The sequence below is a fragment of the Clytia hemisphaerica genome, unplaced genomic scaffold (assembly GCF_902728285.1).
Source record: "Clytia hemisphaerica strain Z4C2 unplaced genomic scaffold, Clytia hemisphaerica genome assembly, whole genome shotgun sequence".
Taxonomy (NCBI): Eukaryota; Metazoa; Cnidaria; class Hydrozoa; order Leptothecata; family Clytiidae; genus Clytia; species Clytia hemisphaerica.
Window position 1 is genome coordinate 1,153,511 of NW_027103564.1, and position 60,948 is coordinate 1,214,458.

General features: G+C 34.7%; 3 protein-coding genes across 4 annotated transcripts; 2 read left to right on the plus strand and 1 right to left on the minus strand.

Annotated features, from left to right (window-relative positions):
- Positions 1–13,186: 13,186 nt before the first annotated feature.
- Positions 13,187–16,175, minus strand: LOC136800916 (uncharacterized). Its single transcript, XM_067057525.1, has 3 exons — positions 15,970–16,175; positions 15,011–15,166; positions 13,187–14,312 (listed from the first exon to the last, which is right to left on the minus strand). The coding sequence occupies exons 1-3, from the start codon at positions 16,118–16,120 to the stop codon at positions 13,753–13,755; spliced, it is 867 nt and encodes a 288-aa protein (XP_066913626.1). The 5' UTR covers positions 16,121–16,175; the 3' UTR covers positions 13,187–13,752.
- Positions 16,176–22,340: 6,165 nt separating this feature from the next.
- On the plus strand, positions 22,341–41,411 carry LOC136800917 (pyruvate dehydrogenase E1 component subunit beta, mitochondrial-like). 2 transcript variants are annotated; one of them, XR_010845775.1, is made up of 14 exons: positions 22,341–22,446; positions 31,409–31,471; positions 33,596–33,703; positions 35,092–35,154; positions 35,477–35,512; positions 35,804–35,866; positions 36,053–36,097; positions 36,551–36,658; positions 37,443–37,512; positions 37,984–38,094; positions 38,667–38,758; positions 39,446–39,632; positions 40,578–41,071; positions 41,171–41,411. XR_010845775.1 is itself a non-coding variant. In XM_067057527.1 (13 exons), exons 1-13 carry the CDS (start codon positions 22,399–22,401, stop codon positions 40,673–40,675), a joined length of 1,092 nt encoding a protein of 363 aa, XP_066913628.1. In that variant the 5' UTR covers positions 22,341–22,398; the 3' UTR covers positions 40,676–41,411. The 2 variants fall into 2 exon arrangements, 1 of the variants encoding a protein (XP_066913628.1); XM_067057527.1 differs by having other exon boundaries at positions 40,578–41,411.
- A 1,286-nt stretch (positions 41,412–42,697) lies between these two features.
- Positions 42,698–52,796, plus strand: LOC136800918 (hatching enzyme 1.2-like). The gene is made up of 10 exons (XM_067057528.1): positions 42,698–42,851; positions 43,577–43,747; positions 44,790–44,922; positions 45,953–46,056; positions 46,593–46,664; positions 47,205–47,262; positions 48,005–48,140; positions 50,001–50,091; positions 51,396–51,578; positions 52,347–52,796. The coding sequence occupies exons 1-10, from the start codon at positions 42,758–42,760 to the stop codon at positions 52,454–52,456; spliced, it is 1,152 nt and encodes a 383-aa protein (XP_066913629.1). The 5' UTR covers positions 42,698–42,757; the 3' UTR covers positions 52,457–52,796.
- Positions 52,797–60,948: the final 8,152 nt, after the last annotated feature.

Consider the following 60,948-nt stretch of genomic DNA (forward strand, 5'->3'; position numbering starts at 1 on the left):
TAGTTTTTTGTAGATTTTTCAAAGGTTTTGAGGGAACTCAAATTTTAGTATAATAGCGCTATTATGTGAGCAGCCAGTGGAACTACTGGTGAAGGTATCTTCTATATAACAAGTTCACTACAATAGAATCTTCAGGAAAATGGTCCAGTCCAAAATGTGAGCAAGGTTAAAATATGGCAGACTTCACGTGTTTACGATTGTACTGTATTCAGTTCCTCTATAGTACACTTGGCAATTGTTTTTCACAAATAGTAGGGAGAACATCAGTATGATAACTCTTCGATGCAAGCCAGAGGAATTATTGAAACCAATGGAACACAAAATGAAGCTTTGGATGGCAATTTACATACGGTAGAATTTCCAGGAGAATCCAGGCCAGAATGCAGTATTGATAGAGTGAATATTTAACCTTTCCGCCCCGAAAGACGTATCTGATACGTTCGCCATACGTTCCGAAAGACGTATCTGATACGTTTTTAAGGTGACCTTCTTATTTGGTCGGATTACGCCCCAACCGTCAGAGGTACGGTAAAACCGATTAAAAAATCGGAATCAGCGTGAAATTTCCGATAAGAAACAATCGGGGTTTGTTTTGGTATGACGCAACATTTTTCAAAAATAGAAATGGTAGACCAAGCTATGTTGCGTGATTTTGTGAAACTGGAGGAGGCAGAAAGTTAGCTATGAAAGTAAGGGTTTATAAAAGTGTTTTAGAGTTTTATTTGGCTTTTCAAAAGTATGGAATTGTATTACCTAACTATAAAGGAACCTTCTAAAGAAAAAAGTAAGTGTTTTTATCAATTTTTCAGTTCTCTATAATTTTTTGAAGTTTTGCACCAAAAAATGACTTTTTCGCGACATTGTTTTTTCATATACCTTTTGTCTGGCTTCATAATTTTTGTCCAAAATTGTTTGAAGTACTCAGTTAAACATATTTAGAAAGGGGAAAGGTAGGGCTTTCCAAAAATATAAGGGTTTTTTTCTGAAGTTAATTTTTCAAAAAGTTATAACGGTTATCGTGAAAATTGCATTTTCATCAAAAAACTGTTAACAGGTTTCCGTTACAACACAAAAACGTTTTCGAACCAAAAGAAACTTTAAAACGACAGCAGACATGTACACATAAGACCCCTTAAATCACAGAAAGAAGTTAGTGTAACAAACATCACAAAACAAAGTGAACGATTCACAAAAGAAAAGAAATAGATTTGAATTTCCAAGAAAAAATGTTAAATGTTTTCAGTACAGCCCGAAAAAACCGGTCATTATTGTATTTGTTAACCGTTTCCTTCAGCTTCGATTGATTTTTAGCGCTTTATCCAGGAAAAGCGAAAAAAACAAGCGAAAAGAGATCAAAAATTGTTATAATTTCTGACGTCAGAAATAAAAAAATGAGAGAAATGATGTCAACGCATTGTTCATTTTCCTTTGAAAAAGTGACGTCACAGTGAATTTTCCTAACGACGGGCAACTCTGGACAATGTAGGCCCGTCGTCATGCGAAAAGAACCAATTGCATTGCGCCAAAAGCCGTGTAGCCCGCTTCGAAAAAGTAACCGGTTAACAATTTATAATAACAGAACTTTATAATAAAAACTATCTTTAAACCTTTGATGATCTTTGGAAAAGAGAACAATATTTAACTCAGATTTCTAAGGTCTTCTAATAATGTGTCAGTATATCCCTCTCGTCTGCTAAATAAATTAAAGAAGGTCAAGTTCCTGCCTCAAACAGCACACAAAGTGACAAGCAGTATACGTTTTTTATAAAAACATCCAAAATTTTTGAAGCCTTCGGATGTTCTTAACTTTTCGATTTTTAAGCCTAAAAATGTTCTTAATATGTTCTTATTTTCACCATTCTTGAGCATTTTGGGCCATTTTTCTAACAAATTGGGTGTTTTAAAGTCTTCAAAGCCTTTAAAAATGTTCTTAGCTTGTTCTCATAATTTTAGCCATCGAAACCTTATATAGTTTGTTCTTGTAAGAAAGCGTGTAAATGTTGGTCGAACTTTTTTAGGGAAAGCAAACTACTCTTAGGTGCCAAATAAACGGTCCCCCCCCGCTTGTTAATTTTTCGATTTTTTTCCAACCCCCCCGCACCTTATTAGGACCCCCCCGTTTATTAATTATTGAAAAAATTCCTAGCTTCAAAAGGAAAATTCCTTGTTTTACTCTAAAAAGCCTAAATTTAGTCTATTTTGACCCTTTTTAGGGTTTTTAAAGGTCCATTTTCCAACCCCCCCGGTAATTAGGTACCCCCCGTTTATTTAATTTCAAAATTTTTTCCAACCCCCCCATTTATTCGAACCCCCCCGTTTATTTGGCACCCAAGAGTAAGTAACAAATGCCTCTTTAGGATAAAAGCTAGAATAAATTTACCATCAAGGGCAGAGCATTATGCACTGAAGAAAATGTTTTTTTGCTTTCCGAAAGTACCGCCACATTTCATGTTGGTGTAAACAAAATAATATTATCCAATTTTCACACAACCCTAAAGAACATAATAGTCAATAGACGATATCGGCTTTCCGAATTCTCCCCGAATGATTACCCATGATGCATTGCATTGAAAGTCAATATTGTCCGTGAATTATTTTGCGCAATGCATCATGGGTAATCATTCGGGGAGAATTCGGAAAGCCGATATCGTCTATTGCCTATATAAATTATTTTAAGTGCTAACAAACAACGGTTAGGTCAGGTAACTGAATTCTTTATCTACTCAATAGAAGGTATAAATTTATGAATCATTCAAAATTTATAAAGAAACACGAGAAATTACATGAGAGATGACAAAAAGGTCACATTTTAAAGGTTTTGTTTTTGAATAAGAGTGATATCGTTTGCTTACTCATCAATTTTAATTCACAACCTTTTTCACGTTGGATTGACACGGATGTGGAGCAGGATTGGTCAGAAAAAGAAAAAAAGTAAAACTTATTTTTGATTGTATCGGCATATAACAATAGGCAGACACTGTCCTGAGGCGAAACAAAAAAATTTCTTGTTTCCGGAAACCGGCCGGGTGAAAAAATTTTTTTTTCTGACCCGGCCGCAAACTTTCGTTCGTTAGTAGTCCGTACTTGTTGTAATTTAGGGCATAATTTATGCTGTGTTTATACATAAAAGTTATTCTTAAACTCTATTTCAATGAGCCATAAATTATCAAAAATAGCAAAAAAAAATTATTTTCCGGCCGGCCGCATGATAACTTTTTTCCTTCACCCGCATTCCGGAAACAAAACATTTTTTATCATTCGCCTGATATGAAATATGTGTCTGATATGAAACGGGAACACTTATCTAAAAATAAAACCTTTATAAAGCATTCAAAAGAAAACAGCATAGTAATAGAAAATGGACGAAAACGTCCCCAGAAATTTTTAAGCAGTTGTAAAAGTACACCCTAAAAATGTAAAATAAATTCACAAAATCCTGAAAACGCATCATTCAAATTCAAGTCAATGACCAACACTCTATGTATTCAAACTCTTTTTTTGAAGCTTTTCATTCACAAATTCTGAACACAACAATATAGCATCGTATATGTACGCTACTACAAGAGAATACGGAAATTGAAATAAATATGGTCATTATAAAGCATGACATCCTACGAGAAGGATAATTTCTAAATCATTTTTTTATAAGCATGAAAATAGATAAAGATAAACAGTTTCATGACAATTTGAATGGATTACAAAATTATTAAAACCATACTTCGCTCCTTTAATAATGCTACTTCCTTGCAAATCCAACAATAATAGTTTCCAGATTCAGTCAAAATATTGAAAATAATAAACCAAATAAAACAGTATTTTTTACAGAAGTAAATATTTCTAATAACTAACCGTGCAATTTTCTAATTAAGCAGGTCATATATCTTAATCAGACAGGTCAGACTACTAAAGGAAAGATATTCTCTCTTTTTTTGAGGTGAAATTAATTGTCGCTATTATCAACCTCAATTGGTTAGGTAATAAGACGTGTCTAAATCTTTCCGATGCAATAACAAATTCTAAAATCACGTTTTTATAGGAAGTAGTGTGGTGGGATGTATAAACTTGGGGAGGCATTTTTAAAAGTTTTGATTTTGGCGCCCCCTATTAAAAGTAAAAAATCACGTGAGTAAAGTGAGAACGACGAAAATTTTAGGGCAATTTTTCTCTTTTTGGACAAAAACTGCTTAATCTTAAGTGCAAAAATGCAAAGGGGCGACGAAGTTAGTAATCAGAGGGGCCTTTTCGCACCATCTCAAAAAATCGGCCGCTTGGGGGCATTTGCCGAGCTTTACAGTTTAATAAGTTGAACTATTACAACAATATAATCTTCTTTACTTTTCATTTCCAATTCAATACCAATACTATGCTTTTTCATTCTTAAAATTCCACTCATAAATATCCTGACAACGAACATAAAAATCGAAACAAACTACTTTTTCTAATAAAACTGGAAGCCGATTTTGCTTCCACTACATAATTCTTCAAGAAAGACATTTCTACAACAGGAAGCTCTATCAGCAATGAAAATATGCTAGTCATCCCATTCTAGCATAAACTGTCTCTTCAAAAAAATTATATTTTGTCAGAAGTAGAAAATTGCTTAATCTAAGTACTTGCAAAGATAAACATTTGCTTATTGCATTCATGAAAATTAAACGCTAAGAGACATGGTTTCTCAAGTATAATGAATGTATGAGTACATATTATGTGAAATCAGATTTTTTAAAGGCATCATAGAACATATAAGAATAAGAATATATCCCCTTTCTCACTCCACAGGAAGGAGTGAAGACAGTAGAAAGAAAAGTATCAAAAAATCGAGAACTTTAAGGTTTGAAGACATTCGAAAAGATTCAATTTACATTGCTTTCCCAATGCATTTAAAAATCAACCAAACTCAATCCAATTGCTTTCAACCAAAGCAAATGCTTAAAAATAAAATGTTCACTTTAAAGCTATAATATGATTCTAGATGACTTCGTTTCCTGTTGTAACGTCACATCTTAAAGTATATCTTTCAAATTCGTCGCATACCTTTTGGTGTTATGAATGCAAGTTCAGATACGAGCAACGTTGGAGTCTCTATAACTCGAACATCTACAACTCGAACCTTCAACAACTCGAATCACAACAACTCAAAACTTGAACAAGCTTGTTGATCACTTCAACTAACGATGGCACATGAAATAGTCTCCATAACTCGAAATATCCATAAATCGAACAAATTTGTCCCCCCTGCATGTTCAACTTAAGGAAATTCGACTGTATTACAAAAAATTAAACCAGAAAAATTTTTTGCTTTAAATCCTATCAAAAACAATGAGGCACAAAAAACGCCGGAATAAAAACAAAAAACAATGTATAGAAAGGCTGAGCCTGGAATTACTTACTTTTTCAAGAAGTTTAAGGATAAATTAATAAAATTTGGGTATAAAGCCCAAAATACCTTAAACTTTCCCCTGAAAAAAAAATCCTTGGAAAAATGTTTTTCTTCTTAAAGTGACAGTGGACGAAGTAAAAAGTCTTTTACCCCCTGGGAATTTTAAAATATCTTTTTACCCACTGGAAATGTTCTTCCACCCCTTGTAAAACTAAAATCAGTCGACTTCCAGGGGGTAAAACCTAGAATTTTAGAATGTATTTTTTCTTTTTTCCAGGAGGTAAAAGTTTATTGAATAAACTTTTACCTCCTGGAAAAATGAAAAAATACTCCGTTATACCCCCTGGAAATTCTTCTCGGGTCATCCCCTGGAAATGTTCTTCCACCCCTTGTATGGATATGGAACGACCCAATACACACCGGGCAAGTAAAATAAATGTTTATGACCTCAAGTTTAAAAAAATAATTAAAAAAGACAAAACGATAACAGTACAACAGTAATCCAAAGTGCTCAATTTCATTATACATAGTTTATACTGTTCATGCGATAAACTCATAAAGCTTGATTTCATTGATTTTCCAGTCCGATTATATTTTTCGTCTCACAGTAATGAAAAAATAACGTTTTTTTGTGTAGATTTAAATTATTTTTTGATTAAAAAAGTAAGGAAACAAACAAGAAATACAATCTCAGTTTGAAAGCTGAGATAATCAGGGATTTCATAAAAATAAGAAAGAGATTTGTAACATAGCTTTTAAAGACTGTAATATAAGATACAAAATACTTTTTCGTAATACAATACAATAACATGAGCTTGGAGTAAAATACTGACAAAATTCCTAACCGCACTGGCTCAAGTATCTTTTATATGTAACTCACAAACATTATTGAAAAGTTGATATCCAACCAAGCCATGAAAAACCTGCATGAAATCCTAATTTAAATATCCGAAGTTTATAGCAAGCCTCACCTTGGCTTGACGAAAAACTCGTTTTGAAGTTATTTTTTTTTAGTAATATTAGGGTAATACAAAGCACTTAGAAGCTTCCGTAATTTTGAGTCATATATATGCAGTATGCATTGCTGACGAGTCCTAATAAGGACGAAATGCATGTCACCCAAATCTCCTGAGTGAATATAGTTGGACAGAAATTCTTATTTCTTCACATATTTAAGGACTCTTTATTAAGGTAAATTTTATTTTACAACAAGAAAGATTCCAACAATCATAAAAAATACATTCAAGTATCAATATCTACTTTCGTGTAGCTTATAACTATGTCACTGTAAACTGTACCATGTTCCTTATGTGAATTATAGTTGGCAGTTCATTTAGCTCCTCAGATATAGCGGACCAAAATTAATGTAAGTCTGTGTTTGTGAACTAGTAGACATATTTGACAACAAATCACGCGTAAACACAACTTGTCACCTTCAACCATCAAAGTGTATAATATTTCGCTTTGAAAAATAAAATGGTGAGAAAAAAACTAGGTCAAACATCTCAAATTCAAGAAATCTCAATGGTTCTGATGGTCTTGAGTAAGAATCAAACTAAAAAGAAAATCTGCTTGTGAGGAGAAGTATATGCGTAACTTTAAACAGAGCTTTTAAAGCCTGAAAATCTTGAGAATAAAAGCAAAATTGATTGGTGCTCATCTTAAGAAAAAACGTTTTCTGAAGTATTATCCCTTCCATTTTCATTGATCACAAAATTCGTGTATAATATATAAAAAAATTAGAGCTTTCGATTTGAGGAACGATGAAAAAAAATCAGCGAACAAATTGAAGCATGCAAAAAGTGCATTTCGTTAACTTCAAAAAGAGCATCATTTAGTCCGGACGTAGAACGAGTATTGATGTGAAAACACCACAAACAAGTGGTTTGAAACTTAGATGAACTTCGTATTCATCAATGCGCCATTGCAATGTCTTCTGATATTACATCTCTGACCCATCAACCGATTGGTTGTAAGTGACGTAAAATCAGTCAATACGTCACTTTCAACCAATCAGTTGACTCCGCCGAAGACATTGTGATGGTGCATATCATGAATTGCACTATAAAGAGGGCTCCGAAAAAGGAAAGATTCAAGCCATCAAAACGGAAGAAACTCTTTCTCCATTAAAGTAATCTATTTTTAATGTATCTCCGCTCCAAATTGCTCGTGCAGATTTTAAGAATGCAGTCCAGAAAGTGAAACTTCAAAACACAGTTAGCAAGCCCCTCGTTTTTGTTCCTTTTTCGATACGATATTTTAAATAATGAAGGAAAGATCTCTGAAAGTAGGTATCTGAAATTTCTGAAAACATTTATCACATAAATCATCTCGTCCTACACATTTTTTGAAAGCATTCGGATGTTCTTAACTTTTCGAGTTTTAAGCCCAAAGATGTTCTTAACATCATATTCTTATTTTCATCATTCTTTGAGGATTTTTGTCCATTTTCCTAAGAAATTAGGCGTTTGTAGAGTCCGCAAAGCCTTAAAAGGATCTTAACTTGTTCTTAACATTTTGGCCATCGAAGACTTATGTTCTTATATAGTTTGTTCTTATTAAAAAAAACCTTTTAGGTATCTGAAATTTCTGAAAACATTTATCCCATAAATTATCCCTTTCTATCTGACATTAAAAACCATAAATATTCTTAAAACAGAATTTTGTTTTTATTACACACAGAATGTACTTTTGTTCTCAATAATTCAACAGCGTTTAGATTTAGAATTGAAAAAATAATGAAAATGTTCTCCTAAATCTAAATATTTCACCAATATAAAATCAAAACTGAACTTTTATTTTATGTTTTCATTCAATTTGATAGGGAGGGAGTCAAGTGTTCATTTTAGTTTAGTTTAAAATAGCATTTTGTAAACTGCTCATTTTTGACCGAGTATTGAAAAATTCCAGAAAAGATTTTTTCAGCCCATGTCGAGATACAAAGATCCAGCCCAGGGGGCTCTTACTCAAAACAATTTTGGGGTCAGGGCGGCTATCATAATATCCAGGGGTGTCATAAACCAAAAGTCATTTCAAGGGAGTTCAGGGTTAAAAAATAGTTTTTAGTTTTTTTTGTTAGTGAAAATATAAGTAAAATCTAATTATATTAGAAATTTAGTCCAAATCCTATTATCCCCAATCGAGCACCAAAATGAAAAAAATAAATAGATCTGTTTACTTAACTTTTTCAGATTTAAACCTAAAAATGTTCTTAACATGTTCTTATTTTCACCATTTTGTGGGTATTTTTGTGCGTTTTTTTTTTTAATCAGGTGCTTTAGATTCCCCAAAGCCTTTAAAAATGCTCTTAAAGCTTGTTATTGGCCATCGAAGCCTGATATTCTTATAAAGTTTGTTCTAAAGGTGTACCCTTTGAAACCTTTACTCAGGGTCTACCGGGGACTTGAAGCTGGGTGTGTTAGTGAAAATATAAAAGGCGTAATTTAAGTTATCTAGATTTTAGTCCAAATAATGAACATCTCATTATAGATCTCATATCCGAGAATATGAAAAAAAAGAAAACAGGTCTGTTGATGATGAGCATAGGTTCAAAACCCCCCTATGTATAAGTTTCTCAGACCCTCCTTAATAACCGAGGTCATGACCCTGGGATAAAATTTTAAATAATAAGTTTATTTGGTTAAAAAGTTTGAAACCCCCCTTTATAACCAACCCTCCCCCCCCCCCATTAAAGGCCAAACCCCCTATTGAGGCTTTTTTGAACCCCCTTTACAGGGTTGTCTAAGAGAAGACCCCTCCCCCTAAATTTAGGGGGGACTGAAGAGTGAAATCAACCTTTCCAAATGTGTTTAACAACTGAATCAAAAACCAACAAAACCAATCCCAAGAAAAAATAAACCACAAAATCAATGGTAAAGATCAATTGATACCACCATAAATGCAGATTTTATGAAAATTCAAGTACAAAGATCCAAAATAAGACAGGAAAAACAAAAATTACCAATACAAGGAAGAAAAAATTTCACAAAAAATCTTCTCAAATAATTTAATCATCTGTTCATATTATCTTTCTGAAATTCTACGTATGAGGACCATGGGAGGCCGAACAAGTAAAAAAATACACGTTTTTTTATAAGAACCTGCAATATTTTTGAAGCCTTCGGATGTTCTTAAACTTTTTGAGTTTTATGCATAAAAATGTTCGTAACATGTTCTTGTTTTCCCCATTTTAAATGTATTTTTGTCCATTTTCCTAAGAAATTTGCTGTTTTCGAGTCTGCAAAAGCCTTAAAATGTTCTTCACTTGTTCTTAACATTTTGGCCATCGAAGCCTTTTGTTGCATATAGTTTTTGTTCTAATAAAAAAGACGTGTAGCTCCTCGAACCTATTTTGAAGAATTAGAAACCGACATCAAAAAATCTTCCCAATCACAATAGTGAAAGTCCTCCAGCCAGTTATATAAAACTATCAGACAAAAATCAAAACAAATAACACATGAAAGCGAACTAAGTCAGCACCACTACCAAAATATTAGCATACGTCAAACTTTAACGTGTTCAAAATAAAGACAAACTAAACTAACTTCACACGTTTTTTTTTATAAGAACAGCCAAAAACTTCGAAGCCTTCCTAACTTTTTGAGTTTCAAGCCTGTGTTCTTGACATGTTCTTGTTTTCCTATTTTTATGTATTTTTGTCCATTTTATCAAGATATTGGCCGTTTTCGAGTCTGCAAAGCCTAAAAATGTTCTTAACTTAAGTTCTTAATATTTTGGCTATCGAAGCCTGTTCTTATATAATTTGTTCATATAAAAAAAGTGTAAAGGACAAACTAAAATTATAAATTAGAACTTTAATCAAAAGATCTTCTCCTTGCTCAGAAAAGCCAGGCAAAGTGGTTTAAAAACATATTAACTTAAAGTTGAAAAGTAGCTGCAAAAGTTTCGGTTTATACTGGAAAGATTTGAATAGTGTCGTCTAGCACCTTAAGGTTAACATTCAAGATAATGCCCATGATTCTTGTTTACTAAAGATTCATTAGTTTTCTAATAAGAAGTTTTGTCATGTCTTTTCAAAAAGTAAATATTAACTTGTGAATATTATGACGCAACTGTATACGATAAAACTTTTAGTCAGGTTGGCAAAACATACAGTATCTCCAGCCAAGTAGACTTTTTTTTCATAAGAACCAGTAAAGTTTTGCTAAGGCTTGAGCCTCATTGTTCTAATTCATTCTTATCTCCAGCCAAATACATGTGAAAACAAAGACTATTAAAGAAGACTAGAAGTGCCAACCAAAGGCGGCTAAACAAAAAAAGGTCATCAAGCCTTTAATTTGCAATTAAATTCATCCAAAGTTTCCAAAGAACAATAATGTTTGCAAGTGATTTGATAATTTTAACCATTAAAAGGCTTGGGGACACGAGAAGTTTTTTTCGCGTTGGTGCAATGCAACATATTCCATCCCATCCCAGCCTTTAGAATCTTCTTCCAGAAAATGAAATTCAAATAAATACTCCTACAACGAACATTTGTCAAGGGCATACATCGTATGATATCAAAAATATGAATGAAAATTATCGCCTCATTTAAAAATTGTGGAGGAAGCAAAATTATTTATAATTGATCATAAATTAAATTTCGTCGGAACACTTAAATTTTCAATCCTGAGGGAAAAATTGTACTATGACATAATAAGCCAAAGTACGAGAAGACAAAGTAGACAATTATTATAAAGGCCAAAAAACTTCAGCTGTGAATATGAAGTCTTACGAGAACTGTTTTAGAAGAAGGCTCAAAGTCGCCAAAAATATGCGCGAAAGAGAAGTTGATTGGTTTACCACCCTTCTTTCTACTTTTAGAGAAAGTTCATATTTCTTTCTTTTACTTCAATAGCTATCCCAGGCCCCTTCATCAAATTCCATACTTTTGAAGAAGAGTCAAAGTTTCGACTATTAAGCTTAGAATAACAGGGCTCGAAATAATGGTCGGACATCGGACATTGTCCGACCCAAATAGCTTCATGTCCGACCCAAAAATCATAATTTTCAGGCTAAAGCAACCCTGATCGGACATTTTGTCCGAACCACTTGAAATCGTTATTTCGAGCCTTGGAATAACTATGAGACACTTTCTCAATTATACTAGCCAAACAGAATCTTTGACCAGATTTAGAAACCCTAGAGTATATAGGCCATTTCACAGTCGAGATGAATTTAGGGTAATCTGCACTGATTGCGCTCCCATAGCGGCTGTCCCATTGGTTAGACGCAAAAACCTCCAAAATTCTAGACCAACAGAAAGTCGTTATTACAGTGCAGTGGTCCTGATTACCATGATTTATTTCAATTGTGAAAGGGCCTATGGTTCAAAAATGCAGCTCACTCTAAACGTTCAATAACAATATAGAATATAGGTCATTCGATGCGACCTACAATAAACATCAACCCATATACCATTAAGTTTCAAGCCGAAGGCTAGAGTGAAATCTTCAAGATTTCTCAAGCAAGAAAATGTGAATCTTTAAGATTCGCACTACAATTAAAATGACGGATTGAATCTAGTGCTTTCTTTGATTTTTTTGCTAAGTAGTGTCGCCTTTGTTTGGGGAAACAAATTTCTACACACTCAATTCAAAAATGGAGCATGAAGCTCAGTTTTAAAGTTTCAATATACGTCATTGGGTACGAACATAGTCACTGGGTACTCTTAGGTTCCAAATAAACGGGGGAACCTAATTGCCGGGGGGTTGGAAATTGTACTTTGTCGAAAACCCAAAAATAAGGTAAATATAGGCTAAAATCAGGCTATTTAGAGCAGAAATTAATAAACGGGGGGAGTGTTCTAATAAGGTCCAGGGGGTTGGAAAATTTTCGAAAAATTAACAAGTAAGGGCGTTTATTTGGAACCTAAGAGTACGAACTTTACAGGGACACAAATAAACCCCAGAAAAAAAAAACATTATTATAAAAAGAAACCAGCCAATTAATTATTATGAATAATAAACGGTCCTTATTTAAAAAACCTATACCCTTGAAATAAAGTATATACAGTGGGCATCATATCTAAGCTTAAAATAATTTTTGTAAACTAAATTGTCCTTAACATTAGAAATTAGAATAATATAATGTGTACCTACATAAAAAAAACTTGAGAATGTTTGCCGTTTGTTTGAACGATTTAAAGTCTGTCTCAATATAATTTGCGGTGCTGCAGCGGAGACAAAAAAGGCTATAACTTTTGACATAATTCGAATTAGATTGCAGTTAATTGTGCTTGTTGAAAAGATAAACAGGAGTGGAATATCATTAAAAAAACTAAAAAAAGATCGGAAAATGAAGATTGAAAATGAAGAAGAAGAAAATCTAATCAATTATTCAATATCGAATTCTATCAAAAGTTACAGCTTTTTGTGTATCCACTGCAAATTATATTGAGACAGACTTTAATAGAAACGATTGTTTTTACAGCAAAAATGAAAGGAAAGCAGGCCTTATGGAAATAAAAGCCAAGAAATGATTTTTAATAAAATATGGCCTAGCAAACACTGAGGAAATGAAAGTCGAATGGAAGGAGTGTAAAGTAGCATTGACACCTTAAAAAAGTAGCATATTCACACCTTTTAGAACAGGGGGGGGGGTCAGTACTATAAAATCTCTGACAACATAGCGAGTTAGTACAAAGTGTGCTAAAACACCACTTCTATGATAACCCGGGATGAAAAACACTTTAAAGTACTCATGTCATGTCTTGGATGTTAGTACCGGCAACCCCCTTGTTTAGAAATGAACCCAACCTAACCCAAGGAGTAATTGAAATGGAGAAAAAAATCATTCATACCGTACTTGAAAAAAAACAATACCATATCATCCTTGGTAATGATTTTACAGCGGAACATCACCATCTGCAATTTGGCGAATCTTTATGTGTTAGAGAACAAAATCTTGAGTCTCCAAGTTTAAATGTTCTTTCATCTTGTTTGATTGCAAACTTCAATTTGAAAAAGATATCGCAAGAGTAATCACCAATGCTATTAATCCGAAAATGACCCATAATCCAGCTGTACTTTTCCCTCTAGTTTAAAAATGAGACTCTTTAGTTATGTTACAGTTTTTTCAAATTAAATTCATCGCCTCAAGTAATACAGCATCTCCTCTTTTAACCATTATTTTCATTTTAAAAGTAAAGCTTAAACCATTTTTGTAGGCGAGTTGTAAATGTTGAACCAGAAATTGTTTATTCAGCCTTTTCAGGAGTGAAACAAAAAAAACAATTCGACAAAAAACAAGGAAATTCCATCAAATTCATGTAAACCACAATATCCAATCCAAATGAAGTGCAAAAAAATGAAATCCATCCAGAAAAATGATAAATTAAAACTGCTCCTTTCCATAGATGAATTAAGATCATTCTATTCCTCCACCAAGGCTTCCTCAGCCGGTACCTCATCCCCAAATTCGTATTTCATGAGCACTTGTTGAATTTCCATTCTAGCTAGTCTATTACGACGTGGACTCAATTTCCCTAATAGTCCAACTAAACTTTTACAGAACAACCAGTTTGAATTTTCCTCATCACTTTTCAGCTGGTCGGTCAATTTAGATAAAGTGTTTGCAATAATGATGTCTAATTTCTCACGCTCCCTTTTACTGTATTTACTCTGGTGGACAGGTTCTAAGGTGGAGGAGGCTGACCGCTTGCGTCCAACCTGGTTCTGTTCGGTGTGTGTCGGTGAAGAGTTGCTGTGCGGGGAGTCTGGCATTTCTATATCATTGTCGTTCTCCCCATTGAAACTGACCAGTAGTTTCTCGTCTACATTGTTCCCTTGGAAAAACTCTTTCAGGAAAATGAGTTGGTTGTATAGTCGACATGTCGGAACTTTACTGTTTGATCGGAATGATGCGTTTTCTTTCTTTAGACATCTCATCATGCCATCTCGTAAATTCTTCCAACGCCTCTTTAGAAAATCAACTACAAAATACAAGAAGAAAGAAAACATTTTTTAAGCTTTTTTATTTCTTTTTCATAAGTCTTTTTCAATAGTTTTGAAAGTTTCTCTCAATAGATATGCTTTCATTTTTCTTTATTTTTTTGTATTTTGACCAGTTATGTCTTATGTGTTTCATTGTTTCATTGATTTTAGTTTGATAACCAGCTAGGTCCATAAAAGTATTACTTGTTTTTTATAAAAAAACATTGTAATTTTTGGGAAAAATTTTATTTGGCCCAAATTTGCCCCCAAATTTTTTTTTTCAAAAATTGGGCTCCGTCACATTTTGGCCACCACCATTTTCCAACTTTCTACCAAAAATCAAAAGATTCCTATGATTCAATACTGAGAAAAGTTGGTAACAGATGAATGAACAGACGGAAGGACAAACGGACAAACGAATGAACACAGGTTAATTTAGGACCTCCACCCCACCGAGGTAGGTCCAAAAAACTTAATTTTTGACAGTTAGTACCGGTTAGTACATAAAAATTGTTGTTAATGGCTAAGTATATTACCTGTTTTTGCACTTAGTTCATAGGGTGTAATTAACTTTATTTTGCCACTTTCAAAATTAGACCATTGAATGCCATGGTTCTCATGTACAAACTGACCCCTGACAAAATTATAACATGCAAAGTCTGGCAGTAATAGGACGCAAAACTGTTTCATTACTTACCATCTTTATTCAAGGCAGCTGAAATATCTCTCCAAGCTCTTTTCTTTTCGTCATTATCTTTATACCCTTTGGTCAATGGATCCCAAAGGAAGCGATAACTGTGCACAAGTTTGACAAGTAACTCATCTTCATCATATTTTATAATATCTTCTGTGCCTGAATATTATGACAAAATATAGAAGGCATTATACAGTGTCTGGGAAAAAAGTATTGAGTTTGAACATATGGTTGAGTTTGTGTGGAAGTATGGGAAAGTACGATCCATGTATTGATTGGTAGCACCTTTTGTTTCCCTTTTGCACAAACAGGGCTCGAAATAACGATATTTAGGTGGTCGGACACATTGTCCGATCAAAAATTGATTTGTGTCGGACATGTCCTAAGGCTTTTAAAGTAAAATGGGTCGGACGTGTCCGATTGATTTTTATGTGGGGTATACTTCAAGTCTAATACAAGCTTCTGATAGAATTTCACATTGATCACGAAGAAGCTAAACAAATGCCAATTTTTACTTGAAGCATGCTTTCATTTGTTGAGAAAAAGCATCAGACAAAATGAATATCTAACACTAATGATCGCAACTTTGAGAGTTTTTGTGTGTAAATAAAGAAGTTACTAATTCTATGTAAATTAAAATTTTTTTTGGAAATTTCACAACGCATCTGACAAATTTTTTGAAGGCACCGAAAGTAATTAGGTCGGACATGATGTCCGACTAGAATCGATTTGGGTCGGACATTTCAGCAATTGGGTCGGACAATGTCCGATGTCCGACCGTTATTTCGAGCCCTGCACAAATGTACATGTCCATAAAGACCAGAGGAAAACCATGGAGAGCTCAAAATACAGTTTTATGATTATACACATAAAAATCTTTTACTATATAGGATGTGTTTTGACTTGATACTATTAATAATTAAATACTAAATAGCTTCTTCAATAGTTTAAAAAAGTCTTACCTTCGTCTGGAGCTATAGCTTCTTCGGGTGGCGCACCAGTTACTTGATCTTCTACTGCGATAACAGCTGCTGCTACTTCTGATTCTTCGTTTCCATTTGGTTCTGCAGCAAGTGGAATATTTTCTTCATTTTGTTTTATAGGCTCTTCCATGGTTTTATATTAATTTATGTCAACTGAAAAATTATAATTGCAAGAATAAAAAAAATACACTTTTTTATTGTGCTGATGATGATGTTTTTCTTTTTGTTTTCTCTTTCTCTTTTTCTCTTTATAGGAAAAAATAAAAAAAAAGGAAGAAAGTTAGATCCCGTTTGATCAGTAAAATGGAATACAATAATATGAAGATTTTTGACCGCTTGAATACATTAAAAATGAGACCGAAAGCTAACAAAAGCTACCAGAAGACAGCACACTACCAATAATCAGTGAGGATCTTATCGCGATTCTCAGATTTACGGAAAACACCAGCTTTTTGCTGATTTTTGCCTTGATTGCCCAAAACCTGTAACCTTTTTAGCTTGAGAGAAGAAAAAAATTAGAGTTTTTGGGTTTGCCAAAAAAATGCCTACTCAAAATTTTTTCATCTTCGCAGGATCCATTCTCAACCTTGAAAGACATCTAGGGTTTTTTTTGGCAAGTTCTTCCTTCGAAGAATATTGATCACTTTCTTTTTCCCCTGAAATCCGCGAGAGAAATCAATAATATTTTTGTTTTTATTTTCAGGTATGCCCCCAAATACTGACGTCATCTTGTAAGGATTTAGCATGAACAATAGAACAGACAGACTTGACAAAAGGAACACACAAAAAACAACCCGAGAATCTTACGATGAGGGCGTTTTGTATCCACCTGATATCACGCCCACAGAAGACGCTGTTTACAAGACGGGTGTAAAAATAGTAAGTAATATCTTTTTGTAAGTGTTTATTTTGCAAAATATATAAAAATTTTCTAATTTGGCGTCATAAAACGAATCGTATAAAAGCCGATCATTTGACAAGAAAGCACCAGTTGCTAAAACACCATCAAACAACAAACAACAACAAGAGGTCGGCAGTGGTAGTTCCCTGTCGTAAAAGCGCTCACCATGCCCACACCAAAATATTATCAGCTTATGTAGGATCAGCTTATGTAGGGCAATCACTCACACATCTTAACGAATCCAACTCGGCATAAAAGAGGCACTCGCACTTTTGGTCTCATTCTATTGTCTACAACATCACAACACCCCTATGTTTGATTTAAAAAATTTCAAATATGGTCTACAAATTATAGCATTTTTAGCATTTTGATAATGGAAAATTAAATATATAAATGAAGAAAAAAACAAACCATTTCAGTTTTCTTTTGAAAGTTTAACCCCCGGAAAAAAAGTATTTTCCTATTACAAAACTTTACATTTCCCGACTTGCTAACTCCCAGAGGAATTCTGATTGTAAACCTGATTGGTTTATTTCGGAACATCTTTATAATGGCACGCAGATAATTTAGAAGTGTCTAACTTTGGAAATGTTGTTTGAATTTTTTGATGTCAGTGTTAATTTTGTTGGTTGATGGCTTGTTGAATTGGGCAAGAAAAAAGTAAACAGATATAGCTTTTTCTAACCAAGTATCTAGAAGATTCCAGCTACACTAATAATGGTGGGGTATATTTCTTTCTTTGAACTTTGCTGATTCCTAAATGTATGAATGCATAATGAACATTTTTTTATTATTTCTTTTTTTAAAGAGATAATCAATTTAATTCAAGATTGTGGCAGCAATTGCATAAAATTAGAAAGACAGCATTAAAGAGATCTTTTCTCTCAACTGCTTTTATATTCAACTTTTTGAAAAATAAACTTTTGACATCAAATATTTTGCTGATTCAGGCTGATTTAAATGAAAACTTCAACAAAAAAAAATGAAATTACAAATCAATGATTTTGTTTTTTAATATCTGAGACTGAAGGTCTGAATTTGAGCTTTAAAGGGAAATTATTGTACACTAAAGCTGAATACCAATTCGATTGGTTTCGATTGAGTTCAACGAGCTTCGATTAACGTTTGATCAACTTCTATTAACGTTCGATCAACTTCGATTAACATTCGATCAACTTCGATTAACGTTCGATCAACTTCGATTAACGTTCGATCAACTTCAAAGAAGAGAAAGAACATCAAATTTTCATTACGTTTAATTTATACTGATTGTAGATTTTCATACCCAGAAAATTATATAGAAAAGAGCATTCAAAGAAGATTCAAATGTGTGTATGGTCTTTCTCATAATAGTGCAATGAATAGGAATTATTTTGGCAAAGAACGTCTTAGAGACGTGTTAAAACTAATCTAAAATAACTTTTAAAGACGTTTTCAAGTCGTCTCAGAGATGTGCCATACCAAAATTCATAAAATTAAGACGTCTCGGAAACATCCTAAAGACGTCCATAATTTGTTCCAAAAAGATGTCTTTCAAGTGTCTAAAAGAAAACGTAGAAACAATGTTTTTAAAACGTCTTGCAAAAACGTAATTTATAAACGTTTGAAAAACGTTTTTTTGACGTTGTGAAAAAACGTTGTAAAGTGCGACAAATACAACCTGAAAAAAAAACGTTTCCTAATTTTAAACGTTTTTTAAACGTTTTTTTGCCGGCTGGGAAGAGGACCTAAAAGTTAGCGAACTAACTACCTTGTTTCCTCAAATCACTGCCATCTTAGGCCCTAACCCAGGCATCAAAATAAGGGATAGAAAGTGCATTGCAATTTTTTGATAAGCATGATTTTGCATCCTAAAATGGATCAATTTTCAATTTTTAGCTTGTAAGTATCCAAAAACGCATCGCAAATTGCGAAATGCGATACGCTAATTCGAACATAAATCGAATTGATCGAACATTAATTGAACTAATTGAATCAATCGAAAAGTATATGCAATCGAAGCTAATCGAAACTAATCGAACGTTAATCGAACACCAATTGAACAGTATAGACCAGCCGCCGAGGCAGTGGATTGTGTCACTTCGTAGGGCACCCCTTAGATCAGAAATTAACAAATAACCCCATTTTCTTTATCTACTTTTCACGCTGAATCTGTTGGTATTCTCAGATATTTGATTTTCAGACTTTGAAAAAACTGTTAGTAAAGGGGGGACCCTTGATAAGTTCTATCGATTAACTAAAAATCGATTCACTCTAAAACTGCAGGAGACTCGGGCAAATTTTTTTTGTCAATTCTACACCCTATTAGGAGCATAACATAAAAAATTTGCCCAGTACAGAAGAGAAAAAAATTGAAATTCAAAATGGCCGCCACGCTGATAACTATCAAAAATCTTTGTTTTTCAATCAGCTATTGCAGCTCAATAAACCAATGAAATAATTTGAAATAAAAAGTAAACAAACCTTGAACCTTTCATGAATCCAAATAAATAAAAGTATTCATCTAAAGTGAAGATTACATTTCAAAATAAAACGATTTCCAAACCAACCTAAAGTCAGTGTCTGCCAACTAAAAATTTCTCTGCGGGGTCACTGGCAAGGAGTTACGACTTCAGACTTTAGATTCCAATTCTTGTATAGGCTGCAACTACACTGCCAAATGATCTGTATTACAAATACTTCCAAATGGGTCCATAAGTTAAGAAAATGATTTTATCATGTAGCACGGGGGTTTTGTTTTTAAAAACAAACTTCAAAATAAAATTGTTAATGAACTTGTTACTTAAAATATCACTTCTTACATAATTTATTTATGATATACAGTCAACCTGCTTGGCACATGAAGCTAATGTATCTTTATCTGCCCATTTAGGCCATATCTCTCCCAAGATAGTCATAAAAACCTCACGATTTATGTTTTGCATGGGATTAAAAAGGGATTCTTTAGCTTTTTGATATTCATGGTGAAGATTTTTGTTGACTTGATCAAGTAGCTGGGTTACACCAGTCCTATCTGGAGGTGATATTAATAACCAAATCTTTTTCGAAAGATCATAGTCAAATCTGGAGCTGTGATCATCAGAGAGTAGAACCACCAGGCCTTTGTATCCCCCTCTCTGCTAGGTAAGAATCGAACTCTTCACAAGCATCTTTGAATGTTTTGCCATCTGAAACCCCACTTTCTGAACATATTGTAGACAATGCAGTTTCCAAAATCATTTCAACACGATTAGAAAAACATGTAAGCCTTAATTTTTACATACAAAACACCTATATGAAATACAAAATCAATTGTCAAAAAGTTTCAGGTAGAAATATAACGAGAGGCACATCTATTGTGGGTTCTGTGGTGTAATAGGTAATTCTATTGAGACTAACTTATCAAAATATGAATAGTTCTAAAACAAACTTACCTAGATGTAAAGGTGCAAAATTTTACCTTGATTGACCCAGTGGATTTAAAGATATCGTCAATAGTATAAATGTGGGTTTTGAGGTACGTATTCAAAAAAAGTGAAAATTTTAAAAAGCAATGACATAAAAACAATCTAACATATAACATTGAAAAATATCAGGAAGAACTCTTTTCATGGGACTCCTCGCACCATCAAACAAGTTTCTTGATAAAGGCAGCCCAAAATATAATTATTTAGATCAGAAATTTAGTGTGGGTTTTGCGGTACATATACCTGTAACACCCCTTTCTTAAATAAATGGCCTCTTAAAGTCTTTTATGTTTGCCGCAAGGGAGAAAAATTTAATTTGACCCCCGGTTTTTTCTCTCTTTTTCTAGCAATTTCCCGGGTGTTAGTGTAGACACAACTTTAATCCGGGGAAATGAAGCGTTTTCATTGGTCTAAAATCACGGATGGTCACGTGACCAGAATTTTTATCCAGGGAAATGCCGTGGCCGCAATGTTTTGAGCGGGCAAAATTTCTGTACAAACTAAAATATGGCTTACCGGTTGAAACACTTGTGGGGGTGCCCTACGAAAACCATTTTTAAGGCCTTTTTTGAATCTTGGACGCTGGTCTAGTAATTGAATCCAATCAAAAAAAAAGATGTTTCGCTACTGTCAGGTAATTTGCATCCGTGGAGGGAAACTTGCATAGCCATTAAATGACTGACCAATCAAAGCAGTAATTTCAAAACAAATGAACTACACAGCTCCCCCCTATTTCTATTTGTATTTCTATTTGGTTGAGTTGCAGGAGGCTTTGAGGCCTATTTTCGCAACTATAGACGCTTTCAATGAGCGCCCCGTCAGCACCTTGGACTGACTACCCAATTCCCCTCACATGGCATGGGTTGACCCGGGCGAAGGTTCATTCACTTGCCAAGTGAACCGCTGCGAGTGGGAATCGAACCTCAGTCGCCTGTGCAGTAACCAAGGTCAATGACCACTATACCACAGCACCTTCGCAGATCTACTCTACCATTTTTGTTTTGATTTAACTTTGCATTTTAATGACCAGACAGGTCATTCATTTGAGGGCTATGCATGTTTGCCTCCCCTGATGCAAGTCACCCAATCTCACGACACGGTAATGCTTTTGTATTGTATGCTTTGAAAAAGGGCAACATTAATTATACAAAAGACCAATAGAATCCGAAAGCATCCAGCGAGGTCCTTTTTTTAAACATCTGTTTCCCAGCCAGGCATGCCTTCCTGGAAAATTTGATCTGTTGGCCAAAAGTTTCAAAAATCTTATTCCTAGAAATGAAAATCTGTTTCTACTCAAAACCGAAATTTTTGACGTCAAAGTATCTTCCCTAGAAAATTTGATCTGTTTTCACAATTTTCAGAATTAAAATTTTGATATGTTCTCCCAAGCTTATAAGGAATCGGATATCTGTTTCCCTCTCCTGGAAATTTTCATCTGTTTCCCTTGCTTTTTGTGATTGATATCTGTTTTCCCTCAGAAAGTTCAATGTGTTTCCAATGCAATATCATCTATTTTGGAAACAGATATCTGTTTCCCAATTTATTATGTCATCTCCTAGAAATATTGATCCGTTTCTCCCTGATGAGGTCGGAGCGGGGAAACAGATAGCTTTAATGAAAAGGTCTTTCCTAGAAAATCGGATCTGTTTCCCCATTTTTCAAAAAACGCTCTCTCCTGGAAAAGGGAAACAGATATTTCGGGGAAATGGGCTGATGGGCTCGTTGGCTGCTTTTGAGAATCCCCCTGCCCTGCGCTATAGACCTCTTTCAAAATGCTATCGTATCTCCTTTCCATCATCAAAAAAAACTAGCATATAATGACCAGGACTTACCATATTCTACTTTTCTCTCGAAGCAAAGTATCAGATCAAGAAGTCTTGCAAGGGACAAAAACAAAATCACATCACAAATATTTTGAGCTCTGGTTCTCCGTCGTGCAATTTCTAGTGAGCGCTCTTTTGAGTTCATTTTCGAACGTATGGGCGAAAAAATGTCGTCATCACCAGAAAGAAATATTTTCGGCTACCGTAAACATTGTTAGTTGGCTGAAATTCAACCAAGATGGCGGCCGTAACTGCGGGACGAAGATTTCTGAAATCAGTTGTTCGTGTAAGTTTTTTAAATCTTCATTTCTTCTTTCTTTTATGTAGACCAGCAAAAGCACCTTTTTACTTTTAAGCTATTTATTTGTGTGTGCAATGGTATCAGATATGATGTCAATCGAACAATTTCGAACAACTACAGACGTGGTTGCACCCCAAACAAAATCACGCGGTACCCCAAAACCCACAATTTCATAAAATGCAGTGTCAGTTATACTCCTTATGGGAAACTAAGTGTTAATATGCATTTCCAGATACATTAGTAAAAGGGCTAAACAGAAAACAATAATTTTTCATATTGCAAGTTCCTTACAGACAGTTAGTCACACGGTCGTGGCTTCTTCATGCTTGCTTCGTAAAGGCGAAAGACAGATTTGGACTTATTTCGTACTTTCAAGTCTCTTGTTCGTAGTTTTTCTGACTTTCTGGTTCTGTGTGAGTTATTTACTATGTTTTCTAACTTACTGAATGACTTACCGACAGATCGCCACCGGTGGGATTCAAACCCACTAAATGCAAAGTTCCGATGTTTTGAAACCCAATGCCTTATCCACTGCTATTTCCCGGAAATTTTGCCGGAACTCAAACAATGACCCATTTACATGTTCGGAATTATTTTTACTTTATCGTATAAACAAGGCCTTGAAAATCGAAGCGCTGTCTCGGGAATTGAATGACAAAATTTGGTTGGTTGATATTTGGCTGCTGCACGTTTTATTTTATTTCAAACTTTCAAGTTTTAATCAATTGTCTTGCGAACTTGATTCATGTAACTCTCATCCTTGCTGTGCAAATACATCCTGTAGATGACTGATGTTGTTTTTTCTGAAAGCTAGATTTCCTAGTGTGACTAACTGACAGAAAATTACAGACCTGTAACGTCAAAAAAAAAAACATGAAAAAAAACACGTTTTTTGAGAAAAAGCCAATTAAATAATGAAACTTGAGACTAAGTTTGCAATTATGGTGAATTCTGGTAGCCCATATAACCCATCTTCGAAAATAGAGCTAATGGAATTGAGTCTTTAGCCTATCTTGAGATATTCAGACCCAAAACTCAAAATTTCGACTGTGGGTTTTGGGGTGCATTTTTTTTTAAAATGACATTAGTCAATATATAAAAAAATCAACAAACAACTGGTCATTTTCAAGAAGTCCTTCTCTGAAACACAATTTCTTTCAATAGCAACAATATTTTTCAACTAAAATGAAGGAGAATTATTCGAAACATCTTCTGGAGTCCGCCAGGGTGGGCCAGAAAGCCCATTTTTGTTCAACTTATATCTCGATTTCGTCATGCGTCTGATACTCGAGAAATCTCACTTAAATGATGATATCAAGTTCTTTGATCACAAATACCAAATCAGCACTAGCTCTCTTTCGCGAGCAGAGAGATTATCGACTCGTAAAAAGAACATTAATCTCTCAAACTTATCAATATTACCCTGGAGCGGTTATGCCGACGATTTAGTCTTATTCTTGAAAGATCAAGAGAGTTTACAAATTGCAACAATTCTTCTTGATAATGTTTTTGTCAAGTTCGGTCTATCTGTCAATGCTCAAAAGACAGAGACGATGATTCTCAATTATCCAGTAGATTCTCCATATCCAAACTCAATTGTCGAATTAAACGAATGCCATCTAGCCAATGTTTCTGAATTCAAATACCTGGGAGCCTATCTCGATTGTAACCAGCCGAACACTGGTGAAAAGGAGATAAACCACCGCATCCAGCTTGCTAACACTAAATTTCAACAAATGTCAAATTTAATTCAGAATTTTCGAATTAATCTGAAATCTGAAAACTCGCATACTTTTCCTGAACAGCTTTGTGCGAAGTAGGCTAGTATACGCCTGTCAGAACTGGAATCTGACCCAAAAACAATTTGACCGTTTGGATGTTGTGTATCGAAAACTCCTCCGTAGAATGATTCGTGGTGGATTCAGATTTGTGAATCCGGATGCTAATGACTATCGATATGCAATTAACAACAATCAACTTCATAATATATGTGGAACATCTGATGTTAGCTTCTTTATAAAATCTCAGCAACATCATTACGTTAGCCATATCATTCGTATGCCAGTAACACGAACTGTCAAATTACTAACTTTCAATAACGATCACTACACTAAAAGAGGTCGGCCAACGAAATCGTTACTTGACCAAGCTATGGAGTTTAAAAATGTTTCATTAAGCAAGAAAAAATAATTTTGAAGTTTTTTTTTTCTTTTTTGATAGCTCGACATAGAGTCGTAACTCTCCGAAGTGAATAGGCCTCATGGGCGAGAGTCATGACTCTATGTCCAACCTTACCCAGTAATGGGTGGTTGTAAATAAATTATTATTATTATAAAAATGAAAAAAATAAGTGAAAATAGCCTAAAAAATGCTGTTTCTGTCCATACTCTTTACATTGTTAAAATGTTCGACAGCTTTTTCATAATCTGGAACATATATTATATTTTGATAATAGTTGGTTCTATACTATATAGAGTCAAGTCGAGTCGCCAGTGCACGAACGGCCCCAGTGCACGAACGAGCGTCTTTGAACTTGAAAAAAACAACTAAAAAAAAACTTCTATAGAACTTCCTTTCGCTACCTTAATTCAAAAGGGGCCTAAGTCCAGGTACCCCCCAGTTCAAAAGGGGCCTAAGTCCATTTTTATGAAATTTGAGATCTTTAGTTTTTCTCAATCTCTGGCTCATTTGCTCTCTTTTGATGTACATAACAAGTAGTTTTTAAAGTTAAAAAGGTTCAAAACTTCATACTGAAGCTCTGATAAAAGTGATGTTTAATTCAAAAGAGGCCTAAGTCCATCATCTTTTTACAATTAAGGGCCTAAGTCCATCAACTTTTTACAATAAAAAGGCCTAAGTTCACCAAAATAAGTTTGTTAAGTTTTGAAGAGGCCTAAGTCCAATTGAATTGCAAATGGGCCTAAGTCCATGCATCCTAAAAAGTTTAATTGAGTTTTTCTTTATTTTACTGAAATTGTCTTTTCTCTTTATCTTGAATCTAAGTGTAAGTGGTTTTATTTTGGAGTGTCATATGTGCAGGTTTTGAACTCTAAAGGCAGAAATTAACCCTCACACGTTTTTCAAAATTCATGTTTAATTCAAAAAAGGCCTAAGTCCACTCTGCAAGATTTACTAAGTCGCACCTTTTACATACAAAAATACATTCCTTTCAAACGAATGCTTTTTCATTGGAAAAACAACTTATAGCTATGGCTTTCAGAAAACATTTACTTCAAAGCTTTACCATCAAAAATGGTTTCAGAATCAAGGAAAAACTTTAATTGCAATTTTCTCAAAATGACCCAAATGGACTTGGGCCCCTTTTGAATTAAGGTAGCGTTGTGTTTACGGTCAAAATAAACACTTGCTTAACCTCGCTACTCTAAAAATCCCTTTTCTAATAAAGCCGCTATAGAGACAAGGGTCGTACGAGCGTTAATGACCCAAACACACCACATAATCCACGGCGGCACAACACACCCGCCGCTGCCCGCGCATCGCTCTTTTTTTTCCTTCTAGTTATTCTAGTGTAAATGGTGTCTTAATAATAAAATCGAACGATATTATTCGTCGAACGATCGAACATTTTTATTCGAATCACGAATCGTCTGTCAAAATCATCAAAACATAAAAAATAAAACAAAAACAAAAATGTACAAAGATGGCTTGTTGGTTCTTCGGCAGTTTTGATTTATTTCTTGACAAATTCGATAAATTTGATTACCTCCGTACTTCTTTATCATACTATGATAAATGCCGATTCATAGAATATCCACTTGGTTTTGCAAAGTAAGTTTCGTTCACTAAAAGAGCACTCCTCCCGCCCGCGCGACTTGCAAAAACCTCTCATTGATTGACCTTATTTGATACTTGATACTTTCTGTTAAAAGTCAAGGGATGATGAAAATCCTTTCTGTCACTGTTCAAACTATTTTTTTCCCATTTAAGGCAAGTACTTTTTTATTTTCTGGTTTACGGACATTTGGAGATGATCTTTTGGAGCGGAGGATGGAAAAAAAATAAAAATAAAATTGTTGTTTTCAAACTTTAATGTTGGAGAAAATAAATTGTGTTTTGAGGAAACTTACATACACAGCAGAAAATTAAAGAAAGTATTTCAGCTGGAAAATTGTGTTGAGCGCCCAGGAGCGCCATTGGAGGAAGCATATTGGGAAAAAGAGATAACTGTTTTTATACCCTTTTATCTTCCTTTCCTGCTCTTATAAAATAAGTTTTCTAAAAAAATCCATTTCATGGTAGATTAAACAGAGTCGGAAGTGCAAAAATAAATAAAATTTCTATGAATTTCAATTTTATTTTTATTTCATTTTTGCAAAAAAAACGTCGGCGATTCCGTAAACCAGAAAATAAAGAAGTAATTGCCTAACAGCAAAATAAACATTTAAAACCGAAGAACCAATGCTTAGATAGATTGCTTAGATTGCTTAGATGCCCATCCGGCAATTTGATCAACTTCAGACTTTAAGTCCGTGTTTCGACTTCCGCTAATTTTGTTGCTGTTCACTGCTAGGGTACACCATTTTAAAACGGCATTTTTTGCAGTCCTAGCTACCAAACCGAGAAAGTTTTCGTGACTTCAAGCCAAACAATTCAAGGTCATTTTGATTAAATCATCGGTTTGAAGATGTGATTTATATAGCAAATTTTATAGCAAATTTTCGCTTGGGGTAGAAGTTAAAGGTACGTGCACAATAAAGCAAAACTGCTTCGCTCATAAATTTGCTTCGCAAAAATCATGATCGAATAATTGAGATTCGATTGCTGCGCAGAACGTAAACGAATCTCAATCGAACGGCCCATTCCTGGGTAATATTCAATTGTGTTCGATTGCGCTCAAATAAGGTTAGATTGGTTCAATTGATGGTTGACTATGTTCGATTGCGTTCGAGTATTGGGTTAGATTGGTTTAATTGATACTGTAACTTGGGCCGTTCGTAAAAAATTGTTTGGTTCCCCCCGTCACCCGACCGACCGTGATTTCTACTGAATAAGAGTCGGAGAGTCGGAAACCATTTTTCCTGACAGCTGAAACTCCACCATCACCCTCAATGTTTCCTTTTTTGAGAGAAAGAGCAAACGCTAACCTCCCCCAAAAAAACAATTTGAAACCCGTTAATTCCGTGTTTTCCCGATTTTCAAGTCCGATTTTTCATTGCGGACCATATGGAAGCATCAAAACAAACGGCAAAGCTTTTGTGAAGTGAAAAAGCAAGAGGCTTAGGGCGATCAAACGTTCGTTTACCACCCTTTTCTAAGGAAAATTTCGTCCTCTTGGATGGACGGTTTCGTTCAAACAGAAAATATTTTTCGCCCGACCGACCCACTTTTTGATGGTTTGAATGACGGGAATCAAGGGATATTTTATGAACCGGGGGGGGGGTCGGTAGTAAAATCTCAGACATAATGACGTTTACTACGGTGGTGGTGTGACAAAAAATCGAAAAAAAATTTTACTACCTAGGGTAGTTAAATACTAAAATAGGTGGTATCTATGTGTTAAATGTTGAAAAAATTTTACTGCCTGGGTAGTTAAAACTGGTAAAATTAGCAAATTTTAGCTATTTTTGTAATTCTTTTAATTTTTTGGATGACTTTTCTGAAAAAATCTGAAAATTTTTAAAAGTTGAAAAAATTTTCTGTTAGAAAGTTGTTTGCTGCAAACAAAAAATTCTCAAGATTTTTTGTCAATATAAAAAAAACTTTTATTCTAAGGACAAAACATTAATTTTTGCACAAAGTGAAAAATGTGTCACAGAAATAATAATTTTTTAGCTTTTTTTGTAAAATCAGTCCGAAAAGCAACCAAAAAATAGGTGGTCTCCGTGACAAATTGTCCCAAAAACTTTTACTACCAGGGTAGTAAAATACCTCTTCCTAGAGTCTGGGTGGTGGTATGTAAAAATTCATAAAAATCCTTTTACTACTCATATATGTCTGAGATTTTACTACCGACCCCCGACCCCCCCCCCCTGTATGAACGGCCTTGGTCTAATGTCGACACCCCTCCTCTAATTCCGATATCCTTTTCATCAGCTGAAATTTAAGGAAAGGTTGAAACTGTTTTTCTTTGCTTAGTAGCATTGTAGCTGGAACCTCAATATTCCAGGATTAGAAATAGCTATACCTGTTATCTTTTATCTTTAAAGAATCAACATCGATGAATTACACACATTTCCTCTGAAACTTTTAAAATTATCTGCCATTTTTGACTTTCTTGAAGCCGTTCCGAAATTAACCAATCAGGTTAGGTATCGGAATTCCTATGGGAGTTCTTTTCTGAGATTTGCAAAATAGCTAAGTCAGCAAAAAAACTTTTAATACTGTAGGGCGGAAACTAAGTAGCACCCTCAGTGCAAGATTGTCGCCTCATCTACATTCGCCCGCACGAAAATGTGAGCTAATCATTTTTTTCTCGCCCGCTCATGGGGAAAAGGAAAGTGATTGATATTCTTTGAAGGAAAAACGTCAGAAACAAACCCAAAGACCAAAAGATGTATTTTGTTGTTGAGAATTGATCCTGTGAAGATGAAAAAATTTCTGCTATGCATTTTTTTCGGACTGCTGAAAAACTCTAATTTCGATCTTCCTTAAGGTAAAGAGGTTGCGAGATTTGGGTTAGCGAGGCAAAAATCGCTAAAAAGCTGGTAAAATCGTAATCCTCAAAAATCGAAGTTTCAGCCTCACTGAGTAGTCAGAGAGGAATAATCCTTTTTCAGTCAGTGATTCAAGCTTTCATATCATTCTTTTCTCTAAAGAAGGGTGTCAGAATTAGACGAAGGATGTCGATATTAGACCAACTTAGGGTAATTGTCTATGTTCGATAGACCTTTTTTTAAAGAGGCAGCCATGTTGAATAATTACCGTCAACTGCTCCAACTTGGGACTATCTTACGCAACATGGAATGGCCATTCCACCAACATTTCACAGAACCTCCTAAGTCATTTGATTTGAGTTGAATGACCCGCGTATTAAAAAATACACGATTTATCTTTTGCACCAAGTAGGCTTTTAAATCGAAATATGAAAAAAATCCGTAGTGGAACATGCGCGAATGTGAGCGTTTGACTTCACTCGCGCGGCAAGTTACACACTCGCTATTTGTTAATCTCACTGGCACGTGCGTTTGCGTAGAGTAAAATGGCGAAATGCGAAAATCCAATTTGGAAAAATGGTTTTGAAAAATGACCCTACAAGATTTGACTATATCTTTTTATTCCATGAAGAGATTACTTTCAAATAAAAAATATATTGACAATGAATGGGTAAGCTTTCTAGAAATCCAAACATAAATTGCATAGCTTTTACCAAAAAATAGCACTTTAGGATCAGAAACAGTCAAAAACCAGCTTTTTCCAATTTTCTTCGAGTTGCAGGAGCCGGTCACTACATCGCTAGCCCAAATCTCGCAACCTCTTTACCTTAAAAAAGATCGAAATTAGAGTTTTTCAACGTTCCGAAAAAAATGCATATCAGAAATTTTTTCATCTTCATAGAATCAATTCTCAACAACAAAATACATCTTTTGGTCTTTGGGTTTGTTTCTGACGTTTTTCCTTCAAAGAATATCAATCACTTTCCTTTTCCCCATGAGCGCACGAGAAAAAAATGATTAGCTCGCGTTTTCGCGCAGTCAAATAAAGATGAGGCGTGTTTAAGTATGTTGGTCTTCATCATGTAATCTTTACACATAAACAATATTATACATGTGACATAAAAACTTGGCTACTGTCATTGGTGGCAGAAGATGGAGCCCTCTAGCATATTTTGTATTGAAACCAGGTGTTCGAAAAAAAAAAACTTTTTAATTTGTGTCTTTATAATAATAATGTTTTTTTTTTGTGGAAGTTAAGGAAAGTTGTTTTTATTATGTTAATATTTATGAAGTGTTGCCTCTTCTGTATATTAATGATTATTTTCTGGGTGTTTTTGCCTGGAGAACATTGTGCGCACATGGTATTTGATAATCCACAGATAATCGCAGCCAAATGTTTTAAATCAATGTGTCAATCAACAAAAACATTATATCATGATTTTCATTAATTTTTTTCAATTTTTGGTACTTTTGTTTTGACTCATTTTACTTCCGGTTTCAAATTCCTGACGTTCGAAAATCAGGCTTATCAAATTTCGAATGTTTGAATAAAAGCATACATTGGAACCTCCTACAAAAAAATAGTTTCTTTGTTAGAAGTCAGGTTAAACAGCCCTTCTGGTCAGTGAATGATTTTGATGAATGATGAATGATTTGATTTAGCCAGGTTGAGTGGAAGACTTTTCAACATTTGATCTTTGATAAAACTCCTTAATGCTCCTAGTCTGGACCCATACAAATTTTTACTCCATTTCGCAAAGCTCACATGAGATAAAAATTAGTATGGTAGAATTGGAGATTTTGAATTTGCCACCAGAAAAAAACCGTTTGAAAACTGGCCAATCAGAATTTTGTTGCATAAATATTTTTGGAGAACAATAGACATTATCTGCCAATCAGAAGCGTTTCTACAAAAAATTGTAGAAATTTTTGTCCAAAACTACCCGTCTACTATCGAGTTCAGAAAAAATTGTGAGTAGACGGGGCCCCATCTATAATGCTCCAAGACTGAAAAATTGAGGCTTAAATTTGTCAAAAAGTGAGTCTTGTGCACTTTGGAGACTTTACTGTGAGTATATTCAGAAAATCAAAGGAAACCAATGTGACCTTGTTTGCAATTTGAAATTATTCTTTCAAAGTCAGACTGGGGAAAAACAAGCCAAAAGCTCAACTAGACCTCAAGCTTCCATGAACATTTTCATCATGATGGAAAAAAGCTTCCATGAACATTTCATATGTCAAACATGACAGATAACCACTACACAACTCTCCCCAATAGATTTTTAATAAAAGCCTTTGATAATTATCATTAACCTTGTGACTTTTTTTTACAGGACAAGAGTTTGTTGACAACAAGATGTCTATCCACATCCCTCAGCCAAGCCGCCACACAGCAGGTTTGAGAAGAGTTGTTGTTCATTTTAGTTTTTTGACCATATATTTTAATAAAACATTAAATGACAGTTATTAAATGCACTAACATTTCATCTTTTTGGACCTACCTCCGGGTACCCCGGTGGAGGTTTTATAAATTAACCCATGTCCGTTCGTTCGTTGATTTTTTGCACAATGATGCAAAATGGCAATGCCAAGAACGTGACGGAGCTCGATTTTTGAGAAAAAAATTATTTGGGCAAATTTAGGCCAAAATCTACCTAAAAAGAGGGTTTTTTGGACTTTGTGCAAAATCCTGTCATTACTTTTTTCTGATTTTTTGTACAAAGATAGAGGGCAAGATTCTCTAAAGAATGGCTGAAGTGGTTTTTCCCGGAAAATTCTTATTCGCCTTAAAAAACGGATTTTCGTATTTTGGGGAAATTCCCTTTAACCAAATAAGAAAATATAGCTTTTCTCAAAGTTGACTCATTATTTTTTTCTGATTTTTCGCACAATGATGCAAAATGGCAATGCCTAAAATGTGACGGAGCACGATTTTCGAAAAAAAATATATTTGGCCAAATTTGGGCCAAAAACTGCCCAAAAATAGGGTTTTTTGGACTTTGTGTAGAATCCTGTCATTACTTTTTTCTGATTTTTTGTACAAAGATGGTGGGCAAGATTCTCTAAAGAATTGCTGAAGTGGTTTTTCCTGGAAAATTCTTATTCGCCTAAAAGAAGGATTTTCGTATTTTGGGGAAATTCCCTTTAACCAAATAAGAAAATATAGCTTTTCTCAATGTTGACTCATAATTTTTTTCTGATTTTTTGCACAATGATGCAAAATGGCAATGTCCAAAATGTGACGGAGCCAGATTTTTAAGGAAATTTTTTTTGGGCAAATTTGGGCCAAAAACAGCTTAAAAGGTTTTTTGGACCTGAATGGTTTAAGTGATTTTCGTATTTGGGGAAATTCCTTTTTACTATTTTACATTATTCATCACACCAGCTTTATTTTTCCATTCTGAATTTTTGTTCAATTATTGTCACTTTTTTCTTATTTTCATCTGATGTTAATCATTAGGTAGGTCCATTCAGCATGTTGCTTTTTTTATATGATATCTTTAATCTGTTGAATTGTTGGATTTACCCAACATGTGGGAACATAACAGGGGTCAAGGACTTAATGTAGAGGATGTTATCTTAATGCCGTTATTTCCATGCACCTTAAATTTAGATATTTCTACGCATCTAGTGATATCTGGGCTTTTTATTTTGTGTTTTTGATAAAAGTTAATGATAATGAGAGTAAAAAAAATATAACCAAAACCTGTGTGCAAAAAATTACTATGGTGTATGTAGGTATGTACTTTTTACAATATTTCGCCAATCTTGTCCTTTTCTATTAAAGTTAAGTCTTCAAAGTATGATTTTAACCTATCTGCATCTTTTTGGGGATTTCAAACTTTTCTAATAAATCACTTTTGGGCAATTACTTTTTTATTTTCTGGTTTACGGAATCGCCGACGTTTTTTTTGCAAAAATAAAATAAAAATAAAATTGAAATTCATAGAAATTTTATTTATTTTTACACTTCCAATTCTGTTTAATCTGCCATGAAATGGATTTTTTTAGAAAACTTCATTTTATAAGAGCATGAAAGGAAGATAAAAGGGTATAAAAACAGTTATCTCTGCTTCCTCCAATGGCGCTCAACACAATTTTCCAGCTGAAAAACTTTCTTTGATTTTCTGCTGTGTATGTAAGTTTCCTCAAAACACATTTTATTTTCTCCAACATTAAAGTTTGAAAACAACAATTTTATTTTTATTTTTTTTCCATCCTCCGCTCCAAAAGATCATCTCCAAATGTCCGTAAACCAGAAAATAAAAAAGTACTTGCCTTGTGCACAAATATGAATTTGGCATATTTGGTCACTAAATAAAAAGATACACAAACTGTTAAAACTTGATAAAAAATAGACGTGTTTATCACATGGTATAATCACATAAAAAATAGCCAGTCAATAATATTAAATTATATTTTTATATTTTACTATATTGTATTACTTATAAATTTTAATAATATTAAAAGTACAACGTTATATATGATATATTAATTACTTTGATCCATTTTTTTTGTAGTTGACTGTTCGTGATGCTTTGAACATGGCCATGGAAGAAGAAATCACTCGAGATGATCGTGTCTTTTTGTTAGGTGAAGAAGTTGCCCAGTATGATGGTGCTTACAAGGTCGGTTCTTAGGTTTCCAAAACATCATAACATTAAAGGGATAATCAGATGGTCTGAGATATTTTGCCTGCAGATAGCTTCTAGGATTTTTTGGAAAAACCTCTAAATTTTTCGGTGTATTTACTTTCCTAACTCAAGTTATGCCACTTTGAAATATTGAACCTTTGCTTCAAAACAATAGAAAAAAGTGTGAAAAGTCCCTGAAAAGTCCCATTTTTCGAGATTTCAAATTGGCATAACTTGAGTTAGGAAAATAAATACACCGAAAAACTTAGAGGTTTTTCCTAAAATCCTAGAAGCTATCTGCAGGCAAAATATCTCAGACCATCTGATTATCCCTTTAACAAGATCATCCCTTTATCATGGGTAAATAAACCTTTTCAACCATAGTTGCGCAGTCAGGTGCGTGCCAATTTACAACTAAATCCCTAAACTCAATCCAATCCTTTTTTACACTTTTTTCTATCGTCTTTAGGTGCGAAAAAAAGACTGGGGCGGTTTTAGGGTGTATAAAACGGACAAAAAATTGTCCGCGTGGAAATTAGCGGCTACAGTCAAAATGGTCTATAGCCCTGTTGGTGGTTTAATAAACCAAATTTATTATAAGTGAATTTTGATTTTAGAGTCGAAACTAAAAGTTTTTAATCAAAAACAAATGCCACAAAAAATACTAGAAAACAACTTCAAAAGTATCCGCTTTCTTTTTGAGAAAATTCAGTGATATTGGAGGTGACTATCTGGGAATTTAAAATTAGTACTAGTAATCGTATGGTTTGGAGTGCAATTAACGATTAATCACGAGTAACAAAGGAGAAAATAGTAATTTGCACGAGTCCGAAGGACGAGTGCAAATTACGGTATTTTCTCCTTTGTTACGAGTGATTAATCGTTAATTGCACGACAAAACATACGATTCCGAGGTAATCGTCAGTAAACATTCGAAAACCTCCTTTTTTTCTTTTGTTTAAAAAGAAAACATTGCAGTGTAATTTTTCTTTGTTTTCAATTAAAAGAAGCTATTGTAACGTAAAATTTCTTTGTTCTTTTTTATATTGAAGAAAAAAAAATGTCTTTGTTTTTTATTATAAAGTAAAAAAAAGTCTCTGACACAGGACTTGGGAGAGAAAAGAATAAGGGGACAAAAGTGTCCCCCCGCCGAAGAGTGCAAAAAGTGGTAAAAGTGCAATTAACGATTAATTGCACTCCTCTAAACCAATCAGATTCGAGTAATTTTGCACGGCTGACGATTACTATAAGTAATGTAATAGAGAGAGAAGTGACCTAGAAAAAGGGCTGTCTCAAATTCAGTGAATTTGAGTTTTCTACTGTGATTTTTCAATCACTGAATTAATTTTGTATACTTTTATCAATATGATTCAAATCTTTAGGTCAGCCGTGGATTATGGAAGAAACACGGAGAGAAACGTATCGTTGACACACCCATCTCCGAGGTAGATTTACAAATTCAGTTGCTATTTTGCCAATTTGGTAAAATGTTATATAACTTTTTGAATACTATACAGACATCAGCTGACTGCAATGTTAATGAATTTTATTTGGGTTTCCGAAAAATTCATATTATTGTAACATAAGCAGCCGCTCCATTTTTCTGTTCTATCAATTTGCTGCTTTTACATATCAAGTCTTATATCCAACTAGAAAACCATGTCTTTGAAGCATGAAAAAAATGCTATTCCTAGAGCTGAATTATGTAACTGTTGTTATGTTTTCCGCATTTGCTGATTTTGCTTTTTTTATCCACTTTTATTTCAGATTGGATTTGCAGGAATCGCCACTGGTGCAGCTATGGTATGTATTTTTGATAATGTCCTTCTTAAGGATAATCGCTTCGTTCGGTGAATTTTGAAAATCAATCACAAACGATAAATTTTCAATGATTAGAGTTTGGACCTGATTATGTTATGCTTTATCTATCTACATATTTGTGGAAAAAAGTGTGAGACGTACGGAATGTTGCCTGACCGTAACAAACCAGACTTTGCGTTTATCTTTTCAGTCAGTGAAGAAGAGTTTGGTACAGGCTAAGCTAGTGATAGGCAACGGAATGTTAAAAATTACTTTTTATTTTCTTGTTCATAGGCTGGTTTGCGACCTATCTGTGAATTCATGACATTTAATTTCGCCATGCAAGCCATTGACCATGTAAGTAAACTTTTTTTGTGGGACATCAAAAGACGCTACCTTTCTAAAATATGGCCTGAAAGTTGTTAAATCTTAAACGTTTTTTATGTCTCACTACCCGCGTCACATGAAGAAATTCTTGCGTCAAATCAATCCAATCAAATCAATGTCTATTTTATTCTCGTAATTATTTATAATTTTTTATAGATCATCAATTCAGCAGCCAAAACATTTTATATGTCAGCCGGAGAGGTATTTAATTGTTGATGTAATCGTGTACTCTCTAAGGTCCTGAATAAACGTCTTTCAACCCGGTTATTAGGTTTTGAAAATATTTTCAGCTTTCAAAGTCTGAATTGCTCTAAATAGCCTGGTTTTAGAATACAATGGGCAAAAAGATGTTTAGAGATTTCGGTCTAAACCATAAAGGGAATCTACAGGCTAATTTAAACTTCTGTTATTCGAATCTTTACAATTCGAAAATATTGTCAGGTCTAAAGTATAATTCGAATCTCTCTGTAGTTCGAACAAATAAGATTCCCCCGTTCGAGTTCGAATTCGAGAGAGTCAGCTGTGTCTGACTGCTGTGAAGCAAGTTGTGTATTTTTTTCTGAAGATTGTATCATGCTCCTTCACTTTGTAGAGCACTCTTGAAGCATCGCTTAACCTTTAATACAAATTTCTCTTTGTATACTTTTTCACCAGGTCAATGTACCAATCGTGTTCCGAGGACCAAACGGAGCTTCAGCAGGCGTGGCAGCTCAGCATTCACAATGTTATGCTGCATGGTACGGTCATGTCCCAGGGCTGAAGGTTTGTCAAACTTTTAATCATAGTGTTTGTTATTATTATAGTATAAGTATACAGGCTCACAGGTCCGAGGTGGGCCTCTACAAACTGGTTTTGATTATTCATGAAATGCACCATTGCAATGTTTTCCACAGGCTTAACAGTTGATTGGTTGCAAGTGACTTAAAAATCTGTCAATATGCCACTTGCAGCCAATCAGCCGGTGGGTCCGCGTAAAACTTTGCAATGGTACATATCATGAATATTATTTCTTATTTTTTCAAGAGGATCTTTCTAAATTGTTTTTGAAGTGCATATTATTATTCTTTGGATGTAATTGGTATTTCTTTCGAAAAAGGGAAATCTGGAGTCATTGGGCTTTCTCAAAGGAGAAAAGTTTTCTATGGATTACTAGTTTTGAAGTGCATATTATATTTCATGATGCAATTGGTATTTTTCCGAAAAAACAGGGATTTGACGAATCAAAGAAGATTATTAGTTTGTTCGTAGCTTTTTACATCAAAGCGAGAAATTGACCAATTTATTATCAATCTGCTTCTTATTTGTGCATGAGGTACCCGCCAATACAGCTAAGCTTTTAAGAATGAAGAAAACCTTTGGGATATGCATTTTTCATGGTAGTGCTGATGATGTTACTCCTACTACGCTACATAATTGGTAAACCTGGAAAAAGCCCCCTCATCACCATTCATTCATTCATTCATTCATTCATTCATTCATTCATTCATTCATTCATTCATTCATTCATTCATTCATTCATTCATTCATTTTCTTTTGATTACAATAGGTCATCTCACCATGGTCAGCTGAAGATTGCAAAGGACTCTTGAAAGCTGCTATCCGTGACAACGACCCTGGTACGCTTATATATTTTATAATCATTCTTTTTTGGTTTCAAGATATGTGTTATTTTTACCCCAGCCAGCAATTCTGAACCAAAAATAAAGTTTTATAAAATTCCAATAGCAATATCACCGCATCACTGCATAATGTCACTTGTAGGATGATCTCTCTACACTGTCATAGTTGCCTTTTGGATCAATTAGACTGTCCGGTTGTCACACCCCGCCTCCCGAAAAATTTCGATTCATTTCCTCACCCCTTTTGCGTTTTTCCTCCCTAGAAAAATTCATTATCCAAGTGAGAGAAACATCTGCCGTGTGATTTGAGAAAGAAAAACATGGAAGGCTCAAGTTAAAAAGTCCTTCCCTTGCGAGAAAAATTTTATTGCATCTTTGTAAAATCCTCCCTGGATTTTCTTTTTTCCTTCTCCCTCCCCTTGGAAAATTATGCAATATGCTTTTGATCACCGTTTACTTACGTTTCAGTGGTGTTTTTGGAGAACGAGATTATGTATGGAAGATCTTTCGAGGTTGATGATAAAGTGATGGATCCAGATTTCATCCTCCCTATCGGAAAAGCTAAAGTCGAACGAGAAGGTAAGCAAACCAAGCAGTTCTATTGGTTACTTTCTTGGTTTACGTCAGTTTTATCCAATGAGGTAGCTTCCCTATAGGAAAGCTAAAGTCGAACGATAAGGTCAGAAAATCAAATCAGAAGCGTTCCCAAATCAGCATAGACACCTATCCGTAACAAACACCGTACTGGAACGATACGGAACCGTAACGTCTGAACAAAATGGAACGAGAAAGCTATAACGTGCTACATATTTGAGTTATTGACCGCTCATCAGAGGTGTCCGCATTTTAGAGACCCTAACTGAGGTGAATCCTTGTTTAGGAGACTGGGTGAAGCACTTTTCATACTATTATTATTGAAACGGTTGTTTCTCGTATTTGATACAAATCGATGATTTTCATGAGTAATGTTCTAATACGGAAGCACCCAAAATAGTACGGGCGTTTGTCACTAGTTTTTTGTTTCAATTCAAAATTAGTGGTAGAATTACGTTAATATCAAGAATTTTAGGAAGTAATAGTTTGGATTTTTATAAGATATGTCGTAGACACCTTGATCTAATTGGTTCTGATTCTTTCAAATCTCTGCACAGGAACTGACGTCACGATCGTTGCACATTCCCTTGGTGTACAAAAAGCAATGGAAAGTGCTGAGATCTTGGAGAAAGAAGGAATCAGTTGTGAAGTATAAAATTATTTTTAGATTAAGGCTCGTGTGTTTTTTATTCGCATGGTTTTTACATCTTGTTTACATCTTGTTTACAAGACCCACATTCGGAAAATCAGAAATTTTGCTCTTAAATCGTTCAAGGTCAGACTGTCAATGAGTTTTCTAAATAAATGTATTAGGGGCCTTTTATATTCATGATATGCACCACTGGCGAGTTTTCTGAGAACTTAAAATTTTCCACCCAATGCGTCGCTTAAAAAATAGAAAAAGTGACGTATCGGGTGAAAGTTTTTGAAAATTCTTGGAAGCCTCTCCAGTGGTGCATATCATGAAGTAGGGGAAAAAAACAAAGAAATGCCAGGCTGTTGATGGTTCCAAATATCTATAATGCATTAATTTAGAACCAGGATAACCTATTTTCTCGCTGCTGGTCCTTGTTAGAAAACGTTCTCCAAAGATTAATGTGTTGTTTATTCCCTTCCCGTCTAAGACAAAAAGAACACATTTCTTTGACCACTGTAAATTCTTGGTATTCATGACGTGATCTTTTATACGGAAACACACCCAAAAACACCGGGCGTTTGCCACCAGTTTTGAATTGAAACCAATGAAACTGGTGGCAAACGCCCGGTGTTTTTCGTGTGTTTCCGTACAAAAGATTACGTCATGAATACCAAGAATTACCTGTCATCGTTTCTTTAGATTGTGAATCTCCGCACCATTCGACCCCTCGACAAAGACGCAATCATCAAAAGCGTTAAGAAGACTAACCGCCTCATCACCGTTGAGGGCGGTTTCCCACAATACGGTGTGGGCGCTGAAGTTTGTGCTGTTGTGATGGAGAGTGAAGCGTTCGATCATTTGGATGCTCCTATCTACCGTGTCACAGGTTCGTCAGTGGTCCCCCCCTTTGAGAAGGTCTCCAGTGAAAAATTGTACCCTATAATATGTTGGAGTTTTTACAAGCTCTTTCTTGATTTGGTTGGTCGTTAGCCTGTAATAAAACAATTTTGTTACTTTTTCTAAAGAACGCGTCATCTCTATTACTTTAAATGACCAATTAGTGAAGTATCTTATAAAAACTCCAGAACATCTCAAAAGATACAGTCCTTTGAAATATGGTCAAATCCCTTTGCTTGCCACTCTCCGTTTTCCCGACTTTTCTTTCATCTCGATTTCTATTGAAATATGATTTTACTTTGATCAGCTTTCATCGCGTTTTTTTATAAGCAACCACTTTGCTAAGGTTCGAGGGCTTAGCCGACTTTTTTCACTATCTCGTAAAGTAAAAGTATTTTAGACAATCTAGCCATGGCAAATGTGAATCCCTTGGACCAATAAGCACAATATGATATAATCAAATTTTTCAGAAAATGAATTATAATGCTAAGCAACCTCCGGTCTGACCCAAAAATTGAAGTTACTTATAAAAAATGTAAATTTTTAGGTGCCAGTCAGGAAGAAAAGACACTTTTTTATTCTGCTACTGACAAGTTCGATCCAATTTGGTGACAATTTTCAGGCAACTAAAAGTAAAAAATACACGTTAGGCGAAAATAGAAAATGTAGTGTTTCCAGAATGTGGGTGAAGGAAAAAAGCTCTCATGCGGGCGGCTATGTATCAACTACTAACGAACAAAACTTGATTTACAAGCGGGAATATTAAACCAAACGACGTTTGATAGCTTGAATGGACAACTTAATTTTCTTTATGATGAACCATATAGATGAACCCATAGTCTGCGGCCGGGTCAGAAAAAACTTTTTTTTCACCCGGCCGGTTTCCGGAAACACTACATTTTTTTATTTTCGCCTTACATTACCTATTTTTTAGGTGCTGACATTCCAACACCATATGCAAACAATTTGGAAGTACTATCGTTACCACAACCTGAGAATGTCATCAGAACTATCAGAAAAGTATTGGAATGAGGTTTCTATCCATTGGTGATGTTTGATGCTATCCTCAAAATGGTTATTAGTACGCGTGCGCAATGGATCCAACGTGGTAGTGTAAAGGCTTTCAGTAGACGTGGAAAACGTTAGCCTTCTAAACACGTTTTAAAGCTGAGCTGACAGTGTCATGTGATTTGCAATGCCCGTGATACCAAAATTTAATAAAAGTTTTTGGACGCAATCATAGCAAATAGCAATATACTATAAATTATTTGAAAATGATTATATAAAATGTGATTAAGAATTTTACGACTGGAATTATGATTAGGAGTTGTATTTCTGAAATTTAGTTTATAGTGATGTAGCTTCCGGGCTATCATGATATAGAATAAAATCTAACTTGAAATTCGTTTTTTTTAAGTATAAGACCGTGTAGAGGCATCCCAGCTGAAAACGTTGCTTTCACGTCCATCTGACGTCCGTAACGTCCATATAACGTTGGATTAACGTTGAAACAACGTTGTCTGCCAGCAGGGAGTAGAGTCAGCTGTCTTAAGAACGCACAGAATTTAAATTTCGAAATAGTACTGCTTGAAAAAACTTTAACGAATGAATGTATTAGCTGGTGTGTCTCTGATTGACATATACTTTTTTTAAAAACATTATATTTTTTGTTTTAATTAGTTTTTGTATTTATAAGTATGCTTTAAGTGACATTTCCCTATAATGGTAGATCGAAAATGAAAGGAAAGATATATTTTGTATAACTTTATGACAAGCTAGAAAGATCTTCCAGTTGTATGCCTTTTTTTGAGTCGTTGACTCTAATCTTTCTTTAACGAATATGGCGTTTCTGTACTGTTGAGTAAAGACCCCTGGATATCCACTCTTAAAAATATGCTAAGCCCCCTGGATATACTCTCTTATAAAGATGCTTACCCCTGGATATCGTATTTTTTACTTGAAAAGACACTTTACCCCCTGGATATCTGCTCCCATGTAGATATTTAACCCCCTGGTCACTTTCGAACAAAAATCATTAACCCCCTTAATATCCGATATCCTCAACAGGGGGGCACGGACTACTTCTGAAAAAGCCCAATTTTTTGTACGGATTTTAGTAGACATAGGGTATCTAAGTTTATATGACTTGCGACCGAAATTAATCAAATTATTGATCCATCATTTCTTTTATTTTAAGCCAAAAATGAATTTTACAAAAAGTTAAAATAGAAAAGAAAGAAATTCAACGGTTAATGATTCAATTACAAAATGGTGAAAAATCAAACAGTGGCTGACTCATTCCTAATGAATTGTGATTGTGGATAATGTCTTTGGATCGGTATGCAAAATTGTTCAAGTTTCATTTTTATTTACAAGAGATATCAGTTTTGACTTAAATCGAATTCATAAAAAGGGAACAATTTTCCACAATTTATCATTTATCATTTGCAAGTCCTCAGTTTGATTAATCTTCCCTGATGGGTTTCGAGGTTTGTTATTTCACTAAATTATTTTCCTTTTCATTCAAAGGTTGCAAATTTTCATTAAATCCTTTAATTTCACACTCATATGTAAATTGATGATTTTGTCAATGAAGTTTGATTTAATTTCATTGATTTTTATATAAACTTGCAATCTGAAAACGGAAGTCTAAAACTTTTTATTGCAGCCTTATTTAATCACCTGATCTCAAAAAAACTTTCTTAACCAAACTTTGTAACAAACGATGATTCAGCCATGGACTAGAACAATCTTAAACAGATGTAAATTTGCCAGATTTTCAGGGTGTATGCGACAATATCTAAAAACGGTCTTCACAAAGATTTCAACTAAATTCCCTTAAAAATCCAAGTATTCATAAGAGGACAAATTATCTTTGAAAAAATCTTATTGGACACTATGAATTTTATTAGTAATTCTGGATACATGTGGTTAGGCTGTCATTTGGCATTAAGTATGAGAGCCCCCCTGTCACTTGCTCTTTAGTACCATGTGCAAAACTACCTAACCTAAGCCTATATAAAACGAGGATGCTAGCTAATAGCTTTCATTGGTCATATCATTATCGGCGCAACCTTGACTAAAATTTTTCTACAGTCATTGATTGCTTTTAAGATGGAGAACCATCATCTCTTAATTTCTTTGTTTTTTTTGACAGCTTTGGTGTTGCCTGGCAGTCATGTTGTACTTGGTGGACAACCTGAAGAAGGTAGGTGTGGCATGCATGGTGGCTTCATCGATGATTACACCCCTTCTCACAAACCCGATAGGATTTTTTTTCAGCCAGTGGGGGTAAAAATAACGGACGGAAACTCAATAGGGAGTGATATTCCCATATTTTTTATGGCTGATGATTTGAATTCCATTGTTTTCAAGCCAAAAGATTCAGTGAGTCTTGAAAAAATAGCACATCATTTTGCAGTGAGGATTTGCTTATCTGACCATTTTCAGTGGGTCAAAATTAGAGTATAATTTTCCACTGGGGGTGATATTTTGACCAATTTTTCCAATGGAAAGGGTTCCCAGTGGGTCTGTCAGAAGTGGGTGTATGATTCCTATCTTACTTTGTCTCCTTTATTTAATCACTGCAAAAGCGATATATGAAAATTTGAATAAGCTTGATTTTAGTTTCGGAGCTAAGCAATTTTCAATCTGCATTTCAAAATAATTGAGGAAAAACATTTACCATATATGAAAGTTCATTCGTTTCATTTGTGGTTTCTATATATCGAAATTCAAAACTACCATTTCGCTTATCTTGATTAAGAATTTGCGTAAAAATGAGAGCTTAAAATACAATATTCCCATCTCCAACTGTAGGCAAAATTTGAGATGATAAAAGGTGACATAATCTAATCACCTGACCTGTCTCTTGAATAAAAATTGGAATTTAAATATTGTTCATAAAGCTATATTTCCCATTTTTAATTATAGGCAAATTTTTCGAAGGTGATATGATGCTATCACCAGACCAATTAGCTGCTTTGACTGAACAACGAAGTAAACGAAAAGAGGGGAGCAACACTTTCGCTTCAATCAAATCAAGTCATTGGAAAACAAACGGAAAAGTTGATCTCATCAAGTATTATATCGATGAGGATTTCAGTAAGTCTCAAACAATCACTTAAGGGCTACATACACTACACAATATATTGTCAAGCAATATATTGATGATATATTGCTGAGTTCTGGCAATATATTGAAAAGTTATCCACAATATATTGTGAGCTCGATTTGCGATTTTCCTAAAACTTTCATCTATTGATAAAATTCGAGTCTAAAAAGCCTTAAATGGAAATATTTCAAGACTCGCATCTTATTTCAATTTCTCACACTTAAGTCTTTTTAGCTTTGAAAACTCTTCCTTGTGTAACCCAATTTAGCTTTGATACACCGCCAGCTTCCATGTCCGGGGGTTGCTAGGTTTGCTAGATGATTGGTATGTCCAAGCTCAAAAATCGACCCTTACTCTGAGTACTACCAGAGTGTATCTCACGTTTATCGCTTCGTAGTACACTCTGTGCGCATTGTCTGTGTGATAAAAAAATTCCCGTACGGAGATCTCTGCGATGAAGTATGATCTATAAATAACAACACTTCTCTCACCGTCTCCCCTCTCTCATCAACACTTCATCGCAGCGGTCGGTTTGAAAAATCTCAAATGAGAAACAACAATGACAACACAGACCCAGTATATACGACTAATTTCAAAATTTATTGCCTCTACGGCAATAAATTTTGAAATTAGTCGTAGATACTGGGTCTGTGTACAGACAAATCGACCCTTGGAGAGACAGAAGTTCGAAAATTTTGTCCAATTTTTGACGTTTTGCCACCCTTATAGAGAGACTATCAGGGGTTGCACTCTACAATTCCCAATTCCCGGTCGGGGATTACATTAAAATTTACATAAGTGTTCCCGTTTCATATCAGATACATATTTCATATCAAGACAATGTCTGTCTATTGTTATATTGTGCTGATATAAACAAAAAAATGTTTTTCTTTTCCTTTTTCTGATCAATCTTGCTCCACATCCGTGTCAATCCAATGTAAAGAAAGTTGTAAATTGAAATTGATGAGTAAGCAAACGAATTCACTCTTATTTACAAACAAAACTTTAAATCTCTACTTTTTTCTTCACCAGATAGTCATGGATATGCAATTGAGACCATCAAGCATGCGATAGCAGATTATGAAAAATACACATGTATACGATTCCAACAAGTTGATCGATTACCATCGCGTGGCCCTTATATGCATTTTGTCTTGAAAGGAGGGTAAGTGGTTCAAAATCTAAATCCCAAGCGTGTTATTTTCTATTTATTCACTGATAGATATCTTCCTTGGATCCTAAAATGACCTCAAAGCCTAGAATACACCGGGCGATGTTTTGATTTCCTGTTTTTTATCTGGCACACAGCGTTGTTTGAACGTTCATCTAACGTTATCTGGACGTTGGAATGTACGAGAATAAAAAAGATTGGCTTTCGTTGAACCTTTGTTTTGTTAACGGGTAAAAAGACGGGCAAGATGGATACTAACTTACTTCGTGATACTTCGTTTTTGATTTTGTACTTTTGATACTCATCCAATTCGTGGAATCCGATGATTGACCATTACTGATACACTGTTGGAATCAGCTCTCCTGAAGTTGAAATTATTAGGAAACAGTGGTTCTTCTGAATTGGTCAAGATCCAGATCATTGCCTTTTTTACACATCTTAAAATAAGGACAATCTCGTACGCAGCCGTTTGCCACTTGCATCACTTTTTGATTTTACGAATGGACTTGATACACCTTCCGTGAGCAGTATTAGAATCATAAAAGAAGCGATGCTTAAAGGGCTATATTATACACTACACAATATATTGGCAGACAATATATTGATGATATATTGCTGAGTGCCGGCAATATATTGAAAGGTGTCTGCAATACATTGCCAGCTTGATTTGCAATTTTCCAACAATATATATAGGGGGCTTGTTTACGGAAAGAAAATTCCCTTTTATAATAGAGCGCTTGTTATTTACTTCGTACATTACGGTTCGAAAACGATATTGTCGAATATTGTTCGTCAATATATTGTGTAGTCTAAGAAGCCCTTAGTCCCAAACTACAATGATGTCGAAAATTCTCATTTTCTCTTGTCAAAGAAAATGATGACAGCAACCGTGAAATTAATTTCTCCCTGGTCCAGAAATTGACTCATAAAATTTAGTTTCTCTTAAAAAATGTTCCCTTTAAAAAAAAATTATACCCTGAAATGGTCCAAAGTCAAAAATGTCATTCGTTTTATATTGTTTCAGATGTTTTTCAAACGTTGGAAGAAATTCATGGGGAAACGAAATCAGTTTAGGTTATGGTTGTTGGAACAAAGGAACAGCCATCCATGAAATTGGCCATGCTCTTGGTTAGTAGTCTTATATGCTGACAAAGCAGAAATAACAAAAGGATTTTTCAAAATCTCGAAAATTGCTCTTTTTGTTTAAAACTTCTCTGTAAGAAAATGGAAATGGTTGTATTTACGTTTAATTAAACATTAAACATTGTACATTGAGATCTTTTTGAGAAAAAGAATTTCGGCATTCGTTGGTTTTCTAAACGTAATCTTTTGTAGTGCCCTTCGAAAAACTAACCTGTACAAAACTCTTCTTTTCTGACTGAAAAGATAACGCTTCGGTTTTTAATGGTTAGGCAACATTCCTTGCCTGAGACCTTTTTTGCACTGAATGTCCCTGCGGTGGAGCGTAGCCATTTTTAGCATTTTACCTCTCCGGGATAGACAGGGAATGAAGGTTATGATAGCAGGGGCTATCATATTCGAGTTGTGGGGGTTTGATTAATGAAGAGTCCACTCTAGTACATAATTCCTAAAGAATAGTTTTTTGGGAATTATGTTTACCGATTTTACTGTGGTTTATCTTTTTTCTCTTCTTTTTATTCTAGGATTCTTTCATGAACAATCGCGACCAGACAGAGATGATTATGTGGAAATCATGTGGAATAATATCAAGCCAGGTAAACTATCTGATTGGTTGAAACTTTAGAAAACGTTCAGATAAACGCTTCTGATTGGCTGAAACTTTCATATAAACATTTCTGATTGGCTCTCATGAAAACTGACCGAATCCTCTTGATTTTTTGAAATTTTAAGAACCACGTTCTTTTTACAAAATCTCTGATATTCAATAATATTCAAACATCTAACCTTTCAAAAATACCTTGAAAACTTGATAAGTTTTTTTTACACATTATTAACCAGCTAAAACATATCACATACGAAACCTTTATTCTCTATAAATGTAATAAGCTCCCTAGCGGACCTTCAATTCACGCAATCACGCAAATCATTTTTCGAAATTCACGCATTCACGCAATTCATTTTCGAAATTCGTGCAAATTTCACACAAAGTTTTCCAATTCACGCATTCACACAGTTTTGTTCAATTTTCACGGATTCACGCAAGTGAAAAAACCCATTCATACATTCACACAAACCGCTGGGGTACGTGTTGACGTTCTATTGAGAACTCTTGACCATTTTCAAATTTCATTCAGGAGACAAATTCAACTTCGATAAATACACAACAAGAACTATTGATTCGTTGGACACAGAGTGAGTCATAACATCCCTTCCCATCTGACACAGAACGTTGTTTCAACGTTGTTCTAACGTTATATGGACGTTGTGAACGTTAGAAAAACGTCGAAAAAATGTTGTGTGCCAGCTGGGTTATTTTCTTCAAACTGAGATCCTGGATCCATCACTTTATCACGTTTACAAGCATTGGACCTCTAGACTTTGCTACATTTTAAACCACTGTCCCTGATTCTAATGAAATCAAGCTGTCTCGATCTCTCTCTCCATAATCTGGAACGAGGCTACACTAATATAGCTTTCCAACAAAGAGTCGATCCGGGTTTTCTATGAAAAATTAATATTGGCTAACTTAACGGCTCTTTTTACCGCCGGTCCTTTATTGGTTATTTTTTCGTCGCTGGCGTATTATGGACCGACGTAAGGGAACGGAACTAAATAAGGGCCGGGCTAAAAATGGAAAAGAATTTGAGTTTGGCGTAAGGGGTAAAAGGTGCCGAGGCTCAATTAGGACTGGTGTAGAAAGAGCTGATAAAGTATCACGAATTTATTGTTTAAATTTGTCTTTTCATTTACAATCAACGCACTCTGATTCGAATCTTCCTGTAATTCAAACAAAAATATTGGTCCCCTCAGCTGAAAAGGGGTTTAAATTACTACATTACTCTCTGTAATTCGAATCCTTCTATAATTCAGAGAAAATCTTTGATACCATGCAGATCGAATTAGAGAGAGTCAACTATATTCTTTTTCTTTTCAGATACGACTTCCTCTCCATCATGCATTACCGAAATAATGCATTTGCTCTCAACCGAAAACAATACACCATAAGGACACGTGACCCCTCTAAACGACGTCTGATTGGTCAACGTGATGAACTTAGTAAAATTGACAAGGTATAAGAGCCAATCAAAAGTCCAGGATATTTTCTTAAACGAAGCGAAACTTTTATTTCACACCACTTGAAAGTGTTGAAGTAATGTTACAAAGTCTACCAAGTCGGCACACAGTTGTTTTTATACATTCGCTGCCAACTATGAGTGTACTAAAGCGGCTGAACCATTGAGTTTGAAACCCCGAAGAGGCTAGAGTGGAATCTTCAACCTTTCTCAAGCAAGAAAAAATGAAGCCCTAAGATTTGCATCATATTTAGAAATTTTGTTTGTAAACACACGGGTCACGTGTTCTGGATGGGAAATAAGTGGTTTCTGAAAGTCAAACTTTCGATGAATTTTGAAGAAGTCAAATTTTTGATTTCTTAAAAGTGCTCAACAGTGAACGGGTTAATCTTCATTTTCATATGTAATAGCGACCATCAAACTAAATGAGTACTAAAATATTAGACAGTGACTGAATTCTGCGGGAAAAAAACTGAGACAGAGCTTACAGTAGTGGGACTGAGAGGGCTTAAAATTTATGACAGAGAGAGCGTTTCTTTTAGCCATAATCCTTGCAGTACTCTGTCCTTCCAAAATTTTGAACTTGCCTCAGATCTAGGCTGCACACATCCCCTATGGCGCGCCAAAGCGGAAATAAATACTATCTTTTTAAAACAATACTATCTTCGTTTAAAACATACTATCTTTTTTTAAAAACATACTATATTCGTTTAAAACATAGAACATACTATCTTTTTTAAAACATACTATTTTTTGCTTAAAAAATACTATTTTCGTTTAAAACATAGTATCTTTAAAAAATAATATTATTTTTACTATCTTTCATACTATCTTTTTAAAACAATACTATCTTTGTTGTAAACATACTATCTTCGTTTAAAAAATACTATCTTTTAAAAAAATACTATCTTTTAAAAAAATACTATCTTTTTTCGAATATAGGTTGCCTCGATTATTCAAATTTGTGTAATTTTCATTTTGAGGGGCGTGTAATGGGCGTTGGTTTTTCGTGTTTATTTTATATGGCCTCATCCGCCCACATGCAGGACCAACATAACAAGATGGCGTCCGGCTCCCTACAAGATCTGACCTGACTCACAGTAAAATGGCTACTCGTGGCAGACCATTGAAAGATATCAACGAAGACCAAGTCCTTACACTAAAAACAATAGGGTTCAAATGGAAGGAAATTGCTGATCTTATTGGACCATCCAGCAAGCATGATTCCGCCGTCCCACCATGCGCGGGTCATGCATGCAAACTTTAAAATGAGCGAGGCAAGACGTGCTAACCTCGTTTCCAGACTGTTTTCGAAAAGATAGTATGTTTAAAAAAAGATAGTATCGTTTTAAAATAGATAGTATTGTTTAAAAAAAGATAGTATCATTACAAAAGATAGTATGTTTTAAACGAGAATAGTATTTTTTCAAACGGAAATAGTAATTTTTCAACGAAAATAGTATTTTTTCAACGAAAATAGTATTTTTTGAACGAAAATAGTATGTTTTAATCGAAAATAGTATTTTTTTAAAAAGATAGTATGTTTTAAACGAAGATAGTATTGTTTTAAAGAGATAGTATTTATTTCCGCTTTGGCGCGCCATACATCCCCTCTGATATGTTTTGATATAGAGATGCTAATCTTATATAACTTTCCCGTCCTAACCTGTTTCAATTTTCTTTAAAAGGTTTAGAAATCCAAAACTCAAAAATATAAAGACAAAGGTAACTCTCGGACGGGATTTCATACACGATACGCATCCCGAATATTAAAATATATCAGAGGAGACACGCGTAGTCTACCTTAGATCTGCAACCGTTGCTTAATGCTCAATGCTTTTCTTCCTCTTTTCTCAGATCCAACTGAATAGGATGTATTGTGGAGCAACAAGTCAGACAGATGGATACACACGGCCACCAATCAGAACTCGACCACCAACTACTGAACGTAAGACAATACAGAATACAGGATGTCCCAGAAAAAAGTCCTGTGGCATAACACGACTGCCAATAGAAAAATTTTAAAAACACACAAGATTTTGTCCGCTTGCCGTTTTGTTCTGACACAGGACTTTTTTCCGGGACACTCTGTCAGTCGGGACCACTACATGGAAACGGCAACTATTGCCTTAACGAGAAATATTTCCCGAACGGGAAGGTGGAAAACTTCCCGAAATAGCTAGACTTTCCAAATCGGGAAGTTCACCAGTTTCCCTATCGGTGGCCTCTGAGCACTCCGGAAATGCCTGTGGAAAGTTTAAAACTTGTCCCTCTTGTAAAGGAGGGAAAATCAGGTAGTTAAGAAATTCACCGGGTAATCGCTTCTTAATTCTACTTTCCATCAAAAACTTCCCTATTTGGAAACTTTTTCTTGATCAGGAAACAAAAATGTGTTTTGTTTACAAAAATTCTATTTCCCGTTCGGGGACGATGAAAAGTTCTTGACCAAAACGGGAAACAGAAAAGTGATGAAATTTTCAATCTGGAAACAGTTTCTTTTTCGGGTTATTTCCGTTCGGGAAATATTTCCCGTTGAGGCAATAATTGCCTTTTTCATGTAGTGGTACCGACTGCCTGTACAGTAAACATACCCCTGAAAGTGGAGCATAAAAAGATAAATGGTATGTGCGTGATGTTTTAAAGATCGGATTTCTCACATTGCTTACTGTAGCCTGTAGGATCGAGAAACAACGGAAGATTTGTGAAAAAGTCTTTCTAAGAATCCCTTTTTTTAGCAATTCAGTCTCTCCAAGGGTCAGTCTCCTTAAGGACCACATTTTCAGAAAAAATCACTATCTCTTAGAGCCGTAGTCAGGGATGGTCATAACCAGTTTCCTCGGTTGTGGTATCTTATGCCTACTGCCAAAGAACACATTCTATCTTCAAATATAATATATTTTTCTTCCATTGGCAGGTTGAAGAGTAAATTGCTGCTTATCAAGTTATACCCCTGTCTCACAGCCCCGGTGAAATTCCTATTAAAATCCCAATGGGGATTTTCTTTGTTCCAAGGTTAAAAAATCCAGTGGGGACCATCCCACATTTGGAGTGCAACTTTTAAACATTGGATCTCGAATGGAGATGAAATCAAAGTCAAAGTTCCAAGTGGGGCTGAACTTCCAGGGTATTTTCCCACCGGGGACGAAATTTTTGCCAAATTTTTCAGTGAGGCTGGGGTCCCGGTGGGTCTGTGACACAGGGGTGTCAAGTTATAGAATTTATACACTTCTCACTCTTTTTTTCGTTCTTTAGCCGGATGCGTAGATAACTACGTCAAGAACTGTCCTGAAATGTGGGCGCACGATTGTGGGCGTTGGTTCGTTCAAAACAATTGTAGAAAAACATGTGGTGTGTGTACTGAGGGTGGTGCCAAAACAACACCCGCCCCACGCCCAACTGAAGCACCCACTACTACGTCCGCAACAACCAAAAAACGTAAATTATTTTTAACTCCTGTCTAAACTGATGCTATCATGCAGACTCCTTTGTACACAGTAACTTTATTCTAAATTGAATAGGGCTCCTAGGCGTCCTGATTTTAGTAATTAGCATCCTCAGTCAGTCAGGATGTAGATAAAATAGAACCTTACAGTCTCAGGTGCAAAAAAACATACTCGGTACTAACTTAGAATGGTTTACCAAAAGGAATATACTAAGTTTTTACTAATTCTTGAGCATATTGTACTCGCTCCTTGCCCTATTTTCAACAATTCTGTTCTAAATTGTCCTGTATTTTGGCCAAAAATTGTCTTATAAAATTTCCAAAACATTTGGGATCTTTGAGGATATTGCAACAATAATCCAACAATGTGCATTTTTTTTGTACTAAAGAACTTGAAATCAGTCTTTGCGAATTCTGATAATCTGAATGTTTTTAATTTCGATCTTACTTCAGCCTCAAATTCTTATAAGATTCTTAGATAAGTGTAATCACAGATTCCAGTAAATTGAATGGAGGTGCTTTTAGCTTTTCTAAACAAAAAAGGTGAATGTCGCAAAAATTATTGTTGCTATTGCTGAAGTACTCTATCTTCTTCAGGATTTATAGATTTTTCCACAATTTGGCATGCAAATGTCACGTGACCTAGATAGGATTTCCTATATCTAACCACGGCACATTATTCAACCAAAGTACGCTATCTAGCTGTTCGGGCTTTATACATTTGTGAACTGTAACGCGAAATTTTCGACATTTCAATTTAGCATCCAGTAACTGCAAAGACAACAATGGTAGCTGTCCATCATGGAAAATATATTGTGATTCAAATGGTTACGTTAAAAAGAATTGTCTCAAGACTTGTGGTCGATGCTAGGTTGTATTTTATCACCTCAAATACAGAAGTTGTTGATTCTTAAAGGTTTTCTTTTTACATAAGTGTTCCCATTTCATATCAGATACATATTTCATATCAGGACAGTGTCTTACTATTGTTATATTATGCTGATTTAAGCAAAAAAATGTTTTTCTTTTCCTCTTTTCTGACCAATCTTGCCCCACATCCGTGTCAATTCAATGTGAAAAAGCTTTTGAATTAAAATTGATGAGTAAGCAAGCGATATCACCCTTATTTAAGAATAAAACCTTTAAATGTTAGACAATATAGATTTTTGTTTTATTTCTTGAAAATATAATTTTCATAATTTCAAGATTCAGTTTTCATGTTGTTGTTGTTGTTTCGTTGTTTTTTTACCATAAGGCGATGAGGAGAGGCCAATTTAATTTGTTGTTTTACGGGCCAAGCTAATCAAAAACAAGGTCGGTTGGTCGGCGAAAAAATAAAAATAAAAATAAAAGTAGAATTTCATCTATAAAATCTCCTAAAAAGGCAAACTACTTTAATGGGATAAATTTTCGCGGGATTAATTTTCGCGGATTTCGCGGATTTGAGGTCAACCGCGAAATTTAATCCCCGCGAAAATTTATCCCATTAAAGTACTACATCTTGACAGAAATGCGAAATAGAAAATAAAGAGACACAAAAAGGTCGAATTCATGGGTAAAATGAAAAATTGAACATAAAATTCCCAAAATTTTGGAAAAACTACCAACATTTTGAAAATTTAGTAGTCTGTAAAGCAATGAAAATTAAATGTACTACCAAAATAAATTTTATTTTTATTTCGATTTTTGGAATATCAGGGTCGGTCGGGCCTGTAAAACAACTAATCAAATTGGCCTCGCCTAACCGGAAATCACGAATCGGTCTTGTTCCGCAGTTTGAAGATTTTTACAAGGGCGTTTCTACCATTGTGTGCATTGCATCTTTTCTTGAGAACTAATAGTCAGGTTGCTGGACCTCAAAAATTTCAAGTTTAGTTAACATCACTGCGAAGAATCTAATTTGATGCACATTTCATTCTTCATACTTTACTTGAATCATTTCCCTTTACTGGACATTCTAATTCTACCTTTATCTAAAGTTATAGATAAAAGTTTTACACCAAATGCTCTAAAGTGTTGTCAGTGAACTTTCTGACGCCATGTTGTCTTCCCTCTTTGATTTTGTAATAGAATAGAATGTAAACATTAAAACGTTCGAATTCTTAGACGGGGGTACGAAATCACACAAATAATCACTTTTTAAATACTTATTACACGCACATAAAACTCAAAAAGCGCTTTGATATTAAAATTCTTGATCAAAAGAATTGGATCTCATCAGAATACGATTTAGAAATTATTGTTCCTATAAATACAACATTTTCAAGAACACTTATAATTTATCAAACCCCCGTTTTTTTTAATAGACACGAATTTGTAGCAATAAATACAACTTTTCGAATGCGAAATGGTAGCTCAAGCTTTGAACTATTTTTTATAAACAACAAAGCGGGCGACAAAGTAAACCCTAATAGCTGCAGAAGAAAATAGCTATCTAATATTGATTGGGCTTTTTTCGTAATGATTTTTATCGATGATTTCAAAATAGTCTCCTAAAGTGTCATTTTTTAACCGATTTTTAAACAATTTAGTCTTCCATTATTGATTGAGCTATTGTGTCGTATTGATGCATATCGATGTCGTAAAGTTTTTCTGAGATTAGATATAATGATCGAATGATGAGGGTATAACTTGTACTAACGAGCACATCTTTAAATCTATTCTGATTAGGGTTCTATGAATCAATCAGCCAGTAATATTGATGTGTTCTGATGAGACAGGGAGTAAAATCAAGAAAAATCATTATGGCTCTTGTTGTCTAGTCACCCCTAGAAAGCTTTAGAACACATCTTTAAAGGCGGCAGGGGTATAATCGGATTAAAATTGACGTGTCCTTTGTTAGTAACACGGCAAAAGTTCATGGAGATAATGAAGTTTTACAAGTGTATGCAGGCAAAAAGTTGTTTGTAGACCAAATTTCGTAATCGAATAATCGAAATTTATCGGACAAAGTCAAACAAATACTAAACCAAAAATCTAGCAGTCATCGCACTTTAACCCGACCAAAGTAAATTTGTCCCCGAAACTCATTATTTAACAAAAACAATTCAGGCTTTTAGAATCATGGCACGTGGTCTCCTAGAAGATAAGAACACATCCGGGGGGTACTAGGGTTGCAAGCCGACGGGGGTGTGCCACCCGACTTTTGACCCTCGGACCCTTAGCGGGACTAAAAGGGAGGGAAAAATCAAATTTTGATCATTTTAGAGGCAAGAAGTTGAAATTTTCCCAACCCATAGTGGAACTAAAATTTGAGTTTGTGATTTTTGCAACCATTAGTGGGAATTTGCAAGTCTCTCTAAGAATCTCTCTAAGGGTGACTTTTTCGCAAAAATTTAGCGTTTCTAAGGTCAGAGGTCCGGTCCGTAAATACCTAATAGTCCAATGGGGGGCATTCGTTTCAAAAAACGACTGTACAAGCGGCCCAAAATTAGGGCTTCTCAAATCCGGACCCTTACAGTACAGAGGAATTTTAGGCAGATTTGAGTAAATTTGGGCGACAAATCGACCCTTACAGGGCAATTTCTTGAATATTTTTTACCATTACCGGTATGTCGTTTCCCCTCGAATGCTCCCCCGGGATGAGAGAGCCATGGTAAAGTATCTATCTTAATAAGCCCAAAATGGAAGGAATGATACTGATAACAAAATAAAAAGAAAAGGGCTTTTTAGTGAAAATTCCTTCCCTTTTATTGATCAGCTAAATTGCCGTACCATAAATAAACACTCTTGACTTCCAAGTATAACGTCTAGGTCTGTGTTATTCAAGAACATCGAATAATCATTCTGTGATTTTGTTAGCAAAAATTAACTATGACGTCAAATTGGTCACTTTCTGCATTAATAACTCTTTTTCACTTGATTTCCACCCTATGAGATAATCCTTTTTTGAGATCTACATCAAATCTCCGATCCAACAATGTATAACATGACCTAGTTTATATTATGTGATTTTGTAAGCAAAAATCAACTATGACGTCATATTGCTCATTTTTTCTGCATTAATAACTCTTTTTCACTTGATTTCCACCCTATGAGATAATCCTTTTTTGAGATCTTCATCAAATCTCCGATCCAACAATGTATAACATGACCTAGTTTATATTATGTGATTTTGTAAGCAAAATCAACTATGACGTCATATTGCTCACTTTCTGCATTAATAACCCTTTTTCGCTTGATTTTGACCCTATGGGATAAACCTTTTTTGAAATCTACATCAAATTCCTGATCCAACGATGTATAATATGACCATATTTGTGGAGGTTCAAATTTCACCTTAGCTTGACCGCCCTGATGACGTCACAAAATCTTAAAAAGGCCTGGAAACGAGTAAAGGAGGTGGATAGAAAATGGCCAGTAAAACTTTTCTGAATCCTTTGATGTTATATAACAAGTTCCAAAAGGTTTTAGATTCTTCGCACTAAGATTTCTAAAAAAGTGGTCCAGCAACCTGACTATACTGATCTATCTCACAATGGAAATGCAATTGGGAAGAGCGTCGGGCTTTCTATCACTCTAGTAACCATGTGTAGTTACCCTGAGTATCAGAGGTTAAGTTTTCAAAGAAAATAGTAACCTCTGAAGACAAATAATAGAAATTTTATCGCGCATGTGTCAATCTAATCACTGTAGAAAAAATCAAAGATGAAGAGCAAATATTACCATATTAATGTCTAGCAGACTGTATCAGTATGCAGTTTACTATTTACGAATTCCCCAGAAACCTCCAAGTGTAGTTGAAATGAGTTTATTTCGAAAGAAATCTTTAACATGATCCCCAAATGTATAACAGTAATTACTAAACTTTTAATTATGGAAATGTCACTTTAATTGAATCGAAATAATAGACAGACTTTATGTTATGATTCTCTATCACTGACTCTTTTTACAAAGCATTGATGACTTTTTGTAAGTTGTGTTTTCAACGACGGGAATAAAAATATCGACTATGACGCTCATCCAAGATCTTGGATGGTCGTCATGGTTACTTTTGTCTTCGCTGATTGCACGATGAATAGAATCTCGATTCGTCGGCACAGCGTAAATATATGATTTTGAGCTGTGCTTTTCACAGTAATGTGTAGTCATATCGCAAGGGATGGTTCAAATCCTCTTACTTTTTTTCTAAGGTTTTGGTATAATATCAATCTCGTGTTCTTATCATAAACACCGGTTATTCTTATAAAAAAGTGAGTCTTCATATTTCACACGGTGTAAGATTTGAGTCTTGTAATTTCCCATTTCACTCTTTCACCTTATATAATGGCTCGAATGAGAAATTTTCTATTCATACGTTATTAACAGTTAACACTTTAAACAACAATTTTTTTTCTTCAAAATTTCAAAAAGAAAATTTCTTCGATCTTTGGGAAAAGGAAGAAAAAGTTTAGTCTGCATATCGAGGCTAGATTATAATTTCATTTACATGATTCTGGTTCACGGCTTTGTATCAAATTGTCTTTTTATTGCAGCGAGTGCGCGCTTTTTCAAAATAATTGACCACCCTGGGTAGAAGATTGGTGGTGAATTGTGGACCTGACACTAACTAGCTCAACGAGCACTGAAACATAAATATTCTGTATTGAAACGAAGGTGGAGCAAAACATTTTCAAATTTTTGCCAAACTAGGATATACACACTTTCTTTTATAAGAATGGTGTATTTCCATTTTATCATCATGGATCTTCTTAAATTTTAGGGAAAAGTCATCCTAAAATACATTTTTTAATAAGCAACCCCAATTTTCGACTCAGGGTTGGAGTTGCTAAGGAATTTCCGAATTTCAGCCGAAATGTTGCTTATGGATTTTGAGCCAAAAATGCGAAGCAACTTCAAAATTTTTTGCTTTATATCTCATTTTATGTCTGAAATATCCCAAATTTTGTATTCAAATACCAGTGCCGTAGGAAGCATCTTCATATTGGAGCTCTAGATTGCTTAAAAATACACTCAAAACATGCACATAAAGACAATTATGACAAATTAAAAAAGAAAAACTTTGCATTTTGCAAAATAATCATTTTTGAAATAATTATTGGGGGGGGGGGCATAGCCCCCCCCCCCTTGCCCCCTTAATATTTTTTGGTCAATTTCATCATGATTATTCTTATAAAGTATATTCATATAAAAGAAAAAGCGTGTATATTCTATTAGAAACAATTTTATACGAACAATTTTATACAAGAGCAATGAGGCTTAAAAACGGAACAAAAAGTAAGAATAATTTGAAATGAGCTGAATTTTACGAATAATAAACCAGCCGAGGCTGGAAAGTCAGCCAATATAGCTAGATTATTAGTTGGATAGCTTGTAAAGAAGTTAAATAGCTGCGATGGAAGGAAGGACTAGATGCATAAAGAATCAAGCGAAATTGGAAAATTTTAAGAGCTAAAAACCACATTTTGCTAAAAAATGTTTGTCCGGTTACTCAAAACTCCTAGTGGGGGGGGGGGGGTTCACGTTTGGCGGAGGAGCGGAATCGGCCCTTTTTTCGGACGGAGTGGCGGAATTTGGCGAAAATTTAGACGGAATGCCTGGGGGTTGGAATAAGCAGGGGGGTTGGAAAAATCTCAAAATTTAATAGCGGGGGGTTGGAATAAAAATGGGTTGCAACCTGTGGAAATGTTTGAAAGGAGGCTATACAGCAGAATAAGACAAAAAAGGAACTTTCAAAACAAAACTTCGAAAATTTCGAAAAATTAATTCGGGGGGGGGCCCGAGGTCAAATTATTTCGGGGGTATCTCTATTCTAAAAATGGAAATGGTGTTACTCGCCCTGAAAGCATTTTAAAGTTAATTGTGGCCCCCTATAAAAATTTTTGAAAGGCTAAGCAACCTAGCAGGCCCATAACTTTGTGAAAAAAGTTTTGATTTTTATTAAATTTCTAAACTTTGTGAAAAATGTTTTGATCTTTATTAAATTTCTAAACCAGGTATAATTTTTGTATACCTGACCAAATTCTAATAACACTTTGTCACAATTCTTCAGGTGCTCCTACTAGAAATTCACCTCTAGAAATTGTATAACTGGCTGCCATTAAACAATTTAAAGCTATCCATACTCCGAAAAACAAATTTGCCTCAAAAACTTTGCGAAAAGTAGTTCAGTCTCTATAAAATTTCAACAGAAACTGTATTTTAGTAAGGTAGGTTACCCTTTTATGGACACCCCCTCACAGTGGGCCCAGAGGTGGAAATAGGGAAAAAACGAAAGTTAAAATTTTGCTTTATTAATATAATTTATGGAATCTTGAATAAATTTCTGATCAGATGCCAAAGTTTCAGGTCTGTATCTGATTTGTAACTCAAGTTATGTGGCTCCAAAGTTGACTGAAAACCAGATTTTGATGAAAAATCAAAAAAAGTGAAAAATTCATATTTTTAATTCTGAACTAAATTCCTTCTAAATCAGTCATTTTGGTGATTACCTAGAGCATTATATTCTAAAGAGAAATTGCTTAAGTATGTATAAAATGCCCAAGAGCGAGAAAAAACTCAAATTTTCAATCGAAATTTTATCACGAAATGCTTAAGGTAACCAAATGTCCAAATATCTCGAAAACCGTAAGTGTCAACAAACCCATATATGTTTTGAAAACTACAGACACTAACCTTTCTAAAAATGCTGGAGTTTTGATGTGACACTTAGCGGTTTAAAAGTTCAAATTTTGCCTGCATTTTCCAAGCTAAAATCTCAAATTTTCATGATAAATCTCAAAAGAAAGTCAAAAGTTGAAGTCTACTATTTTCTATCTCATGTAATGTGACCCTAGAGCTCTATAAAGCCTTTATAATACAAAAATTGTAAGAAATAGTTTTTTGTTGCTCTCCCTCTCCCTATTTCCAAACTTTTGCCATCTGGGCCCAGTGTGCCCCTATTATAGACAAACCCTTCTAAAAAATTACAGTGCACTTAGTGTTCATATTATATCATGATAATTTGTATAAAAATTTTATTTTTTTATTTTTGATATAAAATAAGTAAAAAAGTAAAAATCAGACAGAAAATGTCGAAAAAAAAAATTGACATCATAAACTTTAAAATAATGCACTTGTGGATCTGTATTGTCTTTTAAGCATCAAAGTAATTTTATTTGACTAATGATGGTGATGCAATTATGGTAAAAAGTGTTTAAATGGGCGGGTCCACCATTCTCTAAATGGATGTTTGTTACCTATATGAACAGGTGGGTGTTCCACCAAAAAGCCAAAACATGCGCCAAGGTCACAAAAACAATCGCGTCCAGAGTGTGAACAATAAAAAAATAATATGTGATGGTCGTCATTTTATCAGTGTTCTGGCGGCAATCAAATATATGTTCCGTTTGGTCAAAAATCTTCATTAAAATAGAGTCAGTCAGTCGTTCGGTAGTAATCTAGTCAGTTTTTTGGAAAATGGTTTCAAAGTATAGTTTTTAATATCGCTCGCTTGATGAAAATTGTGACAATTTTCTGACTCCTCCAGCATTTTTTGCCAAGTCGGTTGGATTGGTTGGGGCGCCAAACAGCCTGCGCGAACAGAACATATTTTTGATGGTCCTCTGCTGTTGTTGTAGCGAACCACGCAGTGCAGTCGGATTCACAAAATCTTGCGCCGAAACTATTTTCCGTCCACAAGCCTCACGCCCAAAAATTTCTTTTGTACCAGCATTCAATTTTTCAATAAGGTTGCAAGATGGGAAAAGAGGCGCATGCGCCAACATATAAAAATCATGGATATGGAGTCATTACGCCGAGCTGGCTTTATTACTTACACCAACTGAAAATCAACCATCTTTGTAAGTACCCTTAAACCACTGCGTCAAAAAGTTTCAGTTGTATCGTTAGTTACACGAAATCCATACTGCAAACATCCACGTCCAAAAAACATGATGCATCCTGTTTTATCAAATTGACAGTAGCCGTACTTTTTTTACTTATATATTCCAAAAACATTACAACATGATCAATTCCACCTACAGCTAGAGGCAAACAGGAAAATATGTTTATTTATTATGCAAAAAAAAGAAAATTCTCAAAAACCAAAAACTTGAGCAAATTGCTAAACCTTCAAAAATTAAAAAAGAATCCCCTTGATGAAAATCAGGTTTGATTTGCCAAGTTTCAAAGTTATTAAAAAAAATTATGACAGAAATTGAAGCTTCAACATGCATTTACTTCCTGCATTTACACTGAAAACACTAAGCCGTTTAAACCGCCATCTTGAAACGACATCTATGTTTTCTAAAAACAACACACGCTAAAAGTACACTAAAAGTTAACCCGATCGGATATAAACTTTAGAAATCGGGGAAACACAGCTTACGCAATGAGCATATCGGGGTAACATGTTTTTTTCACTTTTGGTCTGATGATGATGGG

Coding starts and splice junctions, on each gene's coding strand:
- LOC136800918 (XM_067057528.1), top strand. CDS start 42,758: ATGGAGAACCATCATCTCTTAATTTCTTTGTTTTTTTTGACAGCTTTG. Junction 44,923..45,952: donor CATTTTGTCTTGAAAGGAGG/GTAAGTGGTTCA, acceptor ATATTGTTTCAG/ATGTTTTTCAAACGTTGGAA. Junction 46,665..47,204: donor GTGGAATAATATCAAGCCAG/GTAAACTATCTG, acceptor AATTTCATTCAG/GAGACAAATTCAACTTCGAT.
- LOC136800916 (XM_067057525.1), bottom strand. CDS start 16,120: ATGGAAGAGCCTATAAAACAAAATGAAGAAAATATTCCACTTGCTGCA. Junction 15,167..15,969: donor AGCTATAGCTCCAGACGAAG/GTAAGACTTTTT, acceptor CATAATATTCAG/GCACAGAAGATATTATAAAA. Junction 14,313..15,010: donor AGCTGCCTTGAATAAAGATG/GTAAGTAATGAA, acceptor TGTATTTTGTAG/TTGATTTTCTAAAGAGGCGT.
- LOC136800917 (XM_067057527.1), top strand. CDS start 22,399: ATGGCGGCCGTAACTGCGGGACGAAGATTTCTGAAATCAGTTGTTCGT. Junction 22,447..31,408: donor TTCTGAAATCAGTTGTTCGT/GTAAGTTTTTTA, acceptor TTTTTTTTACAG/GACAAGAGTTTGTTGACAAC. Junction 36,098..36,550: donor TTTATATGTCAGCCGGAGAG/GTATTTAATTGT, acceptor CTTTTTCACCAG/GTCAATGTACCAATCGTGTT.